The sequence below is a fragment of the Myotis myotis genome, unplaced genomic scaffold, assembly GCF_014108235.1.
Source record: "Myotis myotis isolate mMyoMyo1 unplaced genomic scaffold, mMyoMyo1.p scaffold_m19_p_6, whole genome shotgun sequence".
Classification (NCBI taxonomy): domain Eukaryota; kingdom Metazoa; phylum Chordata; class Mammalia; order Chiroptera; family Vespertilionidae; genus Myotis; species Myotis myotis.
In genome coordinates, this window is record NW_023416368.1 from 3,926,881 (window position 1) to 3,997,072 (window position 70,192).

Consider the following 70,192-nt stretch of genomic DNA (forward strand, 5'->3'; position numbering starts at 1 on the left):
GACAAAGGCAGCCATGACGGACAGCTGCCTGCCATGGCAGTAAGCACATGGGACAATAAGGTTAGCAGGACTGAAGCCAGCAGTCAGCTCAGCAGTGTGCAGCACTCAAGTACATGTTCTTATAATGACATGTCACTTTTGTTTTCGGAGACCACTGGTTTGAGGAAGAAGGATGGATCTGATCTTGCCAAATGCAGGGTTTTCAGTCTCCCGATTTTTTGCAAGTCACAGTCTATTTAATGTGGGTTAAATATTTAAACAACCCCACGGATGCTCGTGCTGTGGGAGATGTTGCAATTTATAACTCCCAGCTCAGGGCTTTCTTTGCTTCTCACTGGCTTGTCACCTTCCCCTTGTCTAGGTTTTGCCTGCATTTTACAAAAAGAAAAAGAAAAAGAAAAAGTTGATTCCAGAATATACAAAGGCTTCAAAATCAAAACCAATCGCTATTTATATTTAAAAATATTCTGTAAGCAGTAATATGCCACCTGGGGAGCTGCAAAGAGTTCAACACTAATAGACTCACTTAGGTGGGGTCTGAAACGTAATATGCTGATCCCATGTGGCCTAAATCCTCCCAGGTTAGCATATCTGTACAGGACGGACCTCCGCAAACATCCAGTCATGTTTTCTTAAAAACCTGGAAACCTTTACTCTCTATTTTTGGTGCCATGTGAAGTAGTTATTGACTTTAAAATGGGACTTTTTAGGGCAGATGTTTACCAGGCACTCAATAGGTATTGGACACTTTAGATTCATTATCTCATTCCATCCTGACTTGATCCTTAAACTAATGGCCAGGCCCATTTTACAGATGGGGAATCTGAGGTACAAATGAATAAGTCACCGGCCCCAAGGCCCCCTTAGAACTTGAACTACAGCTAGAATTCTGATCTCAGGGTTTTGAGGCCAAGAGGGTGAGGGTCTTTCTTAGTAAAAACCTTGAGGCTCACAGTTTATGTATTTTCTTTCTTCTTTTATTTTGGGTCAAAGTAGAACTTGGCTTTGTATACAGTGATACGGGCCTGACGACAGTTTCAGAGAAGTGAGGATGGGAGCCTTAATGCCCACCCTGTGCCTGGAAGAGGGATTTTGGTCTGGTTCAGAGTTTCTTGTGCTTGAAACAGGTGATGCTTTTACACCTCACTTGCTGTCTATAGTGAACCACATGGATACTTCTGGATTATTTAGATCTTTAAAAAAATAATCTGTGACCTTGTTAACATGGAGATTTGAAATCCCCACGGGGCCCCTTCTTTTTTGCCCTGAAGGGTTACCATGGATACCAACCAGTGACTGATTACCTGGAAGGTACTCAAAACCAGGACATCCTTCGTATTGTTTAGTTTAGTGCCAGGTCCTCACAGCCTGCAGGAAGGATTCAGTGAAGCCAAACCAGGTGATGACTGTGGTCATCTGGTGGCAGAAGGCGACTCCTATTGGTACATTTCCTGTGACGTTTGGTGGGTTGGGCAAAAAGTGAGGTGGTCTCTTGTTGCTCAGATGGGCAGCTAACTTGCGTCAAGGCCCCAGCCCACCCCAGTGGCCCTGAAACGTGGCACGGGACCACAGAGCGATGGAACAGTGTCTGGGCGATATGGGAAGTCAGGGGCGGGCATGAAGTGTGCCTGTCCTCTCCCACCAGGTCCTAGGGAGCCCAGGCGAGTTTGGCAGGTGGACCTGGGTTTCTGTAAGCAACAACAGTCAATCTCTTCTCGGAAACAGGGCAGATGGGACCACTTGCCTCTTCAAGAGAATGGCCCCAAGAAATACTTTTATTTCCATCTCGCGGTCAGTGAAACTGAGACACAGAATATTCCTTCTCCTTTTGTCTTGAAGGATTCCCTGCATCAGTTGTGACCACTGAGAATGTCCCATATTAAAAATAATCTTAAAGTAATCATGAGCTATGGTTGACAAGTTATACTTGGTAGGCATATAAAAGGTTGTATTTTGTAGACATTTATCTAAGCATTTATTCTTTATTTTTTGTTTGTTTGTTTTACTTTTTTTGTTTTTTTAATATATTTTTTATTGATTAAGATATTACATATGTGTCCTTGTCCCCACGTTACCCTCTACCCCGTCCCCCATGCCCTCACCCCCCCCGTTGTCCATGTCCATTGGTTAGGCCTATATGCTTGCATGTAAGTCCTTTGGTTGATCTTTCCCCCTTACCCCCACCCTACCCTACCTTCCCTCCAAGGCCCGACAGTCCAATCAATGCCTCTCCGTCTCTGGATCAGTCCTTGTTCATCAGTTTATGTTGTTCATTATATTCCACAAATGAGTGAGATCCTGTGGTATTTATCCGCTCTCCAGTTCCATCCATGCTGTGGCAAATGGTAAGAGTTCCTTTTTCTTCTTCCTCTTCTTAAAGAATACCTTTCAGCATTTCATATAATGCTGGTTTGGTGGTGATGAACTCCTTTAGCTTTTTCTTATCCGTGAAGCTCTTTATCTGACCTTCTATTCTGAATGATAGCTTTGCTGGATAAAGTAATCTTGGTTGCAGGTTCTTGCTATTCATCACTTTGAATATTTCTTGCCACTCTCTTCTGGCCTGCATGGTTTCTGTTGAGAAATCAGCTGACAGTCGTATGGGTACTCCCTTGTAGGTAACTGACTTTCTCTTGCTGCTTTTAAGATTCTCTCTTTGTCTTTTGCTCTTGGCATTTTAATTATGATGTGTCTTGGTGTGGTCCTCTTTGGATTCCTTTTGTTTGGGGTTCTCTGAGCTTCCTGGACTTGTAAGTCTATTTCTATGAAAGAAATATCTGTCATTATTTCTTCAAATAGGTTTTCAATATCTTGCCCTCTCTCTTCTTCTGGTACCCCTATAATTCTGATGTTGGTACGCTTGAAGTTGTCCCAGAGGCTCCTTACACTATCTTCATATTTTTGGAATCTCTTTTCTTTTTTCTTTTTCGGTTGGGTATTTTTTGTTTCTTTGTATTTCAAATCTTTGACTTGATTCTTGGGATCCTCTTGTCTGCTGTTGGATCTCTGTAAATTATTCTTTATTTCAGTCAGTGTATGCTTAATTTCTAGTTGGTCCTTTTTCATGTCCTCCAGGGTCTCACTATACTTATTGAGGGACTCACTAAATTTATCGGTGGTTTCCATAAAATTCTTGAAAAACATTATAAACGTGGCCTTGAACTCTATATCCAGTCGTTTGCTTTCCTCCATTTCTGCCATTTGTGACCTGTTTCTTTGTCTCCGCATTTTGGCTGCTTCCCTGTGTTGATAGAGTGGCTTTGTGTGCTAGGTGTCCTGTAGGGCCCAGTGTCTCAGCCTCCCCAGTTACCTGAGGTGGACACTCTTGGTGCACCCCCTTGTGGGCTTTGGGCACAGTCTTGTTGTAGTTATGCCTTGGTTGTTGTAGGATCACTGGGAGGAATTGACCTCCAGGCCAATTGGCAGTGAGAATCAGCTGTGTCTGCAGTGGGAGAACTTCTGTGCTGGAGACACCCTTCTGGGGCAAGACTTGCTTCAGTGGGGTTTTGGTGCTCCCTGAGTCTGCACCCTGAGTGTGTCCCTTATGGATCTGAGGAGTTGTGATCTGGATGGTCCCCCTCTGACCACTGGGTACAGTGGCTCTTGGATCTAAGGAGGTGCTAATTTAGCCTCTGCCTGAGGTTACACAGCAGGAGCTACGAAGAGAACTGCAGATTCCCCTTCCTTTTTTGGAGTTTGGAGGTGCCCTGATGAGGCTCAGCTGTGAAGCAGTGCAAGCTGCTGTGGGGCCTTGGGTCTTCTCTTGGAAGTTCTAGGTCTGTCTGGCCCGGCTGCAGTTAGGTAATTATCAGGTTGCAAAGGGCCGGGGCATTCATATGCAAAAGTCTCTGCCGCAGCCTGGGTGGGGCGGGGTCTCAAGGAATCAAAGGGCGGAGCAAGCAGCTATGGTGGATCCTTAGCCCTGCCCTAAGGAGTCGCGCGTCTCAGTGTCCCGGTAACGGCTGCGAGCACCTCTGAGGGAAAGCCGCCCTCAAGTTCGCCCGCTGCCAGACAGTCCAGTTTCTCCCCGTATGAGTCCTGGGTCCCCAGAGACTTCCCGGAACCGGAGTTCAGAGCCGTCGGGAGCTTGTGACTCCCTCCGGATTCAAAAAGACAGCCGTGTCCTCAGGTGCCAGCCCCTTTCTGCACGCGCGAGCCCCCGTACCTCTGCACTTTACTTCCGCAGCTCCTCTGGCTCTCAGTGTGCTTTTCTTTCCTTCTAGTTGTAGAATTTACATTCAGCCAGCCTTCCTGTAGTTCTGGATGATGTCCATTTTGTGTTCCTAGAAGATTTTTCAATTGTTGTGGGAGGCAGCAATTTCCCGGTGTTTATCTATGCCGCCATCTTAGTTTCTCCTATTCTTTTTTTTTTAATTTACATTTTTCTTTTTATGTTTTGGAGGCTCTGAATTTTTTTCCCCAGGCCTCAAATATCTTTTCAGGGCTTGGAAAAGCTTGTGCTCATAGAGTATGGTAGATAGAATGGCCCTGCCAGCAGGGGGCTTCCTTGCTCACTGGCTGTTGTTAGAAACTCAGGATTTTGTCAAAGCACACTTTTTAAAAGACTAAAAACCTGAGTCATACACGTATGTGGTCAACATGTGACAGAGGTTAATTTAACCCATTCATGAGGGAATAAGCAGGATGGCAGAGTGTCTGAGAGTCAGTTATATATCTGGGGAGGAAGAATCTTGAAATAAGATCGCTAAGTCACACACAGACTGGCCAGTGTCCTACAGGGGCAATGAACTGAAACTTTGGTGTTATCTGTCCTACTGGACAGAAATCCTTTGTATTTCTACTTGACCAAAAGAAAATCATTCACAACTCATCAATTTTCTACAACTTAACATGGAACTTTGCAGAGTCTGGTTCCTAATCAATAGGAAATAGGAAATCAGAGAAGGGGATGGTCCCTTAGAGAATCAAACAGTCTCGGCCAGGTCACAACCGCATGCGACACCCGGATGACATGCTGTCACCCTTACTCCCAAGTTTTGGGTACATTTTCTGAACCATTGGAAAGGGCTTTACTGAGCAAGTCCTTGCTGGGGCCAGGGCTGGACCTAGGCACGTGGGTGCCCAGGCAGGTAAATAGTTTAGCTTCCCCTTCAGATCTACGTCTTTCTTTTCTTTTTTTAAAAAATATATTTTATTGATTTTTTTTTACAGAGAGGAAGGGAGAGGGATAGAGAGTTAGAAACATCGATGAGAGAGAAACATTGATCAGCTGCCTCCTGCACACTCCCTACTGGGGACGTGCCCGCAAACAAGGTACATGCCCTTGATCGGAATCAAACCTGGGACCCTTGAGTCCGAAGGCTGACGCTCTATCCACTGAGCCAAACGGGTTAGGGCCAGATCTACGTCTTTCAATCTCTGTTCAACATCTATTCCATAGGATCAGGGGGAACGGATTTTTCTGTTAATAAAAAACTAGATACAGAAAGAAATTCACTTACTCCTTCATTCTCTGGCCCCAGTGGAGTCAGTGTTCTGAAAATACTTGGCCAAATATTTCCCGTTTTATGGCGGTGGCTGTTCCTCCCTCAGGCTGCCTCTGGGGCATTTCCAAATCAAACAGCTCATTGGGAGGCGCAGTCAGAAGCTTTAGTTCGCGTATTATGGGTGAGCAGCAGGAACACCTGGGTTTCTGAATTTCAGCAGATGCCACTGTGGACTCCGAGCTTACCCTGACTGCACGTGAATACGGCAAAATGTCCAAACTATAGGCAAACCCATGGAGACGGAAAGATCAGTGGTTGCCTGGGGCTGGGAGAGTGGCTGCCAGTGGGTCTGAGGTTTCTGTTTGCGACGATGAAAATGTTCTTGAATTTGACAGTGGTGAAGCTTGCACCGCTTTGTGAATATACTGAAAAGTACTGAGTTGTCTGCTTTTAAAACGTAGATTTTAGGGTATATGAGTTATATCTCAATTAAGAAAAGAAACAGAAAAGGGTTAGCACAACAAGAGATTTTTTTAAAATCCCGTAAGAGGGTGCCATTTACTTTGTTGCAAGCATAGTGGTCAGTGCGCATTTTGCCAGAAGAGTGGTTCTGGAAACCTGAGTTAACATGTTTGTGGTTTATCTCTACAATGTGTCAGGGCTCCATACCCAGGCTGGCTGCCTCAAGCTATAAATTGGCCTGGGCTGGGCCTGTCTTTAGGGATGTGTTTCAGTGGAGAACTTTTCTTGAGGAGTAACCATGAAGAAAAGCCACCTCAAGTAATCGTGTCTCCATGTATCCATCCGATGCTCTTATTAATCACTTTTTTACTCCTCACTGCAACCTACAAGGTAGATTTTATTAACCCATGTAAAAAAAATGACATCTGAGGCCTCCCAGTCTCTTGAGAGCTGGACAAGGTTGGTTTGATCCCACGGATTCCCCACCCTCTGGGAAGTCCGCAGCCTTTCCCAAAACTGGTGACTTTCTGAAGGGCTAAAATTCGCCGACCCTCCTGGTCTCCTTTGCCTCTGGACACCTGCCTCCTCTAGGGCCCCTTCCATTGAGTTCCATGTCGACCCAGATGTGAAACTCCACCCCTTCCCACATTCCCCCCAAAAGCCACTCCTACAAAATATTCATGAGTACAGTGGACTCTCCTGGAGGCCTTTTTATTTATTTTTTATTTTATTTTTTTAATATATTTTATTGATTTTTTACAGAGAGGAAGGGAGAGAGATAGAGAGTTAGAAACATTGATGAGAGAGAAACATTGATCAGCCGCCTCCTGCACATCTCCTACTGGGGATGTGCCCGCAACCCAGGTACATGCCCTTGACCGGAATTGAACCTAGGACCTTTCAGTCCGCAGGCCGACGCTCTATCCACTGAGCCAAACCGGTTTCGGCTGGAGGCCTTTTTATAGGAGGAGAGGTGGGGAGGGTTTACATCGCACCATATAAAACGCACGCCAGGCATCCCTTTTCCTCAGAGTGTCATTTTGGGATTGTGCGGGTCCCCATCTTAGTGGCTCTTGTCTCCTTCTTCTCTTCCCATCCCTCCTCCTCACCGTCTGCCACCCCAGACGCTTGCCTCAGGAACTCCACATTGTTCTCCTGCCATCATGCAGATGAGAGCATTTTCAGATTCCTCCAGGTGCTCCACAGAACAAAGGGGCCCAGTTAACGATAAAGCCCCTCTTCTTGGAAAGGAGTTTAGGTTAAAAATAGCGTAAAGAAAAATGTGCTCAGAGTACCACTGTCCCAGGATGAGAAGACAAGTGCTGGAGCAGGCTGGTCTGTCACTCACAGTGCCGTCAGGCTCAGCCCCTGCAGCAGATGCACACTGGGTCCCTGGGAAAAGAGCTGGGAGTAAACTCAGAATGAGCTCTGTCCCTAAAGCCCTATGGGACACTGGGTGTCCAGAGCAGCCCTGATTTGGTCTCATGTCCTGGACTGAGCTCAGGATGGGAGAGATTTCCCAGCCTGGGGAACTGCGTAGCCTGCCAGGGATTGGCATTTGGGCGGCTCAGGACTGACAAGACTCAAAATGCACCGCCATTCAGAGTAGGATGTGTATGTCTCATGGCTGGAACCTCTGTCCACCGGGAGCAGGGAGAGAGAACGTGGCTTAGGTCAGGCAGGGCCGGGAATGCCAAGCCAGGGAGCCCAGTCTCTATCCACAGGTGATGGGAGCCACACAGGTGTTTACGCCGAAGAGTGCTCAGACTTGCGTTTTAGCTGTGACTGGTTGACGTTTATTGAGTGTCACAGTGGACCAGCACTTTTATTGCATTGTTCCAATCACCTCACAGCACAGTCTCCCGAGTCCTCCAGCAACCTTGGGAGATGCTGTAATTACCCCCATTTCATGGGTGAGGAAACCGGTGTGCGAGGAGGGAAAGTAACTTGTTCAACACAGCTGGATTTCAAAGCCAGGCAGACACCGTGTTACACTCACACTGGGGTGCCCTTGGGGGGCTCAGTGAGGTGACCAGACATATTCAGGGAGGAGAGAATGGGGACTGGAAAGCTATTAGGGGCTCAAGAAAGCCATAGCAACTCCTGATCCAGGGTGCTGCCAGTAGGTGGTGGTGATGGAGGTGGGAACATTGAAGACCCTTTCTAAGGAGTGGGAGGCTCTTTGAATCTCTTAAGTACAGCAGAGAAACCATGATGAAGACAAGGTGATTCACGTTCTCTCTGTGCTTTTTCTCCTTTGCCCTCTCCTACCCTCCCCACCCTGCCCAGAGGGATGGGGGAGCAGGGAGGGCTGGGAGTGTAGGGGGTGGGGGCATCCTCAGTGGTGTGTCTGTGAGTGGGAGGCCACATGCCACATACCCACTCTTTCCTCCAAGGGCTGTCCCAGGTAACAGGGCACTTCTCCTGTATCTGAGGCCAAGAACTGGCAGCCTTCTGGTCACATGTGGCCTGTGAAAAGGCTTGGTTTTGTCTGTACAGTGGCTTAAAATTTTTTTGCTAACTTCAAAGATCTAGCTAGCTACTTACCTATCTACCTACCTACCTATCTAACCACCCATCTATTCATCCATCTATTTGAACACTTCTACAGCATCAGCTATGTGCCTGGCACCTCTCTGAGATCTCTACAAATGTCAGCTCATCCGATGTTGCCAATAGAACCCAGATTTATGGCTTCTCCTAAAAAGGGAGGATCCGGCCCCACACCCCATGGAGCACTATCACAGTGCCTTGGAGTTGCTGCAGCCTCCTCTGGCTGAGTGGCACTCAGAGGGTTGGTCATTAGCCCGGGTCGGGCAAAGGCCAGCAGCAGGGATAATCCGCCATCTGCCTTGTTCTGTTGACGCATGCCAGTGAACTTCCTACGGCCCCTGAACATGTCTGAATCTGTGATGCGTGAGATGTGTCCTGTGACAGAGGACACACCCAGGAGGAAGTGATGGGCTATTCTAGGAAGTAGGGCAGGGACAGATTTTGGGCTAAATAAAGGGTTACCGTCATATGCCGAGGGTTCGTGGATGTTTGTTACACAGCACGACTATGGCTGTTGTTAGTTGACGCAGCCTCTCCCGAACTGTGTGACTTGGGCAGGGCCGGCTTCCCACACAGAGACCTCCAGGAGGATGGCGTGACTTGGCGGAGCTCATGGAATGCCTGGGGTGAGCCCAAGCAGGGTTCTGAGAATTTCTTCTGCCTCAATGTCCTGTCCCACACTCACTGGAGGTAGGCCATCTCACAAAGGAATATTTTAGTCTCCAGGGGATGAAAGAAGGCACAGGCAGGAAAAACACAAGTGGGCTGATAGGGCTGTAGGGAGCCAGCCCCAAACCTCTGGTGCTGTTAGTGGGAGCTTGAACCAGCGCCTCTCAGGAGGGCCATTCAGCAACAGCTACCCTACATCCAGAATTACACTTGCTGGCATGCTAACCACACATGCCTACATGCACACTCACACACATGCACCACACCACCACCACCTCCACCACCAAAATCCACTTGCACACGTACACAAGAAAGCATTGTCATATGATCAGCATACCAGTGTTGAAACAGCTAAAAATTAGAAACGACTTATAATTTCTAAATGTGCATGGCCAGGGGGATAGCTAAAGGAACGGTGGGGTGCTGAGACCACAGAACACCCTCTGTGGCCACAGCTGATGCAGGGGGCCTTCGTGTGCCAATGTGCGTGGACCTCGGAGAGAAGTGGTTGAGGTCAGTTTTTTAGATGCAGTGTAACGTTCATGTTGACAACCAAAGAAAACGGGACACATCCCATTCAGCAGCCTGGGAGCATGGCTGCCTCTGGGAAGACCCTAGGGAAGCAGATGGGGAGAGGTCGACAAGGAGGGAGTAAACTCAGATGGGTGCCACAATGTCACACTTTTGAAGAGAGGCTGTATCTTTATGTCTCTTAATCCTTAAAAATTAATTTCATAACATGAAGGAGAAAAAAGATAGGAATTTGGAGACTAGAGACTCTGGGTTCGAACCCTGGCTATGCCACTTGGACTTTGTGTCCCTGTTCAGGCTCTTGTTGGTGGGTGTGCAAACCACTACCTGGCGGAGAAGACTACGTTCACTCGGCCTCTGCCCCTGTGGAGGGGCAGATGGAATGTCTGGGCGCAGCAAGGGGCGCCTACATGTAAATGTCAGTTGAAAGTGAAGGGCAGGTTTATGTGGGCGTGCACGTCCCTCTGGGGCTTCATTTCCTGCCAGGCCCAACAGGCACAAGAGCCTTGGCAGTGCCCCAGGCAGTGAGGGATGTGGCCCAGCCAGGCCTCTGGCTTGCACAGTGGCATCTCGGGGCGTGAGAAACATGCTGTGCTGTGTGACCCCAAGTAGGGAGGTCAGGGACATGGCACCAACATTTGCAGGGACCTCCAAAATAATGAACGATGAGCCCCATAGGGCTGCTGGCAGGGGCAGGGGCCTCCTCCCAGTCACTCTGCAGCTGTTAGCGACTGTTGAAGGTTCCTGAATTATCACTGAAATGATTGGAATTCTGATGGGATTTGGGAATTCTGGTGGGAGATGTGTGTCCTCGCTGTCATTTACTGCTTGAATGACCTGGAAAGAGCTCTCTCAAAAGGACAATGAAGATGATAACCCTCGCCTCCCCCCCCCCTCCCCCGCCAGGACCAGGAGGGGTGGGCTACGTGAAGGTGAGCTGCAGCCACTGAGCTCATATGGGGTTCCAAATGGATCCCCTCCATCCGGGCTACTGGGCCACCCACCCTGCCTCTACCCTGAGCTTAAACACAGACCGGCTCCATGTGCGCCAGGAACAGCTCCCATTAGAAGCGCATGGCCCACACCCTCCCGCCCTGCACACACTGCTCCTTGCTTCCGACCTCGGCGACCCCAGCACTGGCCCCGTGCCCGTCCTTCCCTGACTCCCCAGTAATGTTTAGGTCCAAGCCCGCTGTCTGGAGGGCAGGGAGGTTGATTCCTTGGCTCCCAGCACAGAGGCCAAGGTGTGCAGTAGAGTTTAGAGTTGGCTGACCCTCCCCTGCAGTGGGGCTGCTCACACCTACTCTGCCTGTCTCTTCCCCCTACTTCCCAGTCCATTCCCCAAACTGGAGTCTGAAAGATCTTTTCAGAACACAGACCTGAGCATTTTAGCCCCTCCTGATGGAGCCCTTACTCATGGGACCAGCCTGCTTTCCGGCTGCAGCTCCCTGTGGTGGCCCCTCTCCTGCCCTGCCCCTTCCCCTCCTCCCGCCATCCCCTTAGCCTACTTAGCAGTAATGGTTTGCTTCTCTTCCCTTTCCCACTGGTGCAATCTACAACTGCTGGAACAGGACTCTGGAAATTGTGGTTCCCAGGCTTCCCGTCGTGGCTGGGTGCCCAAGAAGTGCTCCCATATTCATGGCACCCAGGGTTACACTTCAGGGGACACAGAACTGCTTAGCATCATTATTGACTCCATCAATCTGCTGCTTCCCTTTCCCAGGTCTCCCCTCCCCCGGCTTTATCTCCTCCCTCCTGAAACACATTAGAACTCAGGCAGACCAGCTCCTGTAAGCTTTCCCTGTGGCCGCTCACAGTCTCCACCCCCGACCCCCCATCCCCCGTGCAAATTCATCGCTGTGTGTCTTTAGGGTCCCTTCCATCCCAGGGGACCATGCTCGCTGCTGACAGTGTGGCTATCAAACTGTGACCTAGACTCTGGTCAGCTCCTGTCCTGCATTTTCCAGGCCCTTCACTGCTGCCTTCGGGATGGGTCCTTGCACAGAATCCATGAATTTTCCTTGACCTGATTTCTTCCCTGCACCTCACCCACCTGCTACCCACTGCAGGCCTCTTTGACTGACAGGTTTTCCATTTTAAAGCGGTCTCTTTCTCCCACTTAACAAAGGCCCCTCTGAAGCCGACACCTTCAGAGAGAGTCCCCTCCACAGACACTGAGCTCCGGCGGCACATACCTGGCTCACCAGGTGAGCAGCATGAAGGCCAGCTTCTTCCGACCAGCCTGTCTGTCGTTTCTGATGTGGTGTTTTAAGATGAAACCTAGTTTCCTGAGAACTCCTTCACTTTTTAGGGCAATTTCCAAGGTATCCTTTACTCCAGCATTTGATCATAACTCTTTTTCTAAATCCAGATGCACCAGAAGATGAAGTTTGGGGAGTATTTCCTCATCAGGAAGTTAAGAAATAACACTGCCAGGCAGCATCCATTTCAATAGCTGTATTGGAACACGATGGGAACACAGATTGTGGGCTGGGGGGCCGCCACAGATGTTCCTCCTCCAGGCAGCCTGCGCCCCACTTCTGCAGCCAGCAGAGGCACCGAGAGGCCTCCAGAAGGGCGGGGGTAGCTGTGATGGCAGGTGGCGTGTGGACACCTTGCCCTCAGCCCTGACCAGCTGTATCTGTGATCAGCCAGACCAGTCTTATGCCTCCAATGATTTGGCCATGACTTAGAGACCCACCTGCCTTAGACTCTGGGGAAAACTTCCAAGGAGCGGATTCTGGGGATCCCAGAAGGAATCCAGTTAAGAGACTGGATAATTGCAGCTATTGGGGGAAATCATGCCTTCTGGTGTATTGGTGGATAATCTGCTTAAAGCTCCTACTATGTGCCAAACCGTCTTCTAGGGTCTAGAGACATACAGTGGCCAACAGACACAGGCAGCCCTTTGTGGGGCTCAGTGGCCATGAACCAGGAGGTCACGGTTTGATTCCCAATCAGGGCACATGTTCAGGTTGTGGGCTCAATCCCCAATAGGGGGCATGCAGGAGGCAGCTGATCAATGACTCTCTCATCATTGATGTTTCTATCTCTCTCTTCCTCTCCCTTCCTCTCTGAAATAAAAACATTAAAACAACAAAAACAGACACAGGCAGAACCCGTGACCTCCTGAGCGAACAGGGGCCAGGAAATCGCAGACAGCCATGTATCACAACCACGCCAGCGCTTCCCAGGACAGTGCTGGGGGTGTGCGTCAGGCCTGGCCTATAGGGAGGGTCAGGGAAGACTTCCTCCAGAAGTGCTGTTAGCTGAGATTGTGGGCAGGAAAAGCATTTCAAGTTGTGGAAACAGCTTTGTGCGTGGACCGAAAGGTGGGCCATGGGATAGACAGTTTGCATTTGCACTGGGGCTGTGGGTGGGGCGTGGGCTGGAGGGAGGCGAGTGGGGAATGCTGAGGGCGGCCCAGAAGCCATCTCATGGTCTTGACGGAGGGGTCGGCGGTGGGATGGAGCGATGACAGGGGAGGTGGAGAGGATGCCAGCACTGACCCTCGGCCTCCAAAGTCTGAGAAGGGGAACCCCGGGAGAGGAGCCGGTGCTGGGAGAAAGGTCAAGGGTAGTTGTGGACATGCTCAGGGTGAGACGCTGTGGAGGCAGCAGTGGGAAGGCTCCCAGGAGTCTGGGCTCCAGATACAGATCTGCTCAGAGATAAGTCTCTGGGGAAGGTCAGTCTTCAGGGTGTAGACGAGGCCACAGAAGCAGAGAAATCTCCGTGAGAAGAGGAGGCTCGGGAAGCAGCCACACTGATGGCTGGGAGAGGACAGGGAGCTGCAGGGGACTGGAAGGCATGGTGGGCAGGGAGGGGACACTAGGACGGGGTCTTGGAATGAGGGGAAGAGTGGGCTCAGGGGGGCAGTGGTTGCGAGGAGAGTCCATGGACACCCTCACCTCTCTGCGGCTGTCACCACCCTATACACAGGACGGGAGAGCTTACCTCCTAGGACAGAGGAGTAGAGATGCTCAGAGGAGTCCCCTGACGCGGCCAAGGTCATGCATCCCAGCAGAGGGTGCTGGGAGTCAACTCCTCTACTCATGTCTATTGCATCCCCTCAAATCCTTCCCCTCCCTCCCTGAGGCCCGGCACACTTTCCCCAGCAAGTCTACTCCTGCTGCAGCATGAGGGACCCCCAGGCTCTGGTCTGAGCCTCACGGGTGGGCTCAGTCAAGGAAACACCTTGACCTCTCCCCCAAGAGGCAGTGTAGTGTTGTGTCGAGAGCGTGGGCTCGAAGCCTGGCTTTTCACCCCTCCTCCTGTTCCTTCATTTGTTCATTCATTCATTCCTTTAACAACTGTTTGACCAGTGCCTCCTATGAGCCAGGCGCACATTCTAGCTGCGTGGCCTTGGGTAGGCCCTGTGCTTCTCTGAGCCTCAGTTTCCACCTCTGTAAAGTAGGGACAGTGATCCTTGTCCCCGGTGATAAGGATTATGGGAGCTCATGCAGGCGAAGTACCTCGCATATAGTAGGTGTTCATTGAAGGCTAATTTCCTCCTTTCTCTTCCTTTCCCTTCCCTCCCTTTATCCTGCAGAACCCACAGGGAACGAGAGGCTAGTACTTTATGGCAACACCCTCTGCTGTGCTCAGAGGGCACGTTCACATCCGTGCACACACGTGCACTCATCCCACATGTCCCCCCATCTCTGCTCAGGACTCAGGGCCAGCACCACTGTGAGCTTGGGCTCAGAGAAGTCCTGAGTACCTCTCTGGGAATGCTGAGTACAGACAGGGCCTGTGGACTCTGGCACCCCAGTGTGTGCTCTGGGAGTCACTGAGGGGGCCTCCTCGGTGGCTTTGGGGGCCACTGGGCCCTTAGGGGCTCCAAGAGTCACATCTTGGTGACCGGGAGCAGTATCTTCAGTGTCCTGGGGCCGGGTCTAGGCAGCCTGGGAGGGTGGTGTCCTCAGTGGCTGCTCCGAGGGGCCTCCCCCATGTCTCTGGAGGAGCCGACGTCCCCACAGACTCTTGTAGCAGCTCAGAAGGTTGCTGGAGCTCACGGTGCAGGACAGCGCAGGCTTCCTGAGGAGACACAAGCACAGGTCAGGGCTGCAGCGACCGCCAGACGAGGCCCGTGGGGCCAGGCCCTAGCCTCTGGCCTTTGCTTCTTCTATGTCAGGCCCCAAGAAGGGTGGGGTGGGAAGGGCACCGGCCACCCATGTACAGTGGTAACTTCTTCCCTCAGCCCACAAGGGGGAGCATTCTAGACACCTGCTACCAAATCCCAAATCTGCTTCTAACATGTTGTGTGTCCTTGGTCAAGTGACTTAAGCCCTGTGCATATGAATTATATGAGGTTAACTACCTTTATATATAACACTAGGTGTGCAGTGCATGAAATTTCGTGCATGGGTAGGGTCCCTAGGCCTGGCCAGCGATCAGGGCCGATTTGGGCCTTCCCGCTGCTGGCCGGGGCCTTCCTTCATTCCATGCTGCCCCCTGTGGTCAGCACATGTCATAGAGAGTGATTGAACTCCTGGTCTCCCAGTCAAACTCCCCAGGGGACTTTGCATATTAGCCTTTTATATATGTAGAATATATACCTTTACATATATATATCCTTTATACCTTCCTAATTATTGAAAGGATTACATGTTCTAAAGACTGGCTCAGAGTAGGAGCCCAGTTAAAGCTTGGTATTTCTGAATCTTAATGAAAGGATTCCTGAACACCCACAGCATGCCTTGCATGAGCTGGGGGAAGGTTGGGAGAATGTGGCACAAAGATTTAGTCAGCCTGGCATCCAAGTCAGTTGTGAGCAACTCTGTCTCTCCATTAGAATGTCTGCTCCCCGTAGGCAAGATGCTTGCGCTCCAGACCCTGCAATGTGGCTGGCACTCAGCAGGTCCTCAGTGAATGCCAAGCTGATGGAAGTTGAGGCCACTGAAGGTGTGTAAGCCAAATGCTTGGTAGGACAGTTTTTTCCACAAAGTATTTGACATACATTTTGGAAAGCAGAGGACTTCCCTTACTTGTGGGCACACAGAGCTCCTCCGCCCTGCCGCCTGTGAGGATGTGGGTGGCAGACCTGCTTTGCCTTCAGCGACATTCACTCAGATTCCTTCCTCGTCCATATTGCCAGCCCTGTGGGGTCGGAGGCAATGGCTCAGCCAGACTCCCGGGTTTCGGCCCCTATCACCTGCATCTGCCTTTGTAACAGAGCACGGCCCAGGCTGAGAGCTTTGACCGGCAGTTGGATCTGGCCACACTGATGACAGTTTTGAGTTATTGCATCATTTTCCACACATGATACTGCATTTCCATTTGTGGTGACGATATAAAGGTTTCTCATAAATGTCTTTCAGTGGAAACAGAGAGCTGGTGTAGACATCTAAGTGTGTATAACACAGGTGGGGGAGGGCGATGAGCTGGACGGAGAGAGGATTTGCAAACGACTGTTGTTTGGAGAATGCTGTCACAGTCCCTGGCCATGCCAGCTCACCCTTGGCTCAAACAGAAGCCGAGCTTGACAGGGGGTCCCTAGAGATTCTTTTGGGCAGATCTGCAGCTCCAGGGCAGGGCAGGGTCTGGCTTCAGCTCTAAGGCCATAAATTCTGCCTCGTTTCTCACGTCCCTGCCTCGGCTGGAGTGGCAGCTTTCCTTGTCCACTGTCAACCAAAGGAGCTGTCCATCCCTTGGCCCTGAGACCACTCTTGGTTCCTGGGGATGTCCCATGAAGCTCATTCTGCCTCAGCTCCAGCCATTATCTGTGAAGTCACTGGGGAGTCAAGCTCACCGTTCCTTCTCCCTCCCGCATGGAGAGAGGGAGAACTTCCCCTTGGGGCCCCTCAGGTGGGAGCTGTATATTTGAGTGCCTGACTTTGCAAGGCTTTGTGAACAAGGACACAGCCAACGGCCACAGCCAACACCCATGTGTCCTTTAAATGCTGGAGGCCCCAGCTCTCCTTCCCCCAGCACACCCAGCCTCCCTGGACCTCAAGGTCATATCTCTGGCCCAGAGGTATGCTACAGTGTATATATTTGACCACACAGGCAGGTAGGTATCTACCCTTGGGTCAATATTCCAGACCTAGCCTGTGCCTTTGATAAAGTGACTTTCACTGAAATGAGCAAAATTATCAAAGAAAGGCTAGCTCTAGGCTAGGAAATAATTACCTCCCTTCTCCTAAAGGGCTGAACAATCACTTAAAATAAGATTACTATGGAAATATCTCATGTTCATGATAAAATACAGAACATAGAAATTAACAAAACAAAATAAACATCTCAACTAACTCCTCTACTCAGACATACTTTTTGTTATATGTCAATTTCATTATTAAATATTTTAAAATGAAATGCATTCATATATCCAGAGACTATAAAAACACATACATATGGTTTAGAGAAAACAAAAGAATATTAAATGGATGCAGGTGTAACCACCTCTCAGGTTGAGAAATAGAACTTTACTAGCCTTCAACTTGCTTCAGCAAACGTTTATGTTTCCCTAAACAATATATGGTGTTGTTCTGGCTGCCTTTTACTTTTATAGACATGCGATCATGTTTCATGACTTTTTCTGTAGCTACCTTTGTGGTGGTTGTTGTTTAATGTTAGATTTATGAGATTAGATTGTGTCATGTGTGAATCTATGGTTCAGCTTCACTGTTGTGAAGGATCCCATTATGTGGATACTAGAGGCCCAGTGCATGAATTCATGCATGGGTATGATTCCTCAGCCTAGCTGGTGATCAGGGCCAATTGGGGCCGTCTCACCTAGTCTAGCCAGCCCTGATCGGGGCCCATAGGGACCAGCTGGCTCAGGGGAGGGATCACAGGAGGTTGGCTGTGGGAGTGCACTGACCACCAGGGGGCAGCTCCTGCACTGAGCATCTGCCCCCTGGTGGGTCAGTGCGCATCATAGTGACTGGTCGACCAGTCATTCGGTTGACTGATCATAACGGTCACTTAGGCTTTTATATATATAGATACTCCAGTTTATCCACCCCCTGTTGAGGGATATCAGAGTTGTCTCGTGTTTTTTACCATTTCCTTTCTCATGCTTACTTTTGAATCTACACCAGGGTGGCCTCATCACATAAGTGGCCAAGTTTCCCTTTTTCTCTCCTCTGATAGAGTTTGTCAGGACTGCAACGAGCTGCTCCTTGAGTGTTGGGTGGAACTGCTTTGTAAAGCCAAGTGCTGCTGGTATTCCATTCATTTAATTTATTTCTAATGCTTAGAGGACCAGTCAGTTTTTCTATTTCTCCTCAAGTCAGGTTTGGCAAGCCCTGTTTTGCTAGGAATTTGTTCACAGTATCTGAGTTTTCTCTTGTTTGGGGCATAAAATTGATCTTACCATTCTTAATCTCTACAACATCCTAAATAGTATTGCCCTTTCATTCTTAATATTATGTGTTTATGGCATTAATGATTAACTTCTCTGTGTAGTTCTGTCAATTTTACTTTAGATAGTTTTGAAGTCAGTTTATATGGTACATGCAAGTTATCTTTCTGGTGAATTAAATCTCTAAAAATATGATGACAATCTTAATCTTGAGCGATACTTTTTGCTTTCTGTTCACCTTGTCTGATATGAATTTAGCTACACAGATTTATTTTGGTTAGTATTTGCCTAGTTTATCTCATTTTTCCTTCCTTATACTTTCAACATGTTTGTCTCCTTATGTCTCGCTTGGATATAAAACATTAAGCCTGACCTTCATTTTTTTTTTCCATTGGCCAGCTTGTTTTATTTACAGGTACTTTGATTACTAATCTATCCTGACAAATTTCTTCAATGTGATTTTGAGTTTTATATTTGCCCCACCTTTTCTCAAATTTCCCGTTTTTCCTTGCTTTGTCTTAAGTTGCCTTTTTTCTCATTCTTTTTCCTCCTTACCATATGGAATTTTACCTTGTTATGAAATTTTAGTAACATGCATATTTAACACTATTTGACTTAAGTCCAGTGGCATGGAGTCCCTCCTCCTTTGCTTAGCTTGCCATCCATGCCGAGTGAGAACTGGGATGAGACACTGCGCTGGCTTCCCACATTGTGTAGACTCTATGACCTTACACACTTCTAGAGATTCTGGTAGGTTTAAGATTGCTGGCCCCTTCATGGCCCATCTTTGCCCTGAGCCCTGACACTTAAAGCTAAGGGATTTTAATGGGATTCTAGGAGAGCACAAAATACGGTGTCTGCCACTCCATATGTGCCTGTGGTAAACACCTGTCACTTTCACCTTCCCCCCTCCCCCGTCCCCCATTCCATTCCGCTCCTCTGGGGAACAGCACCTGGACTTTTCTTTGGGATCCAAACTTCCCCACTCATAGTCTGTGCATGAGGTGGGGTTGACCTCTTATTCTTTGCCCTGGCTCCAGGTGTGGGTTTGCGGGTACACACATGGCCCAACCCAGCCAATGAAACGGAAGCCTGAAACCTTGTGTTGAAGCAGTAGGAAAGGGACATATTTCCCACGGGGCCATTACAATGGTATGATGTCATCTTGGCATGTCGGTGGCACCCTGGGGAGACTCTGCCTGAGAATGAAGTCACCATAGTGTGAAATTGAGTTGAAAGCTGGAGAAAGACACATTTCTAATGACATTTAAGTATTTGGACCCAGTCATGCTTGAAGCTGCTCTGGTCTCTTCAGGTCTATGAGCCAGTTTTTTCTCTCTGCCAATCCCAGTTTCCTTTAATTGGCTTCTGCAGCGGGCAGTCAACGGCATCCTGACTAATAGTAACCCTAAGTAAACGTTCTTTGAACTGAATCTCATCTTTTCATGTAGAGGCTGTTATACTACGCCTCGCCAGCAGGGGTCAGGACCCAGTTTCAGAGCTACTCTGTATGAGAAGCCTGTTTTCTCCTCTAGGACATGTTACTAACAGCAACCTCACGGGACTGCTGTAAGGACCACAGGTAACGAACGTCAGTGCCCTGGCCATCACCCGGTGGTACTGACAGTGCAGCTGCTCACACCCGCAGAAGCACCGTGTGCACACGTGACTCTGCTCTCCTTGTGTTTGCCCCACGGCACCTGCTGTTCCCAGTGCTGCAAAGGCCTTCATTCATGGACTCATTGATTCATTCATTTTTCTGGCTGTTCAACTTCTGCTTTGGTTTCAAGACTCTGTTCAGGCATCACCTCCTGTGGGAAGCCGTGTCTGAGGTCTGCCAGGATGTCTGATTCCCGCCCAGAGCCTCGGCCCCTCTGCAGAGGCGCTTACCTCCTTGGTTAACTGTCATTTTGTCTGTCTCCCACGCGAAAGGCAGGCCTGGATCTTTCATCTTCTACCCATTATCCAGGTTTATAGTCGGTGCTCAGTCATGTGAACTAGTGAATGAAAAACCCGATAAATCTGTTCAGATAGTGATTTTCTGTCTTCTGACTTCCCCAGTTCCTCAGAGCAGGGCGCTCCCCCCGGCCGTCTCTGGCAGCCCTCACCCCTGTGCGTGCGTCCCATGCAGGCTTTATTTCCCTAGCCACCTGCCCATGCTACTAGCCTGGAGAGCCTCCTGGGCGGGAACCCCCACCCCCACCCCCACCCTTGGGACGGTGCCATTTCAGCCAACACCTCGGGGCGCCAGCCAAGTGCTGGGATGATTGGAAAAAAGGGTGAGGTTTCCTGGGTGTGGGTCTCAGCTAACTTCCTCTCCCTTCCCAAGCCCCTCATCTGTAAAAGGGGGATAATTTCAGGGAAAGGGCTGTTGAAGCCACAAGATGAGACGGGAGAAGGAAATGGTTTGAAATTCTAAGAGTCTCCTCTACTGCCCCCTCCCTCGTTTCCTGCAGCGGTCACAGCCATTGGCTGCTGTGCCCTGGAAGTCACCAACAACTGGCAGTTGAGGGACTGTATTGAAGTCTGGGCTGATCCCTGAACCCTGGCTTGTCCGGTACCCAACGACATGGGAGAACCACCACACCATGGGGTCAGTTTCACCAGCGCCCTGGGAACTAGGTTCCTCCATGAGGAAGGGGGAGTGGAGGACAGTGAAGGGGTGGCTCTCTCCTGCCCTGGGAGCCAGCCAGGACCACCAGGGCCTTTCCTTGCTTTAGGCTTTTGCCAAAATCTGGGTGGCCCTCTTCTCCAGGCCAGACCTCATTTCTGGTTGTTCTAAAATGAGCTATGAGGTGAACATGTCAGGACACCAAGTTAACCAGAGCCCGATCAGTGTTATCTTTATAAACCTTTGTTTCCTACCACAAACCAACATATTGCCCAGTATGCAAATGATCAAACGTCACCCCTCTACTCATGGAAGAAATTGCTTTTTCATGGATTTCTCCTCATTTTCTGGGAGTAAACACAGGGTTTGCCTGGGCCAGCATCTGCTTTGAAGGGGTGGGCCAGGGCAGGTATGATGGGCAGGGACATCAGCCAATCGTAAGTCCATAAGGCGGAGCTCTCTGTCTGCCCTTCAGTAGCAAGGGTAGAGCAAGCTGGGCAAACTTCCTGCAAGTACTTTGTTATGTGTGTGACAAATAAGATGAAATTTATCTGGAAAAGGCACCCCAGAACTCCCTGGGACTGAGCTGAAAGCAATCAGTAGCAGTCACAAGCCATTAACCCCTTTTTATTTTCTCCCTATGACAAGGAAAATTGAGGTGCGGGTCAGGGTGCTTTGGGCTCCTAAGAGGAATCTTGATTGGGGACCTCCCAGGGTACACATCCCTGAGCACTGGTGGGTCACAACCTGGGACCAGCCTAGGAGCTCATGGAGGGAGGGGTTGGCGGTGACTCTAACAGTCCCCAAGGGCCCTGCACACAGCCAGTGTTTGTGAATTGTGCTGGTGAATGAATGAATGATCGGCAAGGACTAGTATTTATTGAGCACTCACATGCTAGGTCCTGAGCGAGGTGTGTTTTGCATCCTTTTTTTGGTGAGTCCTCCTGATGGCTCTGTAAGGTGAGCATAGGTGAGCATAGACCAGGAAACTGAGGCTCTGGTGGGTGAGTGATGCCCTGGAGTCACTCAGGTGCAAAGCTCAGATTTGAACCCCCAGCTGTTACTCCCAAGTGCACCCCCTTCCCATCGTGGCATGCTCCCTCACAGGGACCAGACTAAACAGTCTGACAGAGTGGGGCTGAGAGCTGAGCTGAGAGCTGTGCAGATGGGCAGGGCAGGGTCCCTGGTCTCAAGTGACTCATGGATGAGAATGGTGCATGAGTGAGTGTGCGTGAGTGTGTGGGTATGTGCATGTGCAAGAGTGGGTGTGAATGGGCAGGACTGTGTGTCACAGAAGCCATTTCTGCCCCAGGGAGCAGGGGAGGCTCCATGGAGCACGTGGCATTTGAGTTGGGCCTAGGGCCGTGGTCGGCAAACTGCGGCTCGTGAGCCACATGTGGCTCTTTGGCCCCTTGAGTATGGCTCTTCCTAAGCCTTAGGAGTACCCTAATTAAGTTAATAACAATGTACCTACCTATATAGTTTAAGTTTAAAAATTTGGCTCTCAAAAGAAATTTCAATCGTTGTACTGTTGATATTTGGCTCTGTTGACTCATGAGTTTGGCAACCACTGGCCTAGGGCATTGGGTGGAAATTGAAGAGAGGTGCTTGGGGGCTGCGGGGCAGCATGGCTGTGGGTTGTGCTCTGAGAACAGGACACGAAGCCTGGGATGCAGCAGAGAAGAGAGCAGGCAGGGAGTCCACAGCCAGAACAACACAGCCCCCAGGGAGGAGTTTGCATATGACTCGACAGAGTGGGGAGCTACTGAAGGCTTTGGTGTCAGCTCGTGGCCTGGACTGGCCCTTCTCCAAGTATTTACAACTACATGGGTCAGTGAGATGGTCCTGCCCATGGCAGTGAGTGCCGGGGTGGGAGGGGGAAGGGAGTGAGCCCTCTGGTAAGCAGTGTGTGCACCCACCACGGGGAGAGCTGGGCTGCAGGGCATGGGGCTGGCTGTTTCCGCAGGTGCCCGCTCTAAGGCCGCAGCCAGCAGTCAGGTTGAGCATTTTCTGTGCTGGCTCTGCCAGGTGGGCACTACAATCGTGTCTTTACAAATGAGGAGACTGGCCCTTCATGGGGTTAAGTGGCCTGACCGAGGTCACACAGCCGGTGGTCAGAGGAACAGAGCTCTGTGGCACATCTGCTAGTTCCGAAGCCTACTAATTCCAGAGCATCTAAATGACAGCCACGATCCGCTGAGCGCCGCCCGCATGCCTGGCCCGGCTCTAAGCATTTTGTAAGTATTAGCTCACTTAATGCACATATTATTCTCCTTATTAATGGAGGAGGAAACTAAGGCACAGAGCGGTTAGGAAACTTGCCTGAGGTCACACAACCTATTTTACATGTTACAGCATGTTGAGCTTGTTGCTTAAAAGAGAAGTGAAGGCCCTGACTCCCTGTCACTCAATTCCTGCTGTTGAACTGGGTTTGCAGAATCATAAAATGATGAGTGGGCTCATGAATTGGGCATTTAGCATTAACTTTCACAACACCCAGGGGATACATGTCCTACAGCTATTCTGTTATCTCGAACAGATGAGGGAGTCTGAGCCCGAACATTTCAATCACTTTCCCAGGACTCACAGCAAGTAAGCGTAGAGTTTTGAGAGAGCCCCCTGCTCCCCCTCCCCTTTTAACACACAGGGAACCGAGGTCACGCTCAGATCTCCCCGGTCCTGGTTTGAGCCCTTCAGCTGCCTCCAGTTGAGATGGCCAGCTTCCCAACCCCTCTTTGAAAGTGTGGAATGTCTTCAAGCTGAAGGAAACAGCAAAGCCAGCACTCGCTCCCACCAGTGGGCGCTGGGGGAGGAGAGCCCACAGTGCCCCAGGCACCCCCGTCTTCTCCTGTCATTCCACACCAGCCCTGGGAGGCAGGCAAAGTGTCACGCCCATTTCCTAGAAAGGGAAACTGAGGCCCAGGGAGGCCTGCCTTCTGCTCAAGGTCACCCTTCCTGTCAGGCCCACATCGTTTGCTCTCTTGTCTCTGAATGAATGTGAGTCTTGCCTCTCTGGTGGATCCTCCTCAGCCCCTTCAGACTCTTCTCCCATTCCCTGCCCACTCCCTGCCCCCCCCCCGCCCATTCTTAAATGTCAGTGGCCCCTTCTCCTGGCCGCTTCACCCTCTGCCCCCATCAGCACCCACAACACTTCCAGAACCCACCCCGATGCAGCTTCGAGGAAGTAGTCCTTCCCCTGTGGCTGGCGGCAGGGAGGCAGGGAAGCCTGGGGCCTGTCCAGAAGACAATTAGGCAAAGTGTAACGAAGGCCTAAAATATCCCTCCCCTCTGACCAGCAACTCTGTTTCTAGAAACTTCGTTTCTAGGGAAATAATCTGAAAGAAACAAAACATTTTCTGCATGGAGATGTCAAAGCAGGGATGCTTCAAATACCAAAAATGTGGAGGATGGCAAAGAACAATAGAATTTCACACAATTTGGAGGCGCCTCACACCCCATGCCTCCACCAGCCACCTGCCTCTGGCTGGTGTCAGACATGGTTCTCAGGCCTGTGTATATATTCCCTCCTTTAATCCTTACAACCACCTTTTGAAGCAGGTACTAGTAACATCCCCATTTTACAGACGAAGAAACTGAGTCATGGAGAGGTTAAGTAACATGCCCAAGATCAGTCTGCTTCTAGGCAGTCTGACTCCCAGGCACAGCCATTCCCAGAGCAATGGCGGTTACTGGTCACCATCACCAGGTAGCTGGTCATTGAATAGGGGCCAGTGTGCCAGATGTGTGCTGTCTCAGGCGGGACAGAGCGTGGTCCAGAGAATGGTCCAGAGAATGCCGCGGGGCCAGACAGCCTGGGAACTTGGCTTGCCCTGGAGAGAGGGAGGGGGTGGGACGTGTCGAGAGGATCTTGTATTGACGGGGTTCCGCTTCTTAAGTCACTGTGTTTATAACTGAAATTGACTGAGCTCCCTGACCTGGAGGATGTGTGTTGTGGTCTGTGGGCGCCCGAGCTGAATGAGACAGAGTCTTACACTTGGTTGGGCTCTAAGCTTCTGTCCAGGTACAGGCACTAATGTCCTTGGTCCTCCCCCAGCCTGCGGGGGAGGGGCTGTAACCAGCAACTTGACTTTTTAGATGGGGACAAAGCTTTAGAGAGGAAGTACTTGCCCAAGGTCACCCGGCCGCAACATGGGGAGGTCTGCCTTCAGAGCTCTCCCAACAGACGGCCACTGAATGGCTCCCCATGGTCCTCGAGTCCTTCCCCCACCCCAGCCCTCACATGCTGTTCCTTTGCCTGGAATGACACCGCCAACCTCTGCCCTCAGCAAAGAAAATTCCTAGTGTCCTTCAGAGTCAACTGAGACATCACCCCTTTCAGGAGGGTTGCTGGCCTTCTTGGCCCCACACCTGCCTTGTCCGAGCTCGGCACATGTGTTTGTACCCCTCCCTGCTCATCTGGCACCTCCATTAGCGTCCCCCTCCTCCCACACACCCTGTGGGAATGATGCAAAGCCTGAGTGAATGTGAAGCAGTAAATTCAGTGGCCCCCAAACAGGAGACACATGGCCTGCTTAGAAATTCCACGTGTGGCTCGTCTTGTTGCCAAATTAAGGCCCCCTCTGCTCCTGAAGACAGGAGGGGGTGCTGGGATGTCAGGGATTGTGGACGCTGGCAACAGGAAGGGGGTTTCTCTCTGACTTTACATGTTGCTGTTCCATTTCAACAGTAACTCAGTATTTATAAGTATTCTGTGTCTCCCAAGTCAGCCTGGAGAGGGAAGCTCCCTGAGTCCCCCAGGCACGGGGGCGGGACTGCCTTGCCGCCTACGGAGCCTCTGCTCGCAGATTGTCTGCGTGCAGGTTAGATGGTGTGTGCTCAGCCTGGAATGAGGAAGGCCCGAGTCCCCTTCATGGGCCTGCAGTGCCCAAACCTGCGACCCTCCCTGTCCACTGCAGCCTCTGCACGGCCAGAGCCCCACAGGCAGACCCACGGATATCTGTAGAGCCATCTGCTCCTCTTTGGTAACTGGGACAAGCTCCCTCCCCCCCCCCCCCCCACACCCTTCCTAACTCGGGGTAGGGAGGGAGTGGTCCTCACACCCAGGAGCGCCTCAGGGGCTGTGGGCACCCTGCAATGCCCAGTAGGGTCAGGCACACCCGTCCCTGTCCCCCCGCGTGGCCACAAGCAGCCCTTGTGGGTTTCATGAACAGTGTCACCGAAGCAGAGTGCCTGGGGGACTCACTGCAGCTGCTCCAGGGGCATTGACTGCCCCAAAGTCTTAGCTCTTTGACGATGAGGCAACTGGGCTCAGAGAGGGATGTCGTCTTCTCAAGGCCGCACAGCCAGTTAGTTGCAGGGGGCGCGAGAAACCCAGGTCCCGTCTCCCAGGCCAGGCTCTGTGCACAGCCCCGTCCTTCACTCAGGCTGTGCCCCTCCTGCCGCTGGTCCCTGCACTCCCAGCTCAGGTCGTGACAAGGACACCTTCTACTGCATTTGCCTCCTCACTCAGAGCGATTCATTAGTATGAAAAACACGTTCTTCACGGCCCCTGCCTGATGATTCCTGACACAGACACAGTTGGAGGTTTGGCCTCATTTCTCTCCCTGTTCAACATTTACATCTAATTAGTGTTGGAATGCTCTCTGGAGACTGATCGAAGCCCCCTATTTTCAGATGAGGGATACAGGCTCAGGGTCAGGGCCTCCAGCTTTGGACAAATTGGTGCTAAGCCCCTCTGCAGTCTTCACAGAGAGGCAATCTTATTCCCATTTTGCAGATGGGCAAGCTGAGGCTCAGAGAAGGCAAGCCACCTGCCCGAAGCCACAGCCAGCAAGTGCTGGGGCTGGAATTGGCACCCATTTCTTTCTTTTACACCAGGGTTGGCAGACTACAGCCTGTATACCAAATCCAGCCCACCACCTATTTTTTTTTGAAGTGGTGTGTGTGAGGGTGGGGGTGGGTGCATGACTAGAAGAATGGCATTTTGTGACTGGAAAAAATGACATGGAATTCAAATTTCCATGTGGGCAGCCTGCTCTTTGCACCGGGATTTCGGGATGGAAGCCCAGAGTTGCTTCTGTTGGCCAGCTGCGTGCCCTGGGGCCAGTTCCCAGGACAACTGGCCTCCTACTTGTTTGTTTACCTGGCGCGCACCTTTTCTTATGGTACAAAGAGCCTAGCAGTGGCCTGAAAGCATAGCTCCCCTTCCCTCCCCATCACAGCCCCTGGGAAGGCAGCACACAGCAGGTCCCAGCAGGTCTGAGTCAGAAGAGCCGGGAGGAAGTGTAGGTGGAAAAGGGCAGGGCTGAGGATCTGCAAGAAGCCAGCAGGAGGATGGGGCTGGCTTCAAAAGCACAGTCACCTGGGGGTAAATGAGGGCTTCTCTGCCTTTCAAGTGACTCCTGGGTGGGCATGGTTTATTCTCCTTGATTTCTGAGGCTATAAAAGGCTTTCCATCTCCTCTCCCTCTGCTCCCCTTCCCCTGACTCCCTCTCAGGGCAGAGGGGGGTCTCACTCCCCAAACTCTCTGAAGAGATGAAGATGAAAAGGATTAACTCCTTGTTGGTGCCGCTGCCCTGCCCAGCGCTGTGCAGAAGTGCGGGCCCTGCAGGCCTGGAAGCAGGTGTTCTGAGGCCACCAGGGCAGGAGGTAGGGACTGGGGGCGTGGGCACCTGGGGGCCAGGACATAGCCTCATGCCTAGAGCAGCCCACCGGGGCCTGCAAACAGCCAAGAGCTGCCATCAAGTCCAAGTACTTGGTGAAGGAGAAGTGGGACTATGGAGGGAGGGGGAGGGGTGAAACCGAGGGAAGGAAAACACCAAGCAGAAGAGAGGAAACACGGGAAGGAAGGGGAAGTAGAGAAGAAAGAACCTCAAACACACTCGAAGGAGCAGGTGGGAAAGAGCAGGCGTTTAAGAATGTCCAGAACAGGCAGATCTACAGTGATAGAAAGATAGCAGGTTAGAGGCTGCTGGGGAGGAGGGATTGCGGGGTGACAGCTAAAGGCTATGGGTTTCTTTGGGAGGGGGAGGCGGTGGGCAGTGAAAATGTTCTCAAAACCATTGTGGTGATGGCTGCACAACGCTGAGAATGCACGAAAAGCCGGGGACTTGTACACTTGAAGTGGGAGAATTGTGCAGTATGTGGAGTACCTCCCAGTGAAACTGTTCTATAAAAGACAGACTGAGCAAAAAGAGGCAAAGTGAGAGGAGAGGGAGAAAGATGGATGGTAAAGAACAAAATTATATCTGTTAAAGGACCTGCCATGTGCCAGGAATTGTGCTCCGTGCCTGAGTCCCTGACTCCCTTTTATCCTTGCGACTAACTCTGCAGAGTGAATTCTCATAGGTTTATGGGTAAGGAGGCTGCCGCTCAGACTGTCCAGTGACTGGCCCAATGTCACCCAACCAGTTTATGGTGGGGCCAGGACTATCCCGGGCTCCCTAATTTCCACGCCGAGGCAGGAGAACACCCCTCAGCCTTGTGGTGCCATCGCCAGGCACGGAGGGCACAGGTAGCAAGGAGCCAGCAGGACGTGCTGCAGGGGGCAGCTGGGCCCCTCAGGGGAGGGAGGGGGGCAAGCTGTTCTGGGTGCCTCTGCAGAGGAATGCTGTAATCAATGTGCCAAAGAGTTAGACTGTGTTAGAGCCCAGATGACACCAGTCAGAAAGTTCAGGCTCTTGAAGGGGTGACTTATGGGAAACTTCCTTTCTGAGCAACAGCTGCTGCTTTCCCTCCCACGGCCTCGTCTGCCTGCCTAGACGGGACTTACAGCAGGACAGATGTCAGCTGCACCCTCCCTGGGCCCAGCCTCTGGCCCGAAGAGGCCCTGCAGACTGGTGGACAGTGTCTGGGTTGTCGGGGACCCCACCCCAGCTCGGAGCACTTCCTGTGCTTTTGACACAGGTCTCCTCACCTTCCTGGGCTCGCCTGTGACGTGGCGAGGGGAGGGGCCTCTCTTTCCTCTGAGACTCTGACACTGATTCCGCTGGGAGGCCTGCCCCTGATGCCAGCAATTTGGAGGGAAGCCCATTGTGACGTCCAGTTTAGAAAAGGGGAACCAGGAACTTCTGAGCTCCCACGAGGTTCCTGGAACTCTCCTCTCTGAGACCTGGTTTCCTGCTCTCTAAAGTGGGGGCAGTATTATTCACTTCTCTAGGGGACCTAGAACAAGACATTCATTCATTCACATTCATTCATTCATTCATTCATTCATTCAACAGATGTCTTATGCCAGGCCCAGTGCTCAGTGTTAGGGACACAGCGGTGAACGTCACAGACATGGGCCTGCCCTCGGGAGCTCTCAGTCTGGGGAGCAGCCATTAGTCACGTAGGATGTGCCAAGAGGGGTAGGAAGATGGCCCATGGGGTGCAGGGCCTTGGTGGTCGGATGTTTGATTCCACGGGCACCTGGAGGGGCGGTGTGTAATCCCATTTACAGGGGGACACGCTCTCTCTGGCTGCGGAGGGAAGGAGAGCGGACAGAGAGGAGAGCTGGCGGGAGAGGTGGGGGACCCCTTGCCTCCCTTTGTACCTCTTCTCCTGAGGTCTTTCTGGAGCCCCGACTCTAGTCTCTGGGCACAGGAGTATCACCGCTGCAGGCCTGGGCTCTGTAGGAATGGGGAAGTGCCACGCCCAGGGAGGGAGACTGCTGATACCCAGGAGTGTGTGAATATTATCTCCCTGCCGGGGAGATTGCTCAGAGCCAGTGAATGCTGGGAGAAGGACCCAGCGTCCGGGCAGCCGTCCAGAGATACCGGGGCCACTCCCAGCCCCTCCCGAGCTTGCCGTGGGCCTCAGATAGGTCACTTAGCCCCTTGTGCCTTGGTTTCCCCATCTGGTACCTTTGAGTCTGGGTTAACTTCAAATCTAGGCAGCACTTCATCATGGAAAGAGCTCAGGCTTTGGGGTCAGACAGCTTAGGCTCGAGTCCTGGCTGCCACGGATGAGGCGGTGTGGCCCGAGGCTGGCTGCTCTGCTCTGGAAGCCTGCTGCGGGCTGGGGGCCATGCTTTGAGAACCCTCGAATAACATGCTTCAGAGAAATGGGCCTCTGCTCTGCTCAGTGCTGTGCCCCAAACTGCAGGCATACAGCAAGCAGATCCCTGGTGAGTGCTCATGAATGAATGCGCTCAGGGCAGGAGGGGTGGAGGGTGGCTGGGTGGTGGCAGGAAGTGGTCAGGGACCAAATCATGAAGGGCCTCCAGTGACAGGCGAAGGAGCTGGGACTTGCGGTAGCTGAACACCCCCTCCACCCCCACAGGTCCACACCCTCATTAGCAGAAAGGGGCTCTGCAATCTGATTGGGTAAGGAGTTTAGGGTGGGGAGGGTATCCTGGATTATCTCGGGGCTCTGAGTGTGGCCACAGGTGCCCTATTGTAAGAAGGAGGCGGGGGGGGGGGGGGGGAGTCTGGCTACAGAGGAGAAGGTGTGAGGGTGGAGGCAAGAGGTTGGGGGCGTGGGAGGAAGGGGCCATGAGCCAGGGCATGTGGTGGCCCCCAGAGGCTGGAAAAGACAAAGAAACAGATTTGCATGGGAGCCTCCAGGAGGAGCCAGCCCTGCCAACACCTTGATCTCAGGCTCTAGGCCTCCTGAACTGTAAGAGAATGAATTCCTGTGTTTTCCGCCACCAGGTTCATGGTCATTAGTTACAGCAGCCCTCAGAAGCTAACGCAGCCTCTACTAGTAGAAGCTGAGGTTCTGAGCAGGGGAGAGGCTGGGGCTGGGGATCAGAGAGGCGGCAGGTGAGGCTGTCCAGTGCGGAGGGGAGAGTGGGTGAAGGAGGCCGGTTGGGGTCAGGAAGGGGCAGACAGAGCATCCTCCTGGGAGGTGGCTGCTGGCTGGCTACAGGCCAGCTGGGCCTCTCCTGAGTCTCCCCTTGGCTGACCCTGCCGCTACCCCAAGGGCAGGCCCAGATCAGTCCCTTGGAATTCTTGCTTCAGCAGACAGCCCCACCCCCTTAGAAGCGATAAGCGTTCTCAGTCAGGTCAACACTGGGTTTTGTCCGTAGACGGACACCAGGAAGGACATGCTGTCGGCACCAGGGAAGCTGGGAGCTGACCTTCTGGAGGGTCATTCAAGGCCCTGATTGTCCTGGCAGCCTTGGTGGGAAAATCTATTCTTGGCCTCCCCCAAACCCCTTACCTGGTTCCCCATCCTCCCCATGCCTCCCCACCAGACCCCTCCGCCAGTCACTGCTTCCCCAGGGTGTTCCCTAGCCGCTCTGTGTGACTCAGGCAGGCTTGGCCTCTCAGCTGGCCTCGGTGCCCTCCTAGCCCCCCGCCCACGGTGGCCCTGAGGATCAGAAGAGCAGGTGGGCACTCACACCTCCCAGTGTGCCCGCACCCACAGGACTGTCTGGAATGGGGGCAGCTGTTTCTGTTGATGCTCAGACCTTGGCTTTGGCTAACCCACTAGCTTGTGTCACTGGGCAATTTAATTAACTTCTGAGACTCAGTTTTCCCATCTGTAAAGTGGAGACTAACCAAGCACCTACTCATGGGGTCGTGGGAGAATGAAACGAGGCCACGAGTCTGAAGGGTCCACCACCCTGGATAAGCGGGTCTTTCCCGTCCATGTTCGGGCTTAGCTCACTGGCCCGCTCCCTGGGACGGGCTGCCTGGGCCACATGCTGCCTCACCGGGCGCTCAGCGCCCTGTGTTTGGATCCTTGGCACGTGCTGCACGAACCCCGGCCAGTCTGCTCCTCGGCTTCACCCCGAGCAGCTACAGGCGGCGCGAGTGGCGGCGTGGGGTGGGGATCTTGCCTTATCTCCCTTGGCACCCTTAGCTGGGGACAGAAGGACCACACACAGAAACAATGGCAAGATTGTAAAGCCGGCAGCCAGTGGTGCCCAGTGAGTGCCAGCTCTTCTGAAGTGCTCGCTGAACGTTTCCGTAAGGATTAGGGATAGAGCAGCCTATGCGCCCGGAGGGCACACAGGTCTGATCAGGAGGGAATGGTGTGCATGACCTGACTGAATCATGGCGGCGCCTTCCCAAGAGTCCACACCCCCCGCTTTGTTCTTTGTTTAATTCTTGAACTAAATCAACTTTTCACTCAGGCTGCTTCCTGAATGAGGGAGTGTGGCAGGACACGAACTGGCATGAAGGCTCTGGATCTGCATTATGGAGAGGCACCTGCAGATGGCTTGGAGGATGGCTTTGAGAGGGAGAGTCTAGAGGCCGGGAGGCTGGGAGGAAGCTAGGTGCAGCAGGTTAGCAGTGGATGGGGTGGAGGCTGCAAGGGCCAGAGGGGACCTGGGGCTCAGGGGTCTGGTTGGACAGTCTTCCCCCACAACGATGCACAGAGACCAGATCCCAGAGGGTGTGGGTCTGCGGTGCCCAGCCACGCTTTCCTTGAGACGGACACAGTGCTCAAGAATGAACTTGCTTGCATCCATGGCCGTCCCAGCGCCCGATGGCCTCCCCTAACTCACACATGCTTCGGGCAACTCTGGGAGGTGAGCAGGGCAGTGCATGAGGACAGGCCCTACACTCTATGGGAAGAGGAGACTGAGGCCGGGACTTGCTCCAGCTAGGGTGAGTGAGGCCAGAGCCGGGCAAGGCCCAAGACGCCATCCCTGTGCTCAGCACAGTTCTCAGCCTGCAGTGGGAAGCTGGTAAGTGTTTGTGGGCGAATGAATGGGTCAGTAACGGGACCGGCATTCTGGGGGCAAAGGCATGGTCCGCAGAGGAGAAAGGAAGGTGACGCCCACTGAGCGCATCTGTGTGGCAGGTGTTCTCCCGCACCCCGTCACTCACTCCTCTCACAGCCCCCACGCCTCCCTCTCCACGCAGCGCGTCTCCGTGCCGCTCAAGCCTCTGGTGCCGCTTCCCATTTAACACCTGCATTGCCTTGGTCACCCGTGGATTTGTCTCAGTCTCATTCTGATCCCATTTATCTTTTAAGCCTGGAGTCTCCTAGGGGACGGATCCTGGGACATCCTTCCTCGTAAATCTCCTGCACCCCGAGCACTCAGCGTCCCCAAGCCCATTTTCTCATGGCCGCCTAGATTCTGCACGGTTTTCTTCTCCTCCCTCACAGACCAGGGACGCAGCCCCTGCACTGCTGGCCCGGCTCATTCTTCTCGCCCACATCTGAGGGGACAGCCAGAGCCTCTTTCAGAGCACAGAGCTGCCCCCTGCTCCTAAGCCTTCCGTGCTCCCCTAAGACCTCTGGTACAGAGTCCCGGCCCCTGCCTTCCCAGCTGGGCCAGTCCTGTGTCTCCTCTGACTTGAGTGCCCCCAGCATAAGAGCTGATGCATACAGGTCAGTGGCGCAGCTGGGCTTCTCATTTCACCCCCAGGTGCCAGCATTCGTGCACGGCCCCCTGACGGCTGCCTGCAGCATGTGAGTGAGCACTCATGACTGCTAGGTCCGTGGTAGGGTTGGGCCTTAAACTGAGGACTTCTGATTGTCAGGACAATGTAGCTGGAACAAAAGGCCCACAAGTTCTGGAGCTGCGGGCCTCTGTCCAGGTCCTAGCCATGTGGCCCTGGCCAAGTTGTGGTCCTTTTAAAGTGGAGGTGAAAAGTTTCACCTCCATGGCATGATAGCACGGCCCAAGGTTTGCGAAGTCCTCATGAAGAGGGCCAGCACCTTGGGAGCAGTGGCCACCGTGATGGTCACCATCAGTGGGACCTCTCCGTGTGCCCCTGTCCTGGACAGAGAAAGCCAGGGCGGTTACCTGTCTGTGGCTCCCCGGGGTGCCATGACCTCTCTGCCACTCCACACCTGCAGCTTCAGGGGCTTCTCTTCCTGCTGCCTGGGTCCCTGGCTCCGAGTCCTGGGGAGCCGAGAGCTGTCGTACCTCAGAGAGGCGTCGTGGGCGTTGCAGCTGGCATACCTACAGCGCAGGAGCTGCTGGTACGCCGTGCGGAAGTCCCTGTTCAGTGCGGCGTACAGGATGGGGTTCAGGGCTGAGTTGGCGTAGCCCAGCCACAGAACAACAGCTTCGAAGGTCTTGTTGACGGCGTCATCCCCTCTCAGCCCCCGGTAGACAAACACGGTGAAGTAGGGGAACCAGCAGACGATGAAGGCCCCCATCACGGTGGCCAGCGTTACCGTGGCTTTGTGTTCCCTGATGGTGGCTGCCTTCCAGGGGCCAACGTGATGGATCCTCTTGGCCTGCTCCCGGGCGATCTTGAAGATGCGGAAGTAGGTGATGCACATGACCAGCAGAGGCACGTAGAAGGTGACCAGCCCGTCCACCAAGCCGTACACCAAGTTGACCTGGACTTTGCAGGGCTGGATGGTGTGGTTGACCCCGCTGGTCTCGTCCCTGCTGTTCCAGCCCAGGTGGATAGACAAAAAGGACAGGGTGATGGAGACGGCCCAAATCAAGACCAGGGAGACCCCAACCCGGACCGGGGTGATGAGCACGGGGTAGCGCAGGGGGTCCGTGACGGCGCAGTACCGGTCGAGGCTGATCATGAAGAGGTTGAGGATGGAGGCCGTACAGAGCATCACGTCCAGGCTGGTGTAGATGTTGCAGAAGACCTTGCCGAAGCTCCACCTGCAGGAGAGCTGGTAGAAAGCCGAGAAGGGCATCACCAGGAGGCCGAGGAGCAGGTCAGTGATGGCCAGGGACACGATGAAGCAGTTGGTCAGGCTGCGGAGCTGGCGGTTCAGGCCCACGGCCAGGCAGACAACCACGTTGCCGGCAATAGTGATGAGAATGAGGATGGTGAGTGCCACACTGACGGTGACCTTGAACGCAGCAGAGTCCAGGCAAGAGGAAGCGGCCGTGTCGTTGGACTCCATCCTGGGACCCCGAGCTCCTTCCTCAGCCACAGCCCCTAGCTGCTTCTCTTCCAGCTCCCCAATGTGCCAGTTTTGTCAGCCACTGGGCTCCAGGCTGCCCCACAGAGACGAAAGGGAGTATCCAATTGTGGCAGGCTACAATAATCGACTCAGTGCTTTTTCTAGAAATAAATAGTCAGTCTCCTAGGAGGTGTTGGGCAAGAGCATGAGCATGAACAGAGAGGAGGCAAAGCTGGTGGTTCAAACTCCAGTCCTCAGCTTGCCCCTTCAGAGCTGGCTCCCTCCTGGGCCTGGAGCAGGCCTCGTCTCTCCAGGTTCTGCATAGAGATAGGCACTGGGGCATGTGTCTGGAGGTGGCTTAGGTTTTATGAAGGAGGGATCATGTGGACAGGTGGTCGCATCCTTCTCCATAGCTGACAGCCACTCCCATCCACGAGGCCGGGGTCACAGCTGCTGCATCTCCCTCTTGGGACCACTGGAGAGCAGGAGCTGAAAATGCAAAGGCCGGGTGTTGAGTGCTTTGAAACCAGACCAAGAGCGTGACCTGATTCAGGATGAATCTTCTCGACCTTGACCTCCCTGCACGGCACCAGGAGGCCTGGGGCCAGTCTGGATGCCCTTCTTTGGAGGCACTGAGGCAATCAGAATGCGCCGTGGGAGGAGGAGGGGAGTCAGGATGCAAGGGCTGCACCACCTGTCCCCACGTGAGACAAACAGGGAGGGGCTGTTTATTTGGAGAAAGATGTAGATGCAGACTCCAAGCTCTGGGAGGCGGGCTGCGTCGACTTGTTCAGTGCTGGTTCCCCACACCTGGCCCCGCAGCTGGGCATTGGAGTCTGGTGGACAAATCATAGAATGAATGAATAAGTAAGCAAATGTAACAAATTCACACTGATACAGTGCCAAGAACAGCGCTCAATGCTGTTGTTTTACAGAGTGTCACTGCGCCCTAAACCAGGGGCCATGAACTGTGTCAGGAAAACATTTTCTGCTCTGCACCCCGCACCGTCGGTCGGTGTCACCTCTGGTGCCGTGGAAGGAAAGTCAGCTACACAGACAACGGGCACACGAGGAAGCGTGCTAGACTCCAGGGAGACCTTACCTCGGACCCTCGCATTTGAGTCTCACATACGTTTCACAGGTCACACAGTATTTTCCTTATATTTCCTCCAGCTCTTTATAACCATTTCCAAACAATCGACAAACGTGGAGGCTATTCTTAGTTCCTGGGTGGCACGATCCAGGCAGAAGGCCAGACTGACTGCTGGCATAGTGGGCTCACCGCGCCCCACCCACCACCTGCTCTAAACATCTCCCTAGTTTTTACTTATTTGGCAACACATGTGGTCCCGCATCCAGGTCAGCTGATACAGAATTCACAAAATCTTTCTAATGGCCGCATAACAGTCCAGGGGCCAGGTGTGTGTGGGGGGTGGCTGGCCACAGTTTATTCTGTCATCCCCCCATCATGGGTATTTGGGTGGTTTCCCATCCGTCCCTCCCCCCCTCCCTCCTGTCCCACTGCGAACATCACTTCCGTGGGGCTGAACACAGTGCCTCTGGGGGAAATCTCAGCGATTCCCTCCTGGCGGTGATATCCTGCGGTCCCGATGGATGCAGGAGAAGCTCGGACCCTGCTTGGTTCCTGGACCCTTTCACAGGGGCTGCTCCTGGTTCCCCAGCCCCTACCGGCCCCTGGGACCTGGGAGTGTGCAGAAATCCAGGCAGCAGCAGAACCTCTCGGCAGCAATCTCACCTCCCCGTGACATAGCAAGCCTCTCCCAGGCTCTAGCCTGCAGTGTTCTGCACTCTGGACGCGAGAAGCATCATTTAATCCGTCATTTAATCGTAACCGCGACGTTGGCGCGGGCCCACGGCTCCTGGTCGCCTCCTGCTGCTCCAGCTGGCTCAGCTGCCAGGCCTCCTGAGCTGTGCCTCTGGGTATTATTTTTGGAAGATCCTTTCATTACATAAAAAGCACAGACACCGGCTCGCACTGCTGCGCTCAGTTAACTTCGGAGATGGCGGCAGCAAGGGCATTGCTTTGAGAATCCTTATTTCTGATCAAAGTATTCTCTGAGCTTCCTTAACAGCCCGGTATAGGCATTTCGGCATTGAACTGGCGTTTTAGTTCATGTTTGGGGGTTTTCCAAACCGAATGAACCAGCGTCTCATATAATTAGAAATTCATTGCCCCCTCCCTTCCCCCTCCTTCCTTCGTTCTCTCTTCCCCTCTGTCCTATTCAGCTCACATTTCTTTCAGAGCCTTCAGTGTGCCAAGTGCTGGCTGCAGGTGCTGGAGGCCTGGAGATGACCGAATAGCAGTGGTTCCTTTTTCCAATGAGAACCACACCTGTTAAGTTTCTATTCTCCAGCCCAGGTACCTGGACTTCCTAGTGACCTTCTGAATGGAGCACTATCCATTCCATACCTGTAGGTCCTGAGAGGTCCATGGCACCCCCAAGTTCATCATCATGCCTGCCTGATGCCCCAATGCCTCTCTCACTGCTTCTCACCCACAAAATCCCAGAAGAAATGCCACCGAAGGAATATTGTCTGCCAACTGGAGGGGCGAGGCCACTTAGAAAAGAACCAGTCTGGGGGCTCCTCCCCATCAAAGTTCACCCAACCGAGTCCAGCACTCTCCTTCCCTCCTCACTGGGAGGTGAAATGAAGTTCCCTCTCGGGTTTTAAGTGCCTGCCCCCAGGCCCCGTCCTCAGGGAGCTGGCAACAGTGCAGCAGCCAGCAAGTTGGGGGAAGCAATTCTGGCTCCTTTGATTGGGGCTCTCACGCAGCCTGGAAGATGAGTCTGATTTTCTAGGCAAGAGCTTACAGCAGGAAGAGAAACAGTGTTCATCAGACAACACTGCACGAGGCCCCTCCGGGCAAGCAGCGGGTGGTCTGAGAAATAGGGGGCTGGATCCATGTTCTGCAAAAATTGATGCTGAGAGAAGTGAGGGGAGCCCCAGGGGCTGAAAACAAGGACTTGGGCATTGGCCGGATCTGGGTTCTAACTCCGGTGCTGTCACTAGCAGCACGTGACCTTGGGGGTGTTACTACACGCTCTCTGAGCCTCAGTTTCCTCATTTGTAAAATGGGAGTGATATTCTTTCTTCCTTCACTTGGTGGCTGTAAAATAATTGCGGAGTAAAGGTATGAACACCAGCACCTGGCACATGGCAGGTCATATTACTTATGGTAACGTTATACAGCTATTACAGACGGTTCCCAGCTTACGATCTTTCAACTGTAAAGAGAGTTGGAAAGCAATGTACGCATTCGGTAGAAATCATTTTTTGAATTTTGAATTTTGACCTGTTCCTGGTTAGCGGCGTGTGGTGCGTGTGTGACACTCCCTCCTGGTGCCGGACAGGGCCAGCCCCCTGATCAGGAGGGTGGGGAACCACCAACGCCCTCCATTGCAGTAGCAACTGCACTTTCGAGCTGCAGTGTTTTCAACTTCATGGTTTATTGGGATGTCGCTCCATCATAAGTCAGGAGCAGCCGTATCTTATAACAATAAAAACGCTAGTTTTGTTATTGTCTGAAGCCGCACTCCAGCTTTGTTGAGTGCCTTACATGTGCAGACACTGTGCTGGGCTCTGGGGTCACAGGGTGAGCGCGGCAGACATGCCCTGGAGACAGACGCACTGTGGCGACACTCATTCACTGCAGCTGTGTGGAGGTATATAAAGGGGACGCACAGCATATGTAATGGGGGGCCGGACCTGGCCTGGGGGATACCGAGGCTTCCCGAGGAGGGGATACTTGAGGGGAAGGAGGTAACTCAGGGAAGATGGGGCCAAGCAGGCTCCAGACAGGAGCCTGTGGAAGCATGGAGGCGGAGACGGTGTGGTTTAGGGTGTGTGTGGGAGCGGATGGAGGGCGATGTGACTGGAAGGCAGGAAGGGGCTCCCAGGCCCTGCTCACCTGCTGTGCATCAGGGGTGGGGGGTGGCAGCTGGGGGTAGGCCTGAGCCAGCCCTGCTGACCACCCCCAGGACCACAGGTCCCTGCGTCCCAGGGGAGGTAGCTCCTCTTCTACATGAGCCATAACTTCTCAGCACTTTGCCCCGTAATCGGCCGCGTCACCTGTTCTGGCGACCTGGGACTGAGGCATCAGAGGAGTCCCGGCAGCAGCCCCTGTCGGGAAGCTCAGCCGGGTCGGACGTGGGGACTTCTGTCATCAGGGCAACGTGTGCATTTAGCTTTTCCTGTAGAGCAAGAAACCACCTTCCGGGCATTTCAAAGCAATGGCAGGATTCTCTGTGCACGTGCAGCACCAGGCACTTCCTCCTTCGCAATATCAGCAGGTCTTTCATCTCTGTGGTTACAGATTTGTACCTCCTTCCTCGCAGTGGGCTAGACGTTCGGTAAAAGCCTCGAAAGACAGTAAAGGACTTCCGGTCGAGGCCGCTCGTGAGAGAGAGAGGCCCGGGCTCCCGGGGGTCCAAGCTGGGGACCCTGGGTGCTCAGGCTGAGTACAAGGGCATCATCCTTGACTCCCGTCCTGTCCTCAGCAAGGCCCGTGGCTCCTGCCTTGGGAATGTGTCTGTCTCGGCTGTGGCTGCTTTCCTCGGCCACTGCCAGCATCCTGGTCCTGCTCCAAAGCAGCGCCGCCTCTTGCCTGGGCCTCTGTGAGCTCTCGATTGGCCTCCCTGCTCCCTGCCACCACCAGCGCCCGGCCGCTTCTGCCCTGCCCGTGCTGCCCGGCTCCACCTTCCCCTGGGGATCTGCTCCCCACCCCTCTGACCTCCGACTTTACCCCCAGCCTTAGTGGGCGCTTGGCCACACCCGCCTCGCTCCTGTGCGGCCTGAGGTCTGCCGCTGACCTGGATGTGCGTATCGTGAATAGACATCAGTTCTCCTTCACCCCCAGAATGTGACCACCCCCATCACTTTCCTCAAAGCGCTGGCCCCTCTGTGGAGCACGTTCTCCTGGCCTTTTCCTTGTTCCCTGTCCGCTCACTATTCTCCTCTCCCCACGGAATGTGAGTGTCCGGAGGGCCAGCTCCGCCCTGACAGGCACTGCGTAGGGGCTCAGTTAATACCCATACCTGCTGCGTGGACTAAGTGCACCTCGGAAACTACCATCGGAACAATGTACTGTTCCATCTGTCAGGCACTTTGAAAGTACTTCAATCTGTGCAACAGCCCTGCTACGTGGGCACCATTAGTCATCTCCATTTCGTAGCTGAGGAAATGGAGGTTTATGGGACTTGGTGACGTGGCCAAAGTCCACTGCCAGCACCTATGGGAAAGGCTGGGAGGGAGTTTCCAGGGCAGGGTTGACTGGGCCACGAGAAAATGCTGCCTTGGTTCTTCTGGGGCAGGTGAGAGCCAGCTGCCAATGTTTGCCGCGAGGCCCAAATCTCTGCCACCCGGGGGCATAACTGCGGGGGGAGGTGGGGGGTGGGGCAAGGGCCGGTGGGAAGGGCACTGTGCTGGGGACTGGGGCCGGATTGGGGTCCCTCGTGTGACTCTGAGTTGTTGTATTACCTCTAACAAGTTCTGTGCCCCCAGTTTCCTCAGCAGAGAGGTGAGGAGATGAGCTTAGACCAGTGATGGCGAACCTATGACACGCGTGTCAGAGGTGACACGCGAACTCATTTTTTTGGTTGATTTTTCTTTGTTAAATGGCATTTAAATATATAAAATAAATATCAAAAATATAAGTCTTTGTTTTACTATGGTTGCAAAGATCAAAAAATTTCTATATGTGACACGGCACCAGAGTTAAGTTAGGGTTTTTCAAAATGCTGACACGCCGAGTTCAAAAGGTTCTCCGTCACTGGCTTAGACTCTCAAAGGTTCCTGCTAGCAACTGTGTGTGTGTGTGTGTGGAGGGGGCAGGAAGGAGGGGGTCATGAGCCGCCGACATAATAAAATGGGAGCGATCCGGGCAGAAGCAAGACGCGGTGGTCACTTGTATTCAGGAACCTCCCCTGCTCTCCTCGCATCCCTCCAGTGATGGGGGCTTACTGTCTTCTCAGTACTTGCCCATCAGCCACAGCCATTTAAAGACACTATAGAGCCCTACACTCTCTTTTGGAGCCCTTACCCGACTGCATGACAAATACACTGTAATACAGGCACATTCCACAGAAAATGTAACTTGCAAATAGCTGTTTAGTATAATGAGCTGCCATTGCCTCACTATCACAGTGTGAGGTTGGGGTGTCCAGGAAATATTTACTACTTGCAGTGTTGTGGTTTTCTCTTTGTACTTCAGATCTGGCACATGGGTGTGTATGGTGGTGTGAGTTTGCGGAGGTTTTTGTAGGGTAGGTTCCCAAACAGCTCTGAGGCCCCAGAGAAGTCCCTGTTCTCCAGGTTTCTGCTTCTCTGTAGCAGCCCACACCCTCCACTGAACTCTTCCCACTCCGTCGCCATCCCTGCCATCGTCACAGCCCTCCTCGCTGCCCCTGCTGCCTTCACCATGATTGCTGCCCTCAGTGGCAGCACCCCTGCCGCCATCACCATCACCAGCACCACCTCCCCCACCCCCAACCCCGCCCTCAGCTGCCCCACCAGCCCTGTGCCTGCCTCTGTTCTTTCCCCTCAGCCTCACCCCAGGAAGGATTCACCCTTCCAGCAGGTACCGCTTGCTCTTCCAGGCCAAAGTCCTGCGGCTGCTGGGTCACCTTGTCACCTTAACATCAGCAGCAAACAGCTAACACTTGCCAGGAACATTCATACCGGCTGGTCACCCTAGGCCAGTGGTCGGCAAACTGCGGCCCCTGGAGTGTGGCTCTTCCACAAAATACCACGTGCAGGCGCGCACGTACAGTGCGATTGAAACTTCGTGGCCACACTCAAGGGGCCAAAGAGCCGCATGTGGCTCGCGAGCCGCAGTTTGCGGACCACTGCCCTAGGCAGTCCTTCCTGCCCTCCCCACAGCCACAAAGCATCAGCTCATTTCGAGCTCGGCAGGAGAGCTCTGTGGAGCCGTCAGAGGTAACCCTGGTAGCTGGTTCGAGAAGCTTCTTGCTCTTAAGGGGAACTGGGCTCAAAGCAGATGTGGCACCGGGAGGTCAAATGCCTCGGCCAGGGCCACACAGCTGGTCAGAGTCAGGAAGAGCTCCCAGTTTCCAGCTCCCAACAACTCGCCTGTCCCATACACCCCGTTTCCCAAACCTCATTCCTTCGCGTCCCACCTCCATGATTTTTGCCAAACCCATAAGATACTAATTCTATATTTTTTACTTAACATTTTTCTTTAAAGTGATTGGATTTATTGAAAAAGGAATTGTTTTTACCACTACAGTAACCACCAGGATCACTCTCCTTCAAATAGGTCACCCTGAAAATACGTGCCAGGAGAACGCAGCCAGTGCTGTGAGACCCCTTGTAGCTCCTGCTGCCCGAAGAGCCCAGCCTCACCCTCTCCTTGTCAGAAAGGCACACTGGCCTGTGCTCAGGGGACATTAGCGACTGCCCAAGCCCACCTCAGGCCCCGTAGGCCTGCCTGCCCTGTGCTCACCCAGGAAGCCAATGCTGGGTAGTGGAAAGGAGTCAGGAAGCTCTCTGAGGCTCAGTCTTCCCATCTGCAAAATGGGAAGATGATGTGTGAAAGTAAAGGGACGGAGCTGAAGGTGGTGGTTCCTCAATAAATGCCACTGCCCTCCCCATGGCCATTCTCTGATCTTTCTTCAAAACCACTGGGCTTCAGGTCCCGCCCTTCCTGTGAAGAAGGCACCCAAGGCCGCCAGATGGGAGAAGACGTGAGCACTGTGAAGAAACACGGTCTTCATCCAGCACAGTGCATGCGGGCCGCTCGCAGATGGCCCTGGACAGTCGGCAGGGCCAGAGGGGGCTGTTTGGTTAGAAGGCCTGTCCTAGCCCGCCCCTCACCCAGCCTCACCTGGGCCTCCAGCCCCTGACGAGAAGCGCTTTCACAGCAGCTGGCTGGTCCCGGCACAGCCCTGCTTCTCACCAGTGAGGCCATGTTCGCCCGGTGTCAGCCCCACCTTCCCTTCCTATGAAATGGGGATAACAATCCCCACCCCGTGGGGGTGTCAAGAGGCCTGTGGAGGTGAAGAGCAAGAAGCTTCTAGAACCAGCCACCTGGGTAGTCTGGCCCCCCTGCTTCTCTCTGAGTAACTGCAGGGAGCAGCAGCTTGGTGTCTGCCTCAGATGCTGTGACTGTGGCAGTGGGAGCAGCGAGAGCCCCAAGCCATCGGGCTGTTGGGAGACAGCAGCCCAGCACTTCCAAAGACTCAGTGGGTGTGACCTTGCGTGACGCACAGCCCGCAGAGCAACACGTGGCCCAGGCGTGGGGCCTGCCTCCCTCTGGCGCCTCTCTCCGTCTCCTCTCCCCCTGCCACCACGCCCTCTGTGCCCCGGCCACGGACAGACTCCCCTTTCTCCAGCTCTCCAGGAAAACTGCGCAGTTCCGGAGCCGAAAGTGGCCCCAGTGTCCAGTCCTTCCTGGAGCTGTTGACAGTTCTAGCTGCTGCTCCTGGAGGCGGGGCACCGGGCAGAGCAGCCGTGTGCTCCTGGAGACTGTCCCCACGGCTGGTCACAGCCCCTCCACCTGCTCCCATGCACGACCAACTTGGCTCTGGCCACCTTTCTCTCACTGCCACGGCGCCAGGCCCACGCCTCCTGGCAGCGCCGTTGCATAGAAGCTGGGATCAAAGAAGGGCGGAGTGGGGAAAGCCCTGGCCAAGTGGAGGTCAGCTACGCCCCTGCCTGGTTCTCAGGTGGGCAGTGGCTTGCCCAGGTTCACACAGCGATGAAAGGTGTAGTCACATCTGGAGCCCAGTTCTTCCAGCTCTTATCAGATAGTAAAAAAAGCAACAACCAAAAAACAACAACAAATACACGATCAAAAGAAGTTTTGAGTCCTAGCCGGTTTGGCTCAGTGGATAGGACGTCGGCCTGTGGACTGAAGGGTCCCAGGTTCGATTCTGGTCAAGGGCACATGCCCAGTTGCAGGTTCGATCCCCAGTACAGGGCGCGCAGGAGGAAGCTGATCAATGATTCTCATCATTGATGTTTCTTTCTCTCTCACACTCTCCCTTCCTCTCTGAAATCAATAAAAACATATTTAGAGAGAGAGAGAGAGAGAGAGAGAGAGAGAGAGAGAGAGAGAGAGGTTTTGAGAGGTGCTAGAAAGGGCCTGGGGGTGCTGGCACTTGAGACTGAGAGGATGGGGAGGCCTCACTAAACTGACCCCATGCAAAGGCCTGGAGGCGGGAGCAGCTTGCCGCTCTGAGGCCAGTGTGGCCAGAGCCGAGCGAGTGCGGAGAGATGCGGCCCACGGGGGCGGCGCCCCATCATGCACAGCCTTGCAGACCTCCGACGGTTTGCACTTCAGTCTAAATACGGGAGTTTTAAAAGATGACTCTGATCAGAATAGATAGTTCTACAAACAAGATAACAAACGGCCCACGAGCACCCGAAAAGATGTTCAAACTCATTAGCCAGCAGGAGAATGCAGATCCACACCACAACGATACCGCTTCACACCCACCAGGATGGCGAGGAGCACTGGCGAGGATGCAGAGAAGACGGAACCCGCAGACACTGCTGCAGGGAAGGCGACATGGCAGCTGCTCTGGAAAACCGGCCGGCGGTTCCTCAAAGGTGAAACGGAGCTCCCATATGCCCCAGCAATCCCACTCACCGGTATATTCCCCGAGGAAATGCAGATGCACGTTCTCCCAAAAACCCGCCCCGCAGTGTCCACAGCAGCCAGAGGAGTGGAGGCAGCCCCAGTGTCCCTCAGAGGATACACGGATCAATAAAACGTGAGGTGTTCATACAAAGGAATATGATTTTAGCCATAAGAAGGAACGAAGTACTGGCACTGCTACAATACGGGAGCATCTTGACAATATCATGCTAAGTGAGAGAAGCCAGTCACTAAAGGCCGAACAAACATCATGTGATTCCATTGATAGGAAATGTCCAGAAGAGGCACATCAGTAGGGACAGAAAGCAGGTCAGCGGTTGCCTAGCCTTGGGTGGCCGTAGGGCAGTGATGGCGAACCTTTTGAGCTCAGCGTGTCAGCATTTTGAAAAACCCTAACTTAACTCTGGTGCCGTGTCACATATAGACATTTTTTGATCTTTGCAACCATAGTAAAACAAAGACTTATATTTTTGATATTTATTTTATATATTTAAATGCCATTTAACAAAGAAAAATCAACCAAAAAAATGAGTTCGTGTGTCACCTCTGACACGCGTGTGTCATAGGTTCACCATCACTGGCATAGGGGGTGGGTGGATCAGGAGTGACAGCCAGTGTGTATAGAGTTCCTTTTTGGGGCGATAAAAATGTTCTGGAATTAGATAGTGGTGATGGTTGCACAACTCTAAAAGCAATTTACTTGTACACTTCAAATGGGTGAATTGTATGGTATGTGAATTATATCGGTAAAGCTTTTATGCTTTTTTTTTAAAAGAGACCACTGGTCGCTGGTGGGGGTAGGATGGCAGCAGGGCAGCCAGGCAGCCGGTAGTACAGTCACGGGCTCCAAGCCCCGGCCCGCAGGAGGCACTGCGTGAGCACCTGTGCTGCCTTGAACGGCTGATCCCAGGTCAGGATCTCCCTTCGCCTCCCACCCAGGTCTCTCGGCGCTGTGGGCACTTTGGACAGGGTTATTCTTCGTTGTGGGGAGTCTGTCCTGTGCATTGGTAGGATGTGTAGCAGCATCCCTGGACTCAAACCCCGCCTCCTCCCTCCCCCCCCCCCCCAACACACCCCAGTTGTGACAATCAAAAATACCTCCAGACATTGACAGATGTCCCCTGGAGGGAAGCTGTCCACAGTGAGAACCACTGTTCTAACTTCTCTTGCTCACCTGGTGAATTCCTGGTGATCCTAGAACCATTTCTGATAATCAGTCTTCCAGGGAACCCTCACCCTTCAACCTCTGAAGTCCCACAGTTTCCTAAACACCCCCCATCACAGCCCTGAGGATGTTGTTTGCACGCCACTGCCCCTCACCCCTCTGTAGAGATGGCACTGTGAGCCTCTGGGTCCCCTGCATCCTGCACAGACCTGGCACTTTGGAGGTCACCGCTGAGCCGTTTCTTTGCCTGTACAGTGCAGGGCTGCAGTGCTAGGTGCTTAAATGTCAGCTACTAGAATCTGCTGACCCTCCTGACGCTGGTTAGAAGTGTAGTCTCTGAATCTAGATGGCCTGGGATTGAACCGGGTGTGACACTGGCCCGGGCACCTGGCTGCATTTGTTTGGCTCCTGGTTTCCTCTCTGTAAAATGGAGAATCGGTTATACCTACCTCTAGGGTTATCGTGAGCACATAGTAAGAACAAATGGATGTTAATAACTTAGTATTCCTCTTCCTTCTAAGGGGCCAACCAGGCCTCACCCAAGAGGGTGGCCCTGTAATGACAAGTGTTCATATGCTGGCCCTGTCTTGGGTGCTGAGGAGGAGGTGAGAGCGGGTGGGTTATATTGTCACCAGAAACCAGACAGTTCTATGACCACTAATTATTAAAGAGTATGCTCACTGCATACAATCTGGAAAGTTCAGAATTATAAAGAGTCAAGTAATAAATCTCCCATAATGCCACCACCCAGCCGGCAAACATTGTTAACACGCTTTGGCTCATTTCCTTCCAGTGTTTTTTCAAAAGTGCTTGCCACAGATTTGTGGCCATGCTATATACATGCCTATGCACAAGCATGAATCCATTCATTAAAAACTCTCCGTTCTTAGCAGCACGGCTGTCTCATAACCTAATTGACCCCTCTTGTTGGACATTTAGGAGCTTTCTGATTGTTGATGAATCTGTTTGCATTCGAAAGAGCCTTTGTTCATATCCCTGTCCTTGCTTTGGATGTCCTCTTCTTCTTTTAAAACATTTTTTGGCAGAGAAACCTCTCTAGCCTAACGGGACGCCCGTTTTCCCACCAGCCAGCAGGGATCTCCTCCCAGGACTGAGCTAATCCCTGGGATTGGGTCTTAATCCCATGTCCCCCTCCCTGGTGCACTGGGGAGATGGACCACAGCTGGCTTCATTTCCCCTTCGGACGCATTACCGGGAGGGCCAGTTCAGTTAGTCATCCGTGGAGGATGGAGAACAGAAAGTGCCGTGAAGCCAGGGGAAGCAGCCAAGGCCAAGGTTAATGGGGACGAGGTGAACCTGGACAAGGTGGTTGAGGAAGGAAGAGGGTTGGCGGAATGGAGTGACTCAGCCTGGTCTCTGCTTCCTGTGTGGTGCTGAGGAGTGACCTTCCTTCCTTTCAGACCCTGGAAAAGCCACCTGGCAAAGGCGCCCAGGCCCACTGCCAGCCACCAGACCTGCCTTCTCCATGAGGCCTGGGCCAGGAAATCTGTGCTGCTCAGGTTGGCACCTGCTAGGCGCCCAGCCGGTGATATACACCTTTCACAGTCATGTCTGGGGCTGGTGTGGGACTGTCTGGGGCCAGGCAGACCTGAGGCCACCCCCAGCACAGGCACTTCCTACCAGGTGACTCTGTGGATCACAGTCGCTCTGAGCCTTGCTTTCCTCGTCTGTAAATTGGGTTTTAGTGGCACTGACTTCCCAGGATTGGTGAGATGACTGTAGCCACTGCTGTATACATAGCACCCCGGGCCTGCACAGGGCAGCTGTCAGAGAAATGGCATTTTCTCCTTCTATTCAATTCTCAGCATATCTCAGCGTCAGGGAGGACAATCAATATATCTATCCAATCGCCTTTCATAACCTACAGGGAACTCGTAAGTCACAACTTCCTATGACAAATCAGGAGATGGAGGCTCCGAGAGAAACCAGGAATCTCTACAGGATATAAAGTGGCATCTCACAGATTTCACGTCTTAGGGAACCATCCAGATGTGTGTCTGGGTTGGGGGGGCTCCTGTCCCCCTGTCCCCGGGTCCTGCTTCATGCCCAGCAGGGCCACTGACCATCTCTAGCAAAGGGGATCAGGGAAGACCTACCTGGTGATGACAATGGGCTCCGGGAGGCAAAGGGCCCTGCACTCCGGGACCCTGATCTAAGGTGTGACAGCTGCCATGGTGGGGACACCACAGTTGCAGGGACCTTCTTGCCCTGCCCCCTCCTACCCTCCCAGCCATCTCAGAGCGGGCACACACATACCCCTTTCCTGGGGAGGAAACTGAGGCCCTTTTGCTGAAGGTCAGCTGCACTGTGTAAGCAGGCGAACTGGGATTCTTAGCCGAGGCCACTTGCTTGGCTCATCCTGGAGGCAAACCCCTCTCCAGATGTTGGGGGTTGGGGGTGGGAGCGTCCCTTCCCGGAGCGCTGCCCTCAGCTCCATCCCAGCATCAGGGAGCAGCTGGTGAGGATGATCCCTGAGAGCTAGGGACCCCTCTCGCCACCCCTGGCCAGCCCCTGGCTTTCCTTAAGCACAAAGTCGCTTCATGCTCCAGTGCCTCCACCCAGACCCGGCCAGCCCAGGGACTGTTTCAGCGCAAGTGGACTTCGCAGATCCACGCCCCCGCGGGAGAGGGGACACTACCTTACCCAGCGCACGGCGCGCACCCGGACTGCATCCCCGCGCTCACAGCATCCCCTTGGCGGAAGCGGCAGGGCCCCATGGGTCAGAGAGGAGGAAACTGAGGCTCCACTGGCTGAGGGACCAGCCAAGGTCACGCGCAGCCAGTGAGCAGCAGGGCCCGCTGGAACTCTGGGTCCGGAGGAGCTGGGGAAACTCCAGTGAGCGCCCGCCCGGGACCCCGCCCCAACCCAGCTCCGCGGGGAGGCGGGGGCCGTGTTACCTGGTGCTGCTGAAGCCGAGTGGCTCCGCTGCGGAGCCCGCTCCTCCTCTACCCGCGCACGCCGCTCTCTGGCTCCCTGCCTGGGATGGAGAGGGTGGCCCGAGCCCCAAGCCCCATGCCCGCACCACTTCCTGGTCTCCGCCCCTCACTCGCTCCTCCTCGCTCTGCAGCGCGCCTTCCTTTTTTCCTCTCCTAGTCTGGCTCTCCCTCTCCCCTTCCCCACCCGCTCCGTGCACGGCGCGCAGGCATGCACCGCTCTTCTCCCGTCCACGCAGGCTCCCTATCCCTCCCGCCCATCCACTCTCTCTTCCTTTCTCCTGGACCCCTTTCCTTCCCTCCCTGACACTTCCACCTTCCTCTTTCTTTCTGTCCCTGGCTCACTCTTTCTCTCACTTCCCCCCCAACCAGGCCTGGGACCCCGCATCCAGCCCTGCGGTAACTCCCAGCTGTGGCCCAGCCCTGGGAGAGATAGACCATGGGATTGGCGGCACCCCCTCACCTTGGGTACCCGGCTCCCAGCCACCCCGAATTAAGGTTAGAACAGAGAAAAGGAACTAGTGTTCCGGAAAAGCTTGGATCATCCTGGGATCAGTGGAACTTCAGAAACAGCAGATTTGTCCTCGTTGAAGGGAGGGATGGAGAGGCAAGAGGCAGGGAAGAGGGTCTTGGGAAAGGGGCTTTTGGGAGGGAAAATAACACCCATCTTGCGGATGAGAAAACAGAGGCTCTGGTGGGGAAACCTGGCTCTTAAATACCAAGATGTCTAGGCTGCTGTGTGAACCCCGCAGAGCTCGGTGGCAGGAGCCCGGGTGGCCAAGGGTGCTGTGTGAAGCCGGGGTTACCAGCCCAGTGGAGAGGTAGGCGGCCAAATGGGCTGCTCCCTTGTTGCTAGGGGAACCTGGTTCATGGAGCGGAGTTTCTGGAGAAGCTTTAACAAAGGAGTGAAAGGGAGCTGGTCCGGCTGAATGTAAATGTCAGGCACATGTTCATGATTGACACATCGTCCTAAGCCGTTCTGTCGCTTTGGGCCCAGTCCTGTGCCATGTGCTGAGTGAGGTGCGGAGACTAAGGTCACGGTTCCCTAGAGCTCAGAGGTCACAGCTTCTAGGGGAGGCCCTTGTAGTCTGCTCATCCACGTCACCAGCATCTTGGAATCACAGCAAGAGCCTCCAAGCTGGCCTGGCGGATTCCACTCTTGCTCGCCTGCAGCTCACAGAGCAGTGTCTCCTGCGGAAACCCTCCTTTGACTTCCTGTTGCAGTTAACATGAAGTCGACAGCCCTATCACCATCAACACGATCTGGCTACAGCCAAATCTGTCCTCTCTGATCTCCTGCCTTGCCACCTCCGCCTCCCGCCCTCCGTGTGCCTCTGGCTGCAGTGGCTTCCTCCTTGTGCCCTGACAGGCCCAGCTGGACCATGCCACAGGCAGTTTGCCTGGCTGCCCCCTGCTGGGAATGCTCTTCCCCCACCTGCTCAGACAGCAGAGGCCTGATCATCTTACCACAGGCCTCCTTTGGCACAGCGTTTTCATATCATCCCTTCTTATTACAATGGAAACACTTACCACTGTGTAACAGTATCTTGTTTATATGCTTCTTGTCGCTATACTGCACCAGCATGTAAGCACCGAAGGAGAAGCGACCTTGGGTGTATTATTCCCGGGGTCTCCCTGGAACCTGGAGCAGCACCTGGCACTACCTGGCACACAGTGAATGTTGTTGAATGAGCGAATGAATGATGCTATAGTAAAGAAGTTTAGAAAAAGGAAAAGTTGATGGACGGCACCGAGGGAACAAAGATTGCCTTCAGAGAGGAGAGATTTTAGAGTCAGATCTTAAAAGGGGAGCCACAGGGTGGAGGAGAAGGGAAGGGCGTAGAGGCAGAGGGAAGAGCGGAGGCAGGCACAGAACGTGACACAGCCTGGACCACTCGGGGGCTTAAAAGACATGACAGGGATTGTGGTCTGATGAGCATGGGGTCTATGGCAGGTTTTTAGGCTGGGCAGCTGGGAAGGCTGGGAGGTGTCTCCTGGAGGAGAGAAGCTGCATGACCTTGGTCTCGGTGAAGGGCATGCTGGGCGGAGGGAGCAGGTGAGACAGCAGCACGTGGAACAGCGGTCGGAACACAGGGAGATGATGTGGCTCTGTAAAGAGTGCTTTTTAAAAGGATTGAAGAGGAACCTGGCCTCCTGGTGTGTGTGTGGGGGGGGGGGGGGCGAGTACTGTTCATGCCTGTTCAGTGCCCCTCCCAGAGAGAGGATGGTCTGACGGTGTGTTGGTGGGGGTGATTGTGTCACTTCCGCGCAGAGGCTCTGGGACAGTCAGTGTTTGCCACGTCCCTTTCCTCTGTTCAGGCGATGTCCCAGGAGAGGCTACTCTGTCACCTTGGGTCCCAGAGCAAAGTCCCAAACCCGGCCCCCCGCCCCCAGTGGACATGTAATGTGGGTGAGAGATAAATTTGTTGTAGGCTATTTGGGTTTCTGGAGTCATTCGATGTTGTCGGCTAATCACAGCCCTTTGTTTTTCCGTACTGAGTCAAGCTGGTTCCGGCACTTACTCGCTGTGGTAGGTTTTCAAAGGTGGCCACACAGTGTGGCCCAAGCTCTTGTGCAGTGCGACAGACAGCACCTCCCGGCAGCAGTGGAGTCTGCGGCTCCTCCCCTGGCCTGGGCTTGCCCTGTGCTTTGCTTTGACTGATAGAACCCAGTGGAAGGGATGCTGGGCCACTTCCCAGGTTAGGCCTCAGAGGGGCCTGGCGCTTCAGCTCCCACTCTCTTGGAACAATGCCCTGAGCCCACCAGGCTGTGAAGAAGGCTGGGAGGAGGGGCCACATGGGGCCAGGTGGCCAGATGGCCCGGCTGTCTGAGCCGCATGGGTGAGCACAGGCAAGACCAACAGAAGAAGCACCCAGGCAACCCACAGTACTGAGAGAAATGGCATGCCCTTGTTCTAAGCCAGTAATTTTTCTGGTGATTTGTTACAAAGCAATGGATAACTAGATAAAGGGCCTCAGAGGGGATCGATTCATCCCTCTGAATCCATTTCCTTGACCAAGAGATAAACATAACAGTGATGCCTGCCCTTAAAAAGTTTGGATGGGACTCAGATGAAAAAAGAAATGGATATTCAATTCACTTATTCCCTCAACACATGTCTATTGGACCTACTATGTGTCAGGCACTGGGTTAACTTTGAGATACAGTGATGAACAGGATCTGACATGCTAGAGGGATGAGGAAAATGATAAACAAGCCAGATAACTTCAGTTAGTTTATAATTTCAGAATTGCTGCGAGGAAAGCAAGCAGGGTCATGTAATTGAGGATGACTGGCGGCTTGAAAACAGTTGGGAAGGTTTTTCTGAGCATGTGGCTCTGATTGAGTCAGGAATATGAAGAGAAAGGGAGCAGCAACCCATGTAGAAGGAACAGTAAGTGCAGATGCCTAAAGGTAGGGACAGGCGTGGCCTCGGCGAGGAACATGAGAAGGTCACCATGGCGGAGTGTGTGGGAGAGGCAGACCATGGTTGGTATTGATGCAAGGCCATGGTGAGGCCTGTGGATTTCATCCGAAATGAAATGGAGCTACTGGAGGGTTTTAATGGGGGGAGTGATCGCCTCCATCCACCGTGAGGGGAGTTATTGCTGGAGGCAGTTCATAGCTGGTCACCCAACAAATTGGGATGACATTGGCGACCGTTTCCAGCTCTGAAAGTTTCCGGTTCTGTACTAGATCTAAAAACCTTTGAAAACTACTAAGCACTTGGATCACATGTAAGAAGTCATTACTAATAGGCTCCCCACCCTGCAAGAGGGCTTGGGTTCTGTTGGCCTCAAGCTCCCTCTTGCCCTGAATGTGTGATAAGAACTATCTTTCGAAGGAAGCCTGAAGAAGCTTCTCATTCTGAGGAAACCCAAGCCACTTTTTGACCAGAATAGAAAACACACACACACACACACACACACACGTGCTTTTGTTGGGTGAGTAATCCTGGCCAAGTTAACAGCTTAAAATTGGGGGGAGGGGGGGACACACAAACAAACCACCAACAAGAAGATTTTAACAAGCTACTGAATGAATGACATGGGTGGTGATAGCATTTCTAAAGTGGTCTGCGGAGAATCCCAGTGGAAGCCCGCTGGTTTTCATCACCAGCTATTTCTTGTCCGTGCCCTGGCCTCTGGAGGGTGGCTCTGGGTCTGTGGTGGGGCACATGCGCCTGTGGCTGGGGTGTGTGGGCTGCAGGACTTCCTGCTATCACGTGCTCTGAGTCTTCCGAGAGACATTGGAAAGGCCTCAGGGCTGGGTGGCCCCAGATTGTTGCTGCAGCAGGTTTGTGCGCCCCCGCGGCCCCCCCACCCCCACCCCTCAGGGTGCCTCTGCAGAGCCCAGGCTTGGCTCTCTCCTCAGTGTCTTCAGATGACGTGATGCTCACAAGATATGAAGGAACATGATGTGTCGAACTACCTACCATCTTCTGTGTGCTGTGCTGGGGCCTGTGTGTGCCTCATTTCAAATCATCCTCACCACAGCCCTGTACGGTAAATGCTGTTATTTCCCCCGGGTTACAGATGAGGATACTGGGGCCCAGAAGTCAGAGTTTCTCCAAGGTCCCACCGCTACCTGGGGGATTCACGTGACCAGGATACCAGCTCCAAAGCCCCTGCCTCTCCGCACTGGGCCCTCCTGGCCCCTCCACTGGCAGAACAGACTGTTCTGCGGGAAACCGGAGTTGGCAACGATGCATTCAGCCTGGGTCTTCGGCCAGACAGACCACCCTGTGGACTTTGGACTTGTCAGCCTCCTTAAGGGCATGAGCCAACTCCTTAAAATAAACCTCTTTCCCTCTGTACACACATCCTATTGGTCCTGTTTCTCTGGAGAAGGCTAATAATGCACAGAAAGGAGCTATTCACAGCTCCTAAAGCAATGATGGGAAAGATGATTTAGAGCAGCTGTCGAATCTGATGACTGATAGGCAGCCCAGACTGGGACTCAAGTTCAAGACCAGTAACTCAGAATAAAGGAAAAGCCAGGTATAGGAATCATGCTGGGCTGGCCCCTAGGGAGCCTGGCTGGGTCCTTAGTTGGAGTTCCCAGGAGGCAAGGAGTTTTGACATGAGAGTCAAGAGGTGAGACTGGGACTCAGACTAGAGCTTGGCCCTGGTCCCGGTGGGGGGCAGAGAGAACTGCTGTGTCGGCCATAGTGCTTTCCGACCCTTTCTCCTGGCCTTTCACCCCCTGTAAAGGCTGGAGAGTCAGATACTTGCTTTCCCAAAGTCTGTGATAGAAAGCATTGTCATGTGACCCAGTGTGGCCAATGAGACGAAGGGGAAGTCTTTAGGGGGCGTGGAAAGTTTCCCTCCACTGAGAGGCAGAGGGGCATGGCTAGGTGCTGCCCTGCCTGCTTGCTCCAGGACTTCCTCCTGTTGATCTGCCGCTGAGGCAGCCATGCTGTGACCATGAGGGAAAAGCCACCAGAACCACAAGGAAATTGAGTGCAGAGGCTGTAGGGCTGTCGAGCAAACCCTGGAAACGCCGACTTCCCAACATTTTCATTGGGAGATCATGACACACCCACCTTGCTGAACACATCCTGCTTCCAGGAGGAAATCGTAGGATGTGCAGAATGGATGGCCCTGTCCCCAGTTTGCTGCCCTTGAGGGTCTGTGCCCTAATTTTCCTCCATTGGGACACTCTTCCCCTTGTCTCTCCTGCCAAGCGTAGGTATTGCTTTCTCTGGGAGCTCAGCTGTCAGTTCCCGGCTGGGTCACATGTCCCTGCTCAGAGCCTCTTAGATGAGTGCTCCTTCACTTTCATACAATGTCACCTGGTCTTATTCCGACCTCTTCCCACAAGGTGGGTGCTCTGAGGGGGCAAATAGGAAGGGGGCGGACGGAAACCCTAAGCAGGTTTCCACTTATGTCTCATCGGCCCAGACCTACCTACCCCGTGGCCATCGCTGGCCACCAGGGAGGCTTGCGCAGCGCCAGTGTCACCCTTCCAGCCTCCTCAGTGGAAGGCAGGCAGAGGAGAAGAGGGCTAGCATGGGAGTGTGGGGTTGCCGCTAAGCAGCATCTACCGCAGATGGCAAGATGTTCTGTTGGGCTCTTTGGAATTTTAACTATTATTTTTTTTTTCTAAATGAAATACTTTATTTTTTATTGATTTGAAAAGTAATAACGCTTGTTGTCAAAATTCAAACCGTATGGGGTAAGTTTCCTGAAACCTTCTTCCAGAGATAAGCTTATGAATAATTTGATCTATACCTCTTTCTAGACTTTTATCGAAGCATAAAAATATTTTAGGCATTTATTTGTAAAAACGGGATTATATCACACATACTATTCTGCCACCTAGTTTTTATTATTTTTTTTAAAGAAAAAAAAACGTAAGAGTAACATGGATATTTCCCCGTGTTGATACAAAGAGAGATTTAGCTTGATCCTTCTGAACAGTGTCATTGTTTCTGTATTAGTTATCAAAAACCTAGTGGCTGAAATCAACACACAGTTATTATCTGGAAGTTTCTGTGAGTCAGAAGCCTGGGTGGAGCTTCGCTGGGTCCTTTGCTCAAGGTCTCCCACTGGGCAAGGCGTGGGCAGGGCTGGGTTCTCTTCTGTCGGCTCATGAGGAAGGACCACTTCCAAGTTCACTTAGTCCTCGACAGGATTCAGTTTCTTTGGGTTGAGAGTTCCTCAGGGACTATTGGCTAGAAGTCATCCTCAATCCCTTTGGACCCGATTCTCCCCAACATGGCATCTTGCTTCATCACAGCCAGCAAGGCAGAGAATCTGCCAGCAAGACCAAAGTCAAAACCGTTTGTAATCTAATCACAGAAGTGATAGCCACTTAGTCTTGAGGTATTCCATTGGTTAGAAGCAAGTCAGAGGTCCCACCCACACTCCAGGGGAAGGCCCAACACAGTGGGTGACTGCCAGGAGCCAGGAGTCCTGGGCCCCTGTCCGACGTGGTGTCCCACTTATGTAACTAGCCTCCTGCTGCTGATCACCTAGGGTATTTCTAGTTTTCTCACCAATGTAAACCGTGAACTTCATCATCCTTGAACTTGTATCCTTATGGCCTGGTCCAAGATTTCCTTTGGGAAATTCTTCAAGGTGATATTCCTATATGTAAGAGCAAATAGATTAATACTAGTAGATAAACGCTTTCCCAAAACTTGAACAAATGTATACGTTCAGTGACAGTGTGTGAATGTTACTCTTCCCACCCCCTCACCAACGCTGAGCACACAACAATCTGTTAAATATTCTCCAGTTTGGTAGGTGAAAATGGGTATCTCTGTGTTGTAGTTTGTAATGTTTTGTTTCTCAGTAGAGTTGAGTATTTTCCTTAGATTATCAGCTACTTGTTTTGATCAGGATATTTTTGGTTACCAGGGACACAAAGCCATTGGAGCGAGCTTAATTTATTTACTTTTTTTAATGGAAGAGGGTGGGGTTTTTGTTGTTGTTTCTGTAAGGACACAGAGCAACCCATATTTGCCTTATTCCATTTCTTGAACATTTTCTTGGCTACTCATTTTTTCCTTCCTAATTAATTTTAATTAATTTGTTCAGATCTTCTCCCGAGCACTAATGGCATTTGTATTGGCCTTATAATAGATTAATGGATAATTTGAGGAGCGTTCACCTTACAACCCCAGGACCTGTGCTCCCTTTACCGACCCCTCCTTCTTCGTTGCGCTTTGCCAAGCTGCATCCTTTCCTTGCTCTTGGCCTTACCTGCTTGCCTGGAGGTGTATTCTCGCTAGTCTGTTGCTTCTCCTGCTCTTTTGAAAGTCATCTTTTCCATTATAGTGACTGAAGTGAGCCTATAGCATTGACAGGATTCAGTTCCTTTGGGTCGAGAGTTCCTCAGGGACTATTGGCTAGAAGTCAACCTCAATCCCTTTGGACCCGATTTTCCCCAACAAGGCGCCTTGCTTCATCACAGCCAGCAAGGCAGAGAATCTGCCAGCAAGACCAAAGTCAGAATCGTTTGTAATCTAATCACAGAAGTGATAGCCACTTAGTCTTGAGGTATTCCATTGGTTAGAATCAAGTCAGAGGTCCTGCCCACACTCCGGGGGAAGGCCTGACACAGGCCTTCCTCATAAGCCTATAGTGCTATAGAGCTATAGTCAGCCTATAGCATTTAGGCTCCTAGGTTGGACTCCCTCTTGCTGGGCATCAGTGGCTTTGGAGCCTGCAGATCTGGGTGTGAATCCACTTAGGTGTGTGACCTTGAGAAATCCCCCAATGATGCCGAGTCTGTTTCCTGGTCTGAGATAAAGAAATCACGTCTGTTCTCTGGGCTTCCTATGAACATTAAGTAGGATATTTTAGTTAAAGCTTTTAGGGCGGCCGTGGGCAAACTACGGCCCGCGGGCCGGATCTGGCCCGTTTGGCTGTTCTATCCGGCCTGCGGAGCCGAAAGAGCGGAGGGTTCTCTTGCTCTCCCCTCCGCTCCTTCACCAGCAGCAGTGTTAACATGGCAACGTCGGGAAACACAGCCGCAGCTCCTTCTTCTGAGTCCAGTTTAAGAACCCATTGTGGCCCTCGAGTCAAAAAGTTTGCCCACCCTTGTTTTAGGGTGTGGTTCATACTGTGCAAAAATGCGATACATGTCTGCTACTATGATCACTTATTAATATCACATCAATATTTCATCTGTCTAAGCCGCGCCCTGTCGTGCTGGGTATCTTATTATTACTACATACCAAACATGTCTCTGACTCCCGCCCCTGCCCCTGCTCTTTGGTGGCCGGGGAACCTTGCTGCTCACTAAGCTCATGTGTCAAGTACACAGTCCAGTGGCCTTTCAAAGACTTGAAAGCTCTGCCTAAGACCAGATGGAGCCTGGAGCTCAGGGGGGGACAGGAAATTTTGGGAGAGATTAGGGGAGTAAAGGGGGGAAGATTCTAGGAAGAGAGGTCCTTCTAGGGGCTTGGGGGAATCCCTGCCTCCTCACAGCTTCTCTCTTACTTCATGGCTACCATGTGCTTCCCCACATCACCAAGCAATTCTTTGGCACCAGATGGTGCCATACAGGTCCACTCAATTCTGACACTAGCCACCTGGAGGTAGCACCAGACCCCATAGCTACTCAGTCCTACACAACTGCCTCAGCCACTTCAGATGCCATGGGTGAGGTCAGATTGCCACCCTGCTTCTGACTGATCCGGCTGCAGATCTGAGGCTCCCAGGACCCCTCATCCGGTTGGACTACTTTGCTAGAGCGCCTCACAGAACTCAGAGGAAGGTTTACTCACTAGGTCACTGGTTTATCACAAAGGAGCAGCCGGGTGGAAGAGACACATCGGGCCAGCTATGAGAAAGGGTGAGGCGCTTCCATGCCCTCGCCCCAAATCTCCGCATGTCCACCGGCCCAAAGCTCTCCACACCCTGTTCTTTTAGTTTTTTTTTTTACAAAGTCACGACTGATTAAGCCATTGGCCATTGACAGTTCAACCTCCAGTCCCTGGGACCCAGGGGCCAGAGGGTGGGACTGAGAGATCCAAACCTCTAAATCACGTGGTTGGTTCTCTGGCAACCAACCCCCACCCTGGGGGCTTTCCAAAAGTGCCTCATTAGCATGAATTCTTGTGGTTGAAAGGGGCTTGTTATGACACCTCTTTGCTCTTAACACTTAGGACATTCTCGAGGTTTTGGACGCTGAGTCAGAAACAGGGATGAAGACCAAATACATATATGTATCCTATATAATAAAGCGGTAATATGCAAATTGGCCATCACTCCAACACACAAGATGGCCGCCCCCATGTGGACACAAGATGACCAGCAGGGGAGGACAGTTTGGGGAGACCCAGGCCTGCAGGAGAGGAGAGTTTGGAGGGACCCAGGCCTGCAGGGGAGGGCAGTTAGGGGCGACCAGGCTGTCAAGGGAGGGAAGTTAGGGGTGACTGGGCCAGCAAGGGAGGGCAGTTGGGGGTGACCAGGCCTGCAGGGAAGGACAGTTGGGACCAGGCCAGCAGGGGAGGGCAGTTAGGGGCAATCGGGCCAGCAGGGGAGCAGTTAGGCATCGATCGGGCTGGCAGGGGAGTGTTTAGGGGGTGATTGAGCTGGCAGGCAGAAGCGGTTAAGGGCAATCAGGCAGGCAGGCAGGTGAGTGGTTGGGAGCCAGCAGTCCTGGATTGTGAGAGAGATCCCAGATTGGAGAAGGTGCAGGCTGGGCTGAGGGACACCCCCCCTTCCTGCACAAATTTTGTGCACCGGGCCTCTAGTGTTACTATACATCACAGTATCACAGGGCCAAGCAAGGAAGTTCTGAGCCTCCCCCTCCTCTGCCCAGACCCTGCCTGGGTCTTTCCTGGGGGACCTTGACCTGTAGGTAGAGCAGCTGGACCTCCCTCTAAGCTGCACCTGTGCCCATCAGGAAGCCATGCAGCTCCCTCCCACTCCCAGGGTGCTGGCAGAGGGGGCAGTGCCTGGCCTGGTGGTAGAGAAATGAGGGGGAGGGGGAGTCCCAGAGCCCTGTAGGCCTGCATATGGAGAGGGAGGCCAGCCCCTGCCCCCTGCTGCCTCGCCCTCCCCAGCTGGCTGCTCCTGCACCATTTGCCCAGCTCTGGTGAGCTCACACAGGGTGGGAAGAATTTAAACCTTCTCTCTGCCATTCAGCATCCAGGCCCCCTGATAGCCCCGTGAATTAGTAAGTGTGTTCTCTCGATGTTGGCCCCCATGTGAGTTTCCCCGCCAGTCCCTGCAGGGCAAGTGCTAGAAAGTGTCCTGGGAGTAAGCAGATGGCACCCTCCAACTGGGTCCTTAAGGAGCATAGCAGAGGGACTTCCACCGAGGAGGAAGCAGGGGGAGGAAAGCAACAAAAGATAACTGTGGGGCTGTCCTGTGTCCCAGGCCAGACGGGCAGGTCTCCCGGGTGTGAGTCTCAGCTCCATCATTTACCAGCAGGTCCGGCCACCGAAACAAAATACCGCGGGCGGGGCCTTAAAGGACAGACATGATTTCTCGCAGCTTGGAGGCCGGTGCCAGCATGGTCCAGCTCTCTCTTCCTGGCTTGAACAGGAGGCTTAAAAAAACAAGACACTTTCAAAAGTTTTTCAAATTGCTTCTCCTAATGAATTCCTTAAAGAGTTCTCTCAAAACCTGAACCTGGTGCCCAGGTTTTTCCAAATCCCTTTCCCACGTTTTAATCCTGGCCCCTGGCTTGCCAGGAAGAGTCTACTCCAGCCCAGCTCCAGAGAGTCTTCCCTCCCAAACTCAGCGTCCAGGGCCCTGGCCCTGGAGTCCCCAGATCCAGCTCCACAAGGGGCCTGCTCCTGCTGAGCTGTCAGTGACCTCCTCTTGAGTTCTGTTTCCCAGCAGAGTCAGGGGACTCTGGGCTTATGAGAGGGGGGAGCCCTGGCAGGTCTCAGTGCTCCTCCGTCCCTGAGCCCCGAGGCTGAATGCCGGCTCAGTCTGTTTCAGAGCTGCGGCCAGGGCTGTTGGGGGAGCCTCCGTCCCAGGGCTGGTGTCTCCCAGGCCCAACCACATTGCTGTCCTTATTAGTTGATCGCTGGTTCTGGTCCCAGGACCTCAAGCGCTGCCGGGCTGCCCTGTGTGAAGGCTAGTCATAGACCCCAGAGGTCCCGGTGCAGGCGGCCAGCCAGCCCAGGCCAGCAGTTCACTCCCTTCTCGCGGGGGCTGCAGCTTCCTTCCAGAGCCTGTGTCCCCGACTTTGCCAGTGATCCAGACGCGCCCCGGATTGCGCAAGGTGCTCTGCTCGTCTTGTTCTTCCCTTTGGTGATGAGCAAGCATTTTTTTAAAAAAATATATTTTATTGATTTTTTACAGAGAGGAAGGGAGAGGGATAGAGAGTTAGAAACATCGATGAGAGAGAAACACCGATCAGCTGCCTCTTGCACACTCCCCACTGGGGATGTGCCCACAACCAAGGTACATGCCCTTGACCGGAATCAAACCTGGGACCCTTGAGCCGGCAGGCTGACGCTCTATCCACTGAGCCAAACCAGCTAGGGCGAGCAAGTGTTTTTTTCCCCCGTTTGATTCTGTTCACCGATCACTGAGCTCGTATCAGGCTTTGGGGTATGGGGTGGGATCCCTCATGGAGCTCATGGTCCTGGGGGGAAGACAGGAAACAAGCAAAGTTACAACACAGCAAACAGATAATAGTGATACAGTAAAGCAGACTAGTCACAGAGTGTGATGACACACCGTGATAAGGGAAATATGTGGAATATTGAAAAAATGAAAATAACCTAGACGTTGCCATCCCACAATGCACCACCAGGCAGCCATTAAAAAGGGTGTGGACATCTCTAGTGGCTGGGATGAAAGGCTGCTGAAGACATGCTGATGTAAGAGGCCACCAGGGGGACCACCATAGTCAGAAGGTAGGTTTACTTGGCTCGCTGCTGTAAGGGAGAATGCGCCCCAGAGAGCCACCAGGTGGGGCTGGGCTGTGGGAGGGTCTTGGAGAATCTTGGCCGCTGGGGATGATCCTAAGCCGGATTACGGAATGGGTTCTGGATATCGCTCAAGAGCAAGGCCAAGGCGGTCACTGGTTATATTAATGCGTTTTATTTTGGAGGCAGCACAAAAGTGGTGCCCATTCACATGACTCAAGGAGGGGGTTTAGCGGTTTTGTGGCATCTGAATCTCTTTGTCTCTGTCTTGTTTGAAACAGATGCAGCACGGCCCCGTCTGAGCCCCACACCATCGGGCTCAGTTTGTATTCTGTGAGCATTGAGTCTCTTTTGTGTTCAGATGGGAACATCGAGATCTGTCTGCCGCAGAGCCATTTTTATTTTCTCATTGATAATAGGGAAAAAACTGGCTTCAGAAGTTGGAAAAGCACGCACACACGCGCGCACACACACACAATGTGTGTTCGTATGACATAAATAAATGATTTATTAATAGTGATTGTTTTTTTGGTAGTTGACAAATTTTGGCTCTTTCAGTATTTTTAAGATCTAGGAATTTCACATAAAAATAAGAAATTCTGGCTTTTATTGAAAAAAAATTGGCTACATTTGGGTTAAACAGATTTTTTTTTTTTCAAAACGAAATATACCAGGGTAATCCGGGAAGAAAGGTATTGGAACCCCCAGGCCCTGCTTGCTGATATTTGAAATTAGGAAATCTCACTGGAGGGGAGGGGGGGCTCTGGGGGGAAGGGTTCCTGACCTGGGGCTGCTAGTAATCTCCTTGAAGAAGAATTCGCCAGTAGAGAAAGGGGCGTCTGAGTCCACAGAAAGAGCTGAGTTCATGTGGCTAAAAGCTTCCTGGGTGCAGCCACCCTGGCTTGGGGCGGTGCTTTAGAAGGAAGAGCTGAGTATATAGGATGTGCCCCCAAGAGCGTTGAAAATTGGTGCCAAGGATGAGACACAACTGTGACATCAGCAGGAAGGGTCTGACCAGCCAGGCTGAGTTGCTACAGTCCGCAAGTGTCTATAGGGCTGTGCAAGACCAGTGTTCAACAGCGACACCTTGTGGCGACAACAGAGGCAGCAGCCCTGGTGGATGATTAAATCCCGCCCTCTCCCCGCCTCCCACCCCATGGCATTTAGATGCAGGACTGCAGTCCTGTCTCATAGCACTGGGCCTCTTCCTCATGCTGCTCCAGCCACGTTGGTCTTACTGGTTCATGAACATGCTAAACTCATTTCTACCTCGGGGCCTTTGCACTTGCTACTTTCTTGGCTTGAAATGCTCTTCCCAGAGCTCTTTGTAGGGCTGGATACCTCTCATCATCTCAGCCCTCCCTGGCCACTCTGAGCAGCCCCGCTCCCTTCTACCTCCGCACCCTGTGTTAACTTCCTTCAGAGCAGACCTCACATTCTGCAGTATCCCCATTTCCTCTCTTATTTGCCCATTTATTGTTTATCTCTCTCCACTAGAATCCCAGCTCCAGGTGTGTCTGGCCTGTCTAACACCAGCTCTCTGGTGTGTAAGACAGTGCCTGACACGTAGTAGAAGCTCAATAGCTATTTGTTGAGTAAACGGGGATTTCTTTTAAGCCTTTCACTGGAGGCCAGTTCACAGCTGCCCACGACCCTGTGGTGGGAGGGGCGGCAGTTGTGTTGTCCCCGATGGAGCCCTGAGCTTCGCGTGACCTTTGCCTCTGCCATTATTTACCTGAATGTTTTGAAGTTCAGTTGTCTCTTCTCTAGCAGATGTGTGAGGAGCTGACCATACAGGATGTTGACCACTTGAGGGGAAGATCAATCACCTTTGTGTGTTTGTGAAATCTGGAAGGGGTGGGCTCCCTGAGTTAGCTTCCAGACACAGAGAGCCAAAAAAGTACATTTTTGAAAAACCTCCATGGGCACAGAACCAAGAGGTTCCCTGTCCTGGCGCCACCTTCCTAATGGCCCAAGTTGGGCTCAGTGCCTAAGGACACCTTAGGGATTAGTGGGAGGGCCCATCACTGGCGGGTCCCCAAGAGCAGCTGTGGGGAAGGCGCTGAGTGAGGCTGGGAGCCAGCAACAGGAACTGGGGGCAGGACATCCCGGGAGGGCGGCTGTGGACATCCAGAAGAATTCGACAGCCCCGATGGGGCCCCAAATTTCAGCTCCTCTCCTGTTCTGGGGAGCCTGGCCTAGCTCCCCGGTAGCATTAGCTGCACCTTCTCAAGTGCTCCCACTGAACCCGGCTCACATGTCTGCGAACGCCATCGCCCGGGTGTGTTGCTATTGTTTATTCTCACGTTTGCTCCTGTTGCAATGGAGGAGCCACAAGTTTTCCACTTAGGTGCCCGGGCAGCCTGAGGCAGGCTCCTTCCCCAGGGCTCCCACTGGCTGTGGCACACATATTGGTGACAGCAATTACAGAGCCAGTTGCAACTGTTTATTCACGTGGGTGCCTCTTTGTTGACCCTCTAGGTCACATACTAGTATTTGACCTCTAGGCAGGGGTCATCTATATTCATCTTTGTATCCCCAGCTCTTGGCACATAGGTGGACAAGTAATAGCTTGCTGGATGGCAAAAGGAGAAGGCAGTTTGCCTGGTGGCGTTCCCCTTTCCAAGTACCCCCGGTGGACGGACACCCAGCTTTCCCTCTCTCCGTGAAACCTTCCTCTGTAACTTGCTGATGGCATCAGTTTTGCCTCTTTCCATGAACTTGTTTCCTTTCTTTTGGGGAGTAAGAGTCAACAGAAAGATGATGTGGGAAATTATCTATTGAGCGCAAGCATTCACAGATGCTAGCTCATTCATCCTCACAACACCCTTTGACTGACAGAAGGAGCAGCTGAAGCTCAAAGCAGTGAGGGCGTCAGAATTCGAAAGCAGGTCCCCAAAAGGCTGGAGCCAGACCCTTTGGACTGCCTCAGGCTACTCGAGGGGCAACAATGAAGCCCCTCGGGTCAATGGCCGCCGCCTCAGGTGATATGATTGCTCCCCTGTCTGTGGGGAGAAAGCTGTTCCAAACGGGCAGCTGGGAGCCCAGCTGGTCAAGGTTCCCGTGGGGAGGTGGAGTGGTGTTTGGGCAAACAGGTGGGAAACTGCTTGGCACAGAGGGCGGTAGGTTCCGGAGGCCCCTAATCGCCAGCTAATGATCGACGGAGTTGCCGAGGCCCCAGACCAACAGGCAACAATAGGTCTCCCTGTGACCTTACCCACAGGTCTTATCTGCCAGAGGCGGGCACCCCTGGCATTGCCTCTGGGGCACATGCGGAATGTCCTACGGGGCCCGGTACAGCCAGAAGCAGCCCTGTGTCCAGTCCCACTCGGCCCTGACCTTGACACGCAAGTGGACCATGACTCCCAGGGTGCCCCACGCCCAGCACCTTCCCCCTCCCTGCTCCCCTCCCTCTACCCCCCGGGGGAGGGTTTCCTAAAGCTCAGATGGATTCTGGCCTGTTCCTGTTAGAGCTGCTCCGAGGTCTTCCCGCGCTTCCTCTCCTCCAAACCTGCCCGGGTGGGAACTTTAGGTGATGTCATGGCTGAGGTCCCCGTCGTCGTGGGTTTCAGGCAGAGGCTGGTGGGGGGCTTTCTTTGTGACTCTGGGGCCTGCAGGTCAGCCCCCCTTGTTGCTGATAAGCCCTGCAGCACGATCAGTGTGGAGCCTAGAGTCAGCCCGCCTTTCCTTGGAAGCACGTGGTCGTGGGGAGACCTTCACTGATCTTCCTGGGCCTCCCTCTTCTCACCGACAGTGGGGATGTTGACACCGCCTCATGGGCTCACTGTGGGGATGAGACGAGAGGAGTGTCACTGCCCCCAGCACAGTCAGGGCGCACACGTGGCAGCTGTTGGTAGATCTGCTGCCTTTGCAGGGGCCCTGGCCATGGGCCCGGCCGATACCCTCGAGGCTGGGGGGTGGGCAGGACGACCATTGCTCACTGCAAGTGCTCACTTCCTCCTCTCCCTTATTTCTGTGTGGATTTGTGGTTCCCCAACATTTCCTGCCTCCTAGCCTTTGCTTATGCTGTTCCTTCCGCCAGCATACCCTTCCCTCCATAGTTCTTCACATGCTCATTCAACAATCACGGATTGATTTTCTGCCCCTGATTCTGTGCCAGCCACTGGCCAAGGCCCTGAGGATGTAACTGTGAACAAAGTAGGTCTGACCTTTGCTCTCAGGATGCATGCATTCGAGTTGGGAGAGAAGTAAAGATAGTTCCACAGGGTAACTTAACTGACGTGACAGGCTCTCAGGAATGAGCCCCGTGGTCATTGGGCAGTGTGACTGCTGGAGCTGGGCAGAGGCGGCTGCTTTGGAAGGGAGTGGAGGGGCGGCCGTACACGCAGGAAACAGAGCTGCTAATGCATGCTGAGCAGGAGCTGAGGGCGGGCCTGGGACAGCTGGTTGAACCTACAGGAATAGAGAACGGGACTTAGGAGGTGAGTCCTCAGCTAAATCCGGCCATGGGACCATCAGCTGGGAAGCTGCCGCCCCTGCCTGGCCCTGTCTCTGCTGCCCTGCAGATCCTGGACTTGATTGTTCTCACCATTGGGAATAGTTCCTGGTTGTCTCATGGAGTGGCCAAGGCTAGGTGACATGTTCACCTCATACTTCCCAGGGCACAAGCGAGAGAAATTAGGTATCTGCTCCTTCTTGATCTCCCTGATACGATGGCTGGCCTAAGGCTGAGTAGCCAAGAAATGATAAATGTCTGGAGAGGTGACATCTAATATGAGGCCTAGATGATAAGAGATCAGTGGTGGAAAAATGGAGGGAGGGCAGTGACCATTCCAGACAAAACGAACAGCAAGTGCAAAGGCCCTGGGGCAGGATGAGCTTGAGTTCTAGAAACAGCGAGAAGGCCATGAGATGGGAGTGAGAGAGGGAGAGACCAGGAGGGGTGGTCAGGGAGCCACCATGCTTTACAAGGCAGCTGCTGCCCCAAAGCTTCTCCTCCCCACCCTCATTCCCCGCCTCCCCCCCAAATGCAGAAGAGACCGCTTGGCCATAAACTCCTTCCCATCAGAGCTGCTCTCCTCACGAACACTGCGTCCTTTCTGTCTGATGGGGTGATTATTTGTGGGCACTCTGGGAGTCCCTGAGGGCAGGGGCAGGGTTGTACCAATTACTTTCATCTCTGCGTTTCAGGGCCCCAGAGGCAGCCTGGCCCAGGAAATGTCTCAGGATTGGCTGAACAATCTGATCAACTGCCACAGCAGGGGCAGGGCATATAAATACCATAGTGACCTATGTCGGGAAGCACTAACATTTCCAGCTCTTATGTAAATGCTGTACCCGTCAATCAGTTTGTAATTCTACATTTGTTTTTTTGTGTTTTTTTAAAATATTTTTCAGACCATGTCCCTCTCACTAGGCCGTGACCCCAAGTGGGCTGTGAGGCGGTGTGTTCCAATGGTTAGGAGGACAGCCTGGACTCAAACCAAGGTCACATTCCCTTTTGCTGCTACTATTAATTGTGGGCCTGTCCCATGGGCAGGTGTCGTTTTCTTCCTGTTGTTCTCCGAGTCTGCAAAGAGGGGGTGATGAGAGCCCACCTCGTTGGGTTGCTGTGGAAATCAAATGAGGCAAATCCATGTGCTATTGGAGCAGAGCCTGGGTCGTAGTCAGGGCTCCGTGCATGTGAGTGACTCACTCCTCTTGCTCTGTGAGCCACCTGTCCTGCCCGCCTGGTGTGACTATCCCCAGTCAGTGCTCAAGTAAGAGCCTGCAGGTTGGGGAGAGAATGGGTGACCTGCTCCCAGCACAGCTCTGTGAGGTGGGAAAGTAGGATTCTTGTCCCTGTTTTGTCAAGAAGGAAACAGAAGCCCAGATTGGGGGAGCAGCCCACCTGGGGTGCACGCCCAGTCAGGGCAGAAGCAGGGGTCTCGCTCGAAGCTTTCGACGCCCAGTCAGATCTCCGTGCCCATCCGTTCAGGGGATGGGTGTGGCCCTGGGAAACCTCAGCCAGCCGGTCAGCAGCAGTGCGCGAGGGACTCTGGCTGCCTCCTCCTCTGGGGTCAATGCGGAGCTTTAGTGCTTATCAAGATGTCCCTTCCCCACAGTCCTTGCTGGGCGTGGAGCCAGCTGAGTGATTAGGAGGCGTCTGGCCCTGTTACAGATGTCCTTGGGGACAGCAAGGCTGGGAGGGGGCAGGGAGCACCCTGAGGCCCAGGGCCCTAGTGCTGAGTGCACTGTGTGCCCGGCCTGGGCTGTGGCCCCAGCCTCGCTGTGGGTGGGCTTCTAAACACAGATCTCACCGCATCTCTCCTCTGCCCCCCGCTCTTCCGGGCTCCTACCCCCTCAGACCCCTGGGCCTGGCGTTCAAAGCCTTCTCCTTATCCACATCTCTCTGAAACTCGCGTTTACTCGTCCACTTGTTCCTGGTCCATCTCCCTCCACCACACTTCCAGCTCTGAGTCTCATTCCCTTCTGCACCCACTGGCCCTCACAGAGCACTTGACTCTTTGGTGCTCAATGGATATTCCTTGAATGAATGAATGAATGAATGAATGAATGAATGAAGAGTGAAGGGGCTATCTGACCCGGTTACCTTTCCTGCCACATCTCCCAGCAGTGTCCTCACTCTGTCCCTATCCTGGACTTTGGGTTCTAACAATCCCGAGCCCCTTGCAGCTCTCATGCCCCTGTGTGCCTCAGTGCCTTTGCACATCCGTCCTCTGCCTGGAATGCCCTTTCCTGGCTTCCTGACTCTCCTGTTCGTCCATTAGGTCTAGCTCTCTCCTGACCTCTCCTCGCCCCGTCTCCAACGTCCAGGAGACGTTGCCCCCAGCCTCCGTCTCACTACTCTGGGAATTAATGATTTCTCAGACCATGAACTCCTAAGGACACTGTGTCTTACTGCCTTTTGAGTCCCAGAATGTAGTCAGGTCCTCGGACATAGCAGATGCTTAGACAGCACTTTCTGAAAGAGGACTTAACTCTAGGACAGTGGTTCTTAACCTTATGGCCCTTTAAATATAGTTCCTCATGCTGTGACCCAACCATAAAATTATTTTTGTTTCTACTTCATAACTGTAATGTTGCTACTGTTATGAATCATCATGTAAATATCTGATATGCAGGATGGTCTTAGGCGACCCCTGTGAAAGGGTCGTTCGACCGCCAAAGGGGTTGCGACCCACAGGTTGAGAACCACTGCTCTAGGCGGTAGGGAGCCTTTGTGTTTGGGAATGTCCTCACTGAGCAGCAAAGCTGCTGGTCGGTCCCAGGTGTGGAGTGGGTGGCCCAGAACTTAGAGCATGGAGTTCGACAGGCTGGGTGTGAACTTGGCCCGACACCCACCAGCATGCTACGGGGACAGGTCTCCGTTTCTCCGCTTGGAAAACAGGGGCAATACCAGCGTCTCCTTCGCAGGGGGGTCGGGATGTTGCAACGAGACCTTCAGGAGCGTCCTCACGCTCTCCTTTCTTGGCCTTGTTTCCTCTGGAGCTCACCCAGGGAGGTGCCGCCCTGGCTCCACTGCCAGTGGCAAATGTCACCCTTGCCTGCCAGCCAGTGGCTCACACAGTGAGGTCCTGGGAAAGGTCAGGATACAGGGCCAGAGCGACTGGCCTGGAAAAGCAAATAAGAAGGGAAATGTTTCTCTCTATCCCTCTCCCTTCCTCTCTGTAAAAAATCAATAAAATATATATATAAAATATAAATAAATACGTGGTGCCCATCAGACATTCACTTGCTCTAGAGCAGCAGTTCTCAACCTGTGGGTCGCGACCCCTTTGGTGGTCGAACAACCCTTTCACAGGGGTCGCCTAAGACCATCCTGCATATCAGATATTTACATTACGATTCAGAACAGTAGCAACATTACAGTTATGAAGTAGCAACGAAAATAATGTTATGGTTGGGTCACAACATGAGGAACTGTAATTAAAGGGCCAGAAGGTTGAGAACCACTGGGATAGAGTGTCAGCCTGCGGACTGAGGGGTCCTGGGTTCGATTCCCGTCAAGGACACATATCAGGTTTCAGGCTGGATCTCCAGGAGGGGGCGTGCTCTCTCATCATTGATGTATCTATCTCTCTCTCCTCCCTTCCTCTCTGAAATCAATAAAAATATATTTTAAAAAAGAATGAAAGGACACGAGAACCTGCTGTTGCTAACATCGCCCCAACGGCCATTTGCGGAGAGTGTCAGGCAGGCCTGAGGGGAAGGCAGAGCTCCGTACTTGCGGAGAGGACCCCGAAAGAGCGCAAGCGTGGCAGCTCACAGGCACCCCACACTTGATGGTTTACGGAGCACATGAGAAGGGCTTCCTGCACGCACCGACGTCTCATCGAATGGCAGCAGGAGTCTGTAGCAAAGAAAGTAAGGGGTCATTAGTTGAGGAAATGGCACCAAGCCCGCAGTCGCAGGGGAGCCAGTGCCAGAATTCCTGGGCCAATGGCCCCCACAGGTCCATTGTGTACAGGAAGCACGATCAGTCGCGGTGGATGAAGAGTTGGGGTCATGCGCTGTGGTGACTGGCTGGGGCCAGGGAAGTGGGTCACTGTGTCAGGGCCTGGCGTCAGCATGGCGTTGTTCTGTCTGGCTTCATGGGGGTACGGTCCGTAGGGTCTTCTCACTCCATGGATCTGGGGCTGAAACACAACTGAAGTCTAGGCATTATCTCTAGTTTGATGGAAACTGTTTCTGTGGTCAACAGATCTGAGGCTTTTATCCTGAGACTATTTGATGCTGACCAGGATCTGATGTCCTGTGGGCTTAGTGATTAAGGAAGTGGACGTGCAAGGGAGAAGGAGGCAGGCAGGGTGCTGGATGCGGCCAGTATGAATCCAAAGGAAAGAAAGGAGAAAAGGTCATATTTTTAAATGCATTTTCTGCATGATCACATCAGGCACACCCTTTCTCAAAACCCTCCAAGGACCCTCCTCCTCAGTTGGAACAAAATCCCCACCCCTGCTCTCTGGCTTCCGTCCCTCTGCGCCGGCCGGCCTCTTGCCTGCCTCCCCCACCCGCCTCCTTCCTGCCGTGCCTCACTCACCACCCTCAGCCACCCTGGCCTCCTGTCTGCTTTCCTAAAAAGGTCAGGTTAACCCCCCCACCTTTGCTGTTATTTCTGCCTGGAATGTTCTTATAATGGCTGGCTCTCTGTCATTCTCTGATTCTCAGCTGGAAAGTCACCGTTTCTGGGAGGCCTACCCCCGCTGGTCTTTACGGTAGCTCCCCAGATACCCCTGACTTTGTCCTTTGGAGTCTGCCAGTTGTTCATGAGTTTATTGTCTGTGAGAACGAGAGGCCAGGGACCTTGTCTATGGGGCCACTGCTGCATCCGCAGGGCCGGGGCGGTGCCTGGAGTGAAGGACTGAAGAGTGGCACTCACGGCTAATACCGGACCTTTCATTGTGTATGAAGGGAGGCTGAAGGCCTGGGAGGAGAAACTGCTGAGAACTGTGTGTGTGTGCGTGTGCAGTGTGTGTGTATGTGTGTGTGTGTGCAGTGTGTGTATGTGTGTGTGCGCGTGTGCAGTGTGTGTATGTGTGTGTGTGTCTGTGTGTGCACGCGCACAAACATATGCCCAGAGCTTTGAGCAGAGTAGAGACCAGACCTCTGCCTCCATCACAGAGGAGATGTGTGTAGAAGGGGAAGACAGGGAGCTTAGAGGGGCTACACAGATGGTCGTGGAAGGAAAGAGGCAGGAAAAGGTGTCAGTAATCTAGCATCTAAGGGTGAGTGTGGCCACTCCTGAGGGTGGGATCTTAGGACAATATTCAAGTGGACGCTGTTGCCAGTGCTGTTTGACATGCAGTCAGCACCCTCCATT

General features: G+C 53.0%; 1 protein-coding gene across 5 annotated transcripts; it reads right to left on the reverse strand.

Moving 5' to 3' along the window:
* Window positions 1-12,104: 12,104 nt before the first annotated feature.
* Window positions 12,105-48,154, reverse strand: HRH2 (histamine receptor H2). Of its 5 annotated transcripts, XR_004968196.1 has the most exons (4): window positions 48,027-48,154; window positions 33,228-35,139; window positions 19,858-19,964; window positions 14,563-14,699 (listed from the first exon to the last, which is right to left on the reverse strand). XR_004968196.1 is itself a non-coding variant. In XM_036312977.1 (3 exons), the coding sequence occupies exons 2-3, from the start codon at window positions 34,301-34,303 to the stop codon at window positions 14,558-14,560; spliced, it is 1,218 nt and encodes a 405-aa protein (XP_036168870.1). In that variant the 5' UTR covers window positions 34,304-34,792; window positions 48,027-48,154; the 3' UTR covers window positions 12,105-14,557. The 5 variants fall into 5 exon arrangements, 4 of the variants coding, with proteins under 4 accessions (XP_036168870.1, XP_036168869.1, XP_036168872.1 ...); XM_036312977.1 differs by lacking the exon at window positions 19,858-19,964 and having other exon boundaries at window positions 12,105-14,699; window positions 33,228-34,792; XM_036312976.1 differs by lacking the exon at window positions 19,858-19,964 and having other exon boundaries at window positions 12,105-14,699.
* Between the last annotated feature and the right edge of the window lie 22,038 nt (window positions 48,155-70,192).

Bases quoted from the DNA above. Each gene is read 5' to 3' on its own strand.
- HRH2 (XM_036312977.1), bottom strand. From the start codon at position 34,303: ATGGAGTCCAACGACACGGCCGCTTCCTCTTGCCTGGACTCTGCTGCG. The intron at 14,700-33,227 runs GTAACCGCCCTG...GTGTCTCCTCAG, and splicing joins CCCCGGGGAGCCACAGACAG to GAAGCCTGCGCTGTCCTGCA.